Source organism: Balaenoptera borealis (assembly GCF_965194805.1).
Source record: "Balaenoptera borealis genome assembly, chromosome: 11".
Classification (NCBI taxonomy): Eukaryota; Metazoa; Chordata; class Mammalia; order Artiodactyla; family Balaenopteridae; genus Balaenoptera; species Balaenoptera borealis.
Genome location: NC_138868.1, coordinates 4,337,496 through 4,406,621, shown reverse-complemented (window position 1 = coordinate 4,406,621; position 69,126 = coordinate 4,337,496). Strand labels below are relative to the sequence as shown.

The 69,126-nt window shown below is 56.3% G+C and overlaps 1 protein-coding gene and 1 pseudogene across 10 annotated transcripts; one reads left to right on the top strand and one right to left on the bottom strand.

Moving 5' to 3' along the window:
* Positions 1-25,142: 25,142 nt before the first annotated feature.
* LOC309605881 (serine/threonine-protein kinase TAO2-like) lies at positions 25,143-31,260 on the bottom strand (annotated as a pseudogene). Its single transcript, XR_014249623.1, has 4 exons — positions 28,970-31,260; positions 28,684-28,886; positions 27,970-28,357; positions 25,143-27,045 (listed from the first exon to the last, which is right to left on the bottom strand). The product of XR_014249623.1 is annotated as a serine/threonine-protein kinase TAO2-like (transcript).
* Positions 31,261-33,574: 2,314 nt separating this feature from the next.
* On the top strand, positions 33,575-65,208 carry TPCN2 (two pore segment channel 2). Of its 9 annotated transcripts, XM_082342559.1 has the most exons (26): positions 33,575-33,765; positions 38,013-38,077; positions 38,806-38,882; positions 39,246-39,423; positions 40,732-40,848; positions 45,441-45,547; positions 46,031-46,103; positions 47,544-47,631; positions 47,855-48,049; positions 48,620-48,685; positions 49,121-49,185; positions 49,677-49,777; positions 50,382-50,463; positions 50,637-50,723; positions 54,387-54,506; positions 54,607-54,666; positions 56,488-56,616; positions 57,320-57,369; positions 58,759-58,858; positions 60,904-60,975; positions 62,200-62,273; positions 62,787-62,868; positions 62,951-63,033; positions 63,336-63,417; positions 63,793-63,887; positions 64,394-65,208. In XM_082342559.1, the coding sequence occupies exons 1-26, from the start codon at positions 33,654-33,656 to the stop codon at positions 64,470-64,472; spliced, it is 2,439 nt and encodes an 812-aa protein (XP_082198685.1). In that variant the 5' UTR covers positions 33,575-33,653; the 3' UTR covers positions 64,473-65,208. The 9 variants fall into 9 exon arrangements, 6 of the variants coding, with proteins under 6 accessions (XP_082198685.1, XP_082198686.1, XP_082198687.1 ...); XR_014231631.1 differs by lacking the exon at positions 64,394-65,208 and having other exon boundaries at positions 62,951-63,077; positions 63,793-63,813; XM_082342560.1 differs by lacking the exon at positions 47,855-48,049.
* Positions 65,209-69,126: the final 3,918 nt, after the last annotated feature.

Here is a 69,126-nt window from a genome sequence, read left to right as displayed (position 1 = left end):
CTAATTTCTGTCTCTATGGATTTACCTGTTCTGGACATTTCATAGAAATGGAATCACACAGGTCTTTTGTGTCTTGATTCTTTCACTCAGCATAAAGTTTTCAAGGTTCTTACATGTTGTGAATTCACATATCAGTGCAGCATTCCTTTTTATGGTGATAGGCTAGTTCTTTAGGGTCCAAAACCTCTTTCTCTTCTGCTTGGCTAAGGTCCTCCAGGAGACAAGGCAAATGTGTACATGGTCTGGGTCTCCCAGGTTAATTCCTGAGGCCATTTGGTTTCAACCCTTGAGATTAAAAAGGTCTCTCCAAGGTCTAGCTGGTTTTCCTGATGGGGAAGAGTGAGTAGGACACCTCCTCCCTCCTTTCTCCTCTCCTCCAGCCAGGATGGAGCATCTGTGATGGAATGTGCATCTTAGGAATATCTGCAGAAGCCTACATTCTCCTTTGTCCTGCATGTGGAAGACTATTCATTTGTTCATTTATCCATCCATCCATCATCCATCCATCAATCCATCCAGTATCCATCCATCCATAATCCATCTTTCATCCATCCATCCTTCATCCATCCAACATTCATTCATCCATCATCCATCCATCCATCATCCATCTTACATCCATCCAACATCCATTCATCCGTTATCCATCCATCCATCACGCACCCATCCATCGATCCATCCACCATCTATCCATCCATCCATCCATCCATCCATCCATCATCCATCCAACATCCATTCATCCATCATCCATCCATCCATCACCCATCCATCCATCCATCCATCATCCATTCATCCATCATCAATCATCCATCCATCCATCACCCATCCATCCATCCATCCATCCATCCATCATCCATCCATCCATCCATCCATCATCCATTCATCCATCATCCATCATCCATCCATCCATCACCCATCCATCCATCCATCCATCCATCACCCATCCATCCATCCATCCATCATCCATTCATCCATCATCCATCATCCATCCATCCATCACCCATCCATCCATCCATCCATCCATCACCCATCCATCCATCCATCCATCATCCATTCATCCATCATCCATCATCCATCCATCCATCACCCATCCATCCATCCATCCATCCATCATCCATCATCCATCCATCCATTCATCCATCCATCCATCCATCATCCATCCATCATCCATCCAACAGCCATTCATCCATCATCCCTCATCCATCCACCCATCACCTGTCCATTCATCCATCATCCATCATCCATCCATCCCTCACCCATCCATCCATCCATCATCCATTTTACATCCATCCTTTCATCCATCCATCATCCATCCATCCATCCCCCATCCAACAGCCATTCATCCATCATCCATCCCCCATCCAACAGCCATTCATCCATCATCCATCATCCATCCATCCATCATTCATTTTACCTCCATCCTTTCATCCATCCATCATCCATCCATCCATCATCCATCCATCATCCATCTTACATCCATCCATCCCCCATCCAACAGCCATTCATCCATCATCCATCCATCCATCCATCATCCATTTTACCTCCATCCTTTCATCCATCCATCATCCAACCATGCATCATCCATCCATCATCCATCCATCCCCCATCCAACATCCATTCATCCACCACCCATCCATCCATCATCCATCCATCCATCCATCCACTATCCATCCCTCTGTCCATCCATCCATCCATCCATCTATCCATCCGTTCTTACCTTCATTTCACACGTATTTACTGAACACCAACACTGTTGGTGCTGGGGAAAGAATTGTGGAGGAATCAGACATGAAGGAAGAGAAGAACAGGTGATAAATAGAAACAAATGAACATAAGAATTCCAACTGGAATCAGTGCAGTGAAGATAATGAACAGATGTGGTGATAGAAAATTATGTGGTAGAAGAAGAGAGGGTGTGATGTAGGTGGAATAATGGCTCCCTAAAGATGCTGAAATCCTAATCCCAGATCCTGAGACTATAGGAACTTATGTGGCAAAAGAGACTGCAGATGTGCTGAAGTTAAGGATCCTGAGAAGGAGAGATTATCCAGGGTTATCTGGGTGGGCCCTGTATAATTGCAATGGTCCTTACAAGAGGGAGGCAGGAGGGTCAGCGTGAGATGTGATGATGGAAGATGATCAGGAGATCAGTCAGATGACGTGATGAGTGAAGAAAGAGGTTGGAGGGATGTGAAAAAGGGGCCGTGGGCCAAGGATGCAGTATCCTCTACAAGCTGAAAAAGACAGGGAAATGGATTGTACCCTAGGGGCTCCAGCCCTGACTACACCTTGATTTTAGGCTTCTGATCTCTAGAACTACAAGAGAATAAATGTGTAGGGACTTCCCTGGCACTCCCATTGCAGGGGGTACGTGTTTGATCCCTGGTCGGGGAACTAAGTTCCCACATGCAGGCCACACCGCAGCCAAAAAAAAAAAAAAAAAAAGAAAAGAGAGGGAATAAATGTGTGTTGTCTTAAGCCACCAAGGTTGTGGTCCTTTGTTACAGCAGCAATAGAAAAACTAAGAATGGTAGATAAGCCTTTTCAGCAAGACCAGGCTGAAAGCTCTTTCTGCTTGAGCTGAGGCCTGAGGAGGGAAAGGAGAGGCTCCAGATACCCACTGAGCTCACAGGAATAGTCCAGGATAAAGAACAGCAGGTGCAAAGGCCCTGAGGTAGGAAAGGATTTGGTGTGTTAGAAGAACAGAAAAGGGGACTTCTCTGGTGGTGCAGTGGTTGAGAATCCACCTGCCAATGCAGGGGACACGGGTTCAATCCCTGATCTGGGAGGATCTCACATGCTGCGGAGCAACTAAGCCCGTACGCTACAGCTACTGAGCCTGTGCTCTGCAGCCCGTGAGCCACAACTACTGAGCCCATGCCACAACTACTGAAGCCCGGGCACTCTAGGGCCTGCATGCCGCAACTACTGAGCCCGCGTGCTGCAACTACTGAGGCCTGCATGCCTAAAGCCTGTGCTCCACAACAAGAGAAGCCACTGCAATGAGAAGCCCGTGCACCATGATGCAGAGTAGCCCCCGCTTGCCGCAACTAGAGAAAGCCCGCGCACAGCAATGAAGACCCAATGCAGCCAAAAAATAAATTAAAAAAAAAGAAGAACAGAAAGGGAGGTAGGAGGGCAGGAATGGGAGGGTGTGTGTGATGAGGCTGGGGAGGTGGGCGGGGCCTACAGCCCCTGCAAGCCCAGGGGCAGAGCCATCTCCTGGCGCCTGAGATGGGATGTCCCAGCAGCAGGGCCTTGGCTGGTTTCCCATCTTCCTAGTTTGAGGCTCTCTGCCCAGCTTCCAATTCCTCACTTTCCTGCTGCCCAGACATTTTCCAGCCGTGTCCACTTCTCTCCCTTCCCACGGCCGCTACGCTGGTGCGGGCCTGTTGTACCTCCCACCTGGACTCCTTGCTGCACCACGACCACTGCACTGTCCCACTGTGCGTTCTGCTCACTCATCAGACTCCTTAATGTGGGTCACTCAGCCCGTAGGAACCCCCAGCATCGTTGCCCCGCCGCCCTGCCCACCTTAAACTCCTCGATCAGCCTTGACACCAGCTGTGGTCCATCCCTGCTCCCTTCCCTCCACGTCTGCATCCTGGGACCAAATCCCAGTTATCACATCATTTGACCCGTGACTGTTTCATCATGGGATTGAAAAATAAGGAACCTTTTCAAAGGCTACATTTTCATTTTAGAAGTCCACCATGATCATTTCTAAAAGTCATGAACAATAATTCCTTAAAATCAACAAATATGCAGTGTCCACATTCATTTATTTATTGGTTTATTTACAGGATTGTGTGTGTGAATCAGGATCCAACTAGATGCACTGGTTGATATGCTTCTTTTCCCCTATTTTAAACTATAGGTTCCCCTGCAACATCTCTCTCTGTCTTTGTCTCTCTGTCTCTCTCTCTGAGTTGGATCAGGAAACAGACACACCACACTATCAGGGAAATAAGGGTTTCATACAGGAATGTGGGTGGGGCTGGGCCATGGAAGTCTGGAAGCCTGGAACCAGAGGGTGGGAGAAGCAGTCACTAGCCTCCAGGATACTGGCCACTCACCCACCAGTGCCGGGGCAGAAGCTGGGGAAGCGCTGACCCAGTATCACTCAGAGAGGACATGGTGGAGGGGCAGAGAGTCCAGCCCAGCCCACTCCCCACCCCTTTAACTATTCTTAACTTCTTGGGGGGCTGCAAGTCATTTATTTGGGAGATGATCCCAGGAAACACTACACAAAGATGGAGAAGTGAGGCAGGGAAGGAAAAAAATCCTGAGAATTCGCTCCTGCCTGGCTTTGAGAGGTCTGGTCCTCAGCTTACCAGCGCCCCAGCCTCCATCAGCGTGCCATTGTGACAATTGCAAGACATAGGCAGGTACCCCAGGGAGGGTGGCTTGAGCGGGAAGAGACAGGCTGAGTCCAGTAGTTGGGGGGAGACTGGTGTAAACCCACTCCTGATTTGGGGGGACAGGAGGGAGGTAGGCAAGGGGTGATGTTGCACTAGGTTCTGTGTTTCCGCTGGGCCTGCCACGGGTGCATGTGGACACAGAAGATAAAAATGTGCCTTGGAGGATTGGTTCAAGATGGCAGAGAAGAAGGACGTGCGCTCACTCCCTCTCGCGAGAGCACCGGAATCACAACTAACTGCTAAACAATCATCAAGAGGAAGACACTGGAACTCACCAAAAAAGATACCCCACATCCAAAGACAAAGGAGAAGCCACAATGAGATGGTACGAGGGGCGCAATCACAATAAAATCAATCCCATAACTGCTGGGTGGGTGACTCACAGACTGGAGAACACTTATACCACAGAAGTCCACCCACTGGAGTGAAGGTTCTGAGCTCCACGTCAGGCTTCCCAACCTGGGGGTCTGGCAACGGGAGGAGGAATTCCTAGAGAATCAGACTTTGAAGGCTAGAGGGATGTGATTGCAGGACTTCAAAAGGACTGGGGGAAACAGAGACTCCACTCTTGGAGGGCACACACAAAATAGTGTGCGCATTGGGACTCAGGGGAAGGAGCAGTGACCCCATAGGAGACTGAAGCAGACCTACCTGATAGTGTTGGAGGGTCTCCTGCAGAGGCAGGGTGTGGCTGTGTCTCACCGTGAGGACAAGGAAACTGGCAACAGAAGTTCTGGGAAGTACTCCTTGGGGTGAGCCCTCCCAGAGTCTGCCATTAGCCCCACCAGAGAGCTGGGGAGGCTCCAGTGTTGGGTCGCCTCAGGCCACACAACCAACAGGGAGGGAACCCAGCCCCACCCATCATCAGACAAGTGGATTAAAGTTTTACTGAGCTCTGCCCACAGAGCAACATCCAGCTCTACCCACCACCAGTCCCTCCCATCAGGAAATTTGCACAAGCCTCTTAGATAGCCTCATCCACCAGAGGGCAGACAGCAGAAGCAAGAAGAACTACAGTCCTGCAGCCTGTGGAACAAAAACCACATTCACAGAAAGATAGACAAGATGAGAAGGGAGAGGGCTATGTACCAGATGAAGGAACAAGATAAAACCCAGAGAGACCCACCTCAGACCTAGAGACACATACAGACTGAAAGTGAGGGGATGGAAAAAGATATTCCGTGCAAATGGAAATCAAAAGAAAGCTGGAGTAGCAATACTCATATCAGATAAAATAGACTTTAAAATAAAGAATGTTACAAGAGACAAGGAAGGACACTATGTAATGATCAAGGGATCAATCCAAGAAAAAGATATAACAATTATAAATATAGGGCTTCCCTGGTGGCGCAGTGGTTGAGAATCTGCCTGCCAATGCAGGGGACATGGGTTCGAGCCCTGGTCTGGGAAGATCCCACATGCCGCGGAGCAACTAGGCCTGTGAGCCACAACTACTGAGCCTGCACGTCTGGAGCCTGTGCTCCGCAACAGGAGAGGCCGCAATAGTGAGAGGCCTGCGCACTGCGTTGAAGAGTGGCCCCCACTTGCTGCAACTACAGAAAGCCCTCGTACAGAAACGAAGACCCAACACAGCCAAAAATAAATAAATTTAAAAAAATAAAAATAAACATAAATATATATGCACCCAGTATAGGAGCACCTCAATACATAAAGCAACTGCTAACAGCTCTAAAAGAGGAAATCAACAGTAACACAATAATAGTGGGGGACTTTAACACCTCACTTACACCAATGGACAGATCATCCAGACAGAAAATTAATAAGGAAACACAAGCTTTAAATGACACAATAGACCAGATAGATTTAATTGATATATGTAGGACATTCCATCCAGAAACAGCAGATTACACATTTTTCTCAAGTGCTCATGGAACATTTTCCAGGATAGATCATACCTTGGGTCACAAATCAAGCCTTGGTAAATTTAAGAAAATTGAAATCGTATCAAGTATCTTTTCCAACCACAACACTATGAGACTAGATATCAATCACAGGAAAAAATCTGTAAAAAATACAAACTAATGGAGGCTAAACAATACTTTACTAAATAACCAAGAGATCACTGAAGAAATCAAAGGGGAAATAAAAAAATACCTAGAAACAAATGACAATGAAAGCACAATGATCCAAAACCTATGGGATGCAGCAAAAGCAGTTCTAAGAGGGAAGTTTATAGCAATACAAGTCTACCTCAAGAAACAAGAAAAGTTTCAAATAAACCATCAACCTTACACCTAAAGGAACTAGAGAAAGAAGAACAAACAAAACCCAAAGTTAGCAGAAGGAAAGAAATCATAAAGATCAGAGCAGAAATAAATGAAATAGAAACAAAGAAAGCGATAGCAAAGATCAATAAAACTAAAAGCTGGCTCTTTGAGAAGATAAACAAAATTGATAAACCATTAGCCAGACTCATCAAGAAAAAGAGGGAGAGGACTCAAATCAATAAAATTAGAAATGAAAAAGGAGACGTTACAACAGACAGCACAAAAATACAAAGCATCCTAGGAGACTACTACAAGCAACTCTATGCCAATAAAATGGACAACCTGGAAGAAATGGACAAATTCTTAGAAAGGTATAACCTTCCAAGACTGAACCAGGAAGAAATAGAAAATATGAACAGACCAATCACAAGTAATGAAATTGAAACTGTGATTCAAAATCTTCCAACAAACAAAAGTCCAGGACCAGATGGCTTCACAGGTGAATTCTATCAAATATTTAGAGAAGAGTTAACATCCATCCTTCTCAAGCTCTTCCAAAAAATTGCAGAGGAAAGAACACTCCCAAACTCATTCTATGAGGCCACCATCACCCTGATACCAAAACCAGACAAAGATACTACAAAAAAAGAAAATTACAGACCAATATCACTGATGAATATAGATGCAAAAATCCTCAACAAAATACTAGCAAACAGAATCCAACAACACATTAAAAGGATCATACACCATAATCAAGTGAGATTTATCCCAGGGATGCAAGGATTCCTCAATATACGCAAATCAATCAATGTGATACACCATATTAACAAACTGAAGAATAAAAACCATATGATCATCTCAATAGATGCAGAAAAAGCTTTTGACAAAAGTCAACACCGATTTATGATAAAAACTCTCCAGAAAGTGGGCATAGAGGGATCCTACCTCAACATAATAAAGGCCATATATGACAAACCCACAGCAAACATCATTCTCAATGGTGAAAAACTGAAAGATTTCCTCTAAGATCAGGAACAAGACAAGGATGTCCACTCTCGCCACTATTATTCAACATAGTTTTGGAAGTCCTAGCCATGGCAATCAGAGAAGAAAAAGAAATAAAAGGAATACAAATTGGAAAAGAAGAAGTAAAACTGTCACTGTTTGCAGATGACATGATACTATACGTAGAGAATCCTAAATATGCCACCAGAAAACTACTAGAGCTAATCAATGAATTTGCCAAAGTTGCAGGATACAAAATTAATGCACAGAAATCTCTTGCATTCCCATACACTAATGATGAAAAATCTGAAAGAGAAATTAAGGAAACACTCCCATTTACCATTGCAACAAAAGGAATAAAATACCTAGGAATAAACCTACCTAGTGAGACAGAAGACCTGTATGCAGAAAACTATAAGACACTGATGAAAGAAATCAAAGATGATACAAACAGATGGAGAGATATACCATGTTCTTGGATTGGAAGAATCAATATTGTGAAAATGACTATACTACCCAAAGCAATCTACAGATTCATTGCAATCCCTATCAAATCATCAATGGCATTTTTTACAGAACTAGAACAAAAAATCTTAAAATTTGTATGGAGACACAAAAGACCCTGAATAGCCAAAGCAGTCTTGATGGGAAAAAACAGAGCTGGAGGAATCAGGCCACTGCACTTCAGACTATACTACAAAGCTACAATAATCAAGATAGTATGGTACTGGCACAAAAACAGAAATATAGATCAATGGAACAGGATAGAAAGTCCAGAGATAAATCCACATACCTATGGTCAACTAATCTATGACAAAGGAGGCAAGGATATACAATGGAGAAAAGACAGTCTCTTCAATAAGTGGTGCTGGGAGAACTGGACAGCTACATGTAAAAGAATGAAATTAGAACACTCCCTAACACCATACACAAAAATAAACTCAAAATGGATTAGAGACCTAAATATAAGACTGGACAGTATAAAATTCTTAGAGGAAAATATAGGAAGAACACTCTTTGACATAAATCACAGCAAGGTCTTTTTTGATCCACCTCCTAGAGTAATGGAAATAAAAACAAAAATAAACAAATGGGACCTAATGAAACTTAAAAGCTTTTGCACAGCAAAGGAAACCATAAACAAGATGAAAAGACAACCCTCAGAATGGGAGAAAATATTTGCAAATGAATCAACGGACAAAGGATTAATCTCCAAAATATATAAACAGCTCATGCAGCTTAACGTTAAAAAAAAAACAAAACCCAATCCAAAAATGGGCAGAAGACCTAAATAGACACTTCTCCGAAGAAGACATGCAGATGGCCAAGAAGCACATGAAAACTGCTCAACATCACTAATTATTAGAGAAATGCAAATCAAAACTACAGTGAGGTATCACCTCACACCAGTTAGAATGGGCATCATCAGAAAATCTACAAACAGCAAATGCTGGAGAGGGTGTGGAGAAAAGGGAACCCTCTTACACTGTTGGTGGGAATGTAAATTGATGCAGCCACTATGGAGAACAGTATGGAGGTTCCTAAAAAAACTAAAAATAGAATTACCATATGACCCAGCAATCCCACTACTGGGCATATACCCAGAGAAAACCATGATTCAAAAAGACACATGCACCCCAATGCTCACTGTAGCATTATTTACAATAACTAGGTCATGGAATTAACCTAAATGCCCATCGACAGATGAACGCATAAAGAAGATGTGGTACATATATACAATGGGATATTACTCAGCCATAAATAGGAATGAAATTGGATCATTTGTAGAGACGTGGATGGATCTAGAGACTGTCACACAGAGTGAAGTAAGTCAAAGAGAAAAACAAATATCGTATATTAATGCATATATGTGGAACCTAGAAAAATGGTACAGATGAACCAGTTTGCAGGGCAGAAATAGAGACACAGATGTAGAGAACAAATGTGTGGACACCACAGGGGGAAAGTGGCGGGGGGGGGGGGCGGGTGTGGTGGTGGTGTGATGAATTGGGAGATTGGGATTGACATATATACACTAATATGTATTAAATGGATAACTAATAAGAACCTGCTGTATAAAAGAATAAAATAAAATTCAAAAACAAACAAACCAAAAAACCCAAAACAACAACAACAAAAAAATATGCCTTGTTCCCCACATGAATTAGTCACAGTTTTCCATGAAACTAGTGCAAAATTGCAGAGTTGTTCTCCAGTCTGAGTGCTCTGTTGTCTCCTGTTTGTGGGAGGCCGTGTTTCCTAAACTTTCTGGCAGAAGTAGCTGTTTTCCAGATAAAACTCAGAATTGTTTAGCCCCTCAGCTGTTGGAGCTGGAATTTTCCCCCGAGGCCTGGGCCAGCTGAACAGATTATACTGATTGGTATGTGTGTGTGTCTTTCAACTCATTTAAAAAAAAATTTTTTTTTTTAAAATTCCAGGATCTTTTCAAATAAATTGTGGTGAAATACACCTAACAGAAAACTTGCCATTTTAACCATTTCTAAGTTCTGTGGCAATAATTACATTCACATTGTTGTGCAACCGTCACCACCATCCATCTCCAAAACTCTTTTTATCTAGTGACACTGAAGCTCTGTCCCCGTTAAACACTCCTCTTCCCCTCCCCCAGCCCCTGGCAACCACCATCCTACTTTCTGTCTCTATCAATGTGATGACTCTAGGGACCTCCTTTGAGTGGAATCACACAGTATTTGTCCTTTTGCAACTGGCTTGTTTCACTGAGCATAATGCCCTCAAGCTTCATCCATATGGTAGCATGTGTCAGAATTTCCTTCCTTTTTAAGGCTGAATGATATTCCATTGTACCGATGGACCACATTTTGTTTATCCATTCATCCGTTGATGGACACTTGGGTTGCTTCTGTGTTTCGGTTGCAAATCCCTCTTTGAGACCTTGCTTTCAGTTCTTCTGGGGTTGTACCCAGAATCAGAATTTCTGGATCGTACGGTTGTTTTCTTTCTAATTTTTTTGAGGAACCATCAAACTGTTTTCATTCCCCATTTTACATTCCCATCAACAGTGCACAAAAGTTCCAATTTCTCCACACCCTCACCAACACCGGTTATTTTCTATACTTTTTTCACAGTAGCCATCCTAATGGGTGTGAGGGGGTCCCTTCACTTCACTTTTAAATAAAGAAAAAATAATGTCTTTCTAGGAATGAAACTGGGTCATTTGTAGTGATGTGGATGAACCTAGAGTCTGTCATGCAGAGTGAAGTAAGTCAGAAAGAGAAAAACAAATATCATATATTATCACATGTGTGTGGAATCTAGAAAAATGGTACTGATGAACCTATTTCCAGCGCAGGAGAAGAGACGCAGATGTAGAGAATGGACTTGTGGACACAGTGGGGGGGAGGAGAGGGTGGGATGAACTGAGAGAGTAGCACTGACACGTATACACTACCGTGTGTAAAATAGATAGCTAGTGGGAAGCAGCTGTATAGCACAGGGAGCTCAGCTCAGTGCTCTGTGATGACTTAGAGGGGTGGGACGGGGAGGGGGTGGGAAGGAGACTCAAGAGGGGGGGGATATACGTATACATATAGCTGATTCACTTTGTCGTACAGCAGAAACTAACACAATGTTGTAAAGCAATCATACTCCAATGAAAAAAAAAGAAAACAATAATATCTTTCTATACCTAACAGAACCCCATTTTCCCCTGTTCAACCAAAGACACACTAATCCTCTCTCCAAAAACGGAGATGCATGGGACTTCCCTGGTGGTGCAGGGATTAAGAATCTGCCTGACAATGCTGGGAACATGGGTTCGAGCCCTGGTCCGGGAAGATCCCACGCGCTAGGGAGCAACTAAGCCCGTGCGCCACAACTACTGAACCCCGCGTGCCTAGAGCCCCAGAAAATCTTCTGGACTCCGGGCATAGTCTCTCCACTGCATTCCCCCTCTGAACCAGGACCAGTCATGCCAGCGGGTACAATAACCCCCTTCTTCGTTTCTTGGTTCAGAGCCTAGGCCGTATCCTAGAAACAGCACAGGATCATCACCCAGCCATTAAAAGGCCATCCCTTCATTCAAAGATGCTTAGGACGATGGGGAACATGGTGAGACCGAGGAGCCAGTGGGCTCAAGCCTGGTGATGCGCCTTCATTTGTAGAGAAATGAGCTCCTTGGTGAGAAGCAGCGTTGTGGGGTGTAATAATGACCAAGGAGATTCCGTATGTCCATGGGTGGTGGCTTTGGCAGAAGACTTCCAGGCAGGGAAGGCAAATTCATGTTCAGAGCAAAGTCATAATTCCAGGAAAATCAAATCACTGTCCCTTTCATGATGGAAGTGGTCCAGTGAAATCAACCCACAACCAGGTGGCTGGCTGTCCCCTGGGGAATGGTGTCCCCCGGGGGTACCCGGGCTCGCAGCAGTGACTGAGCTGGGTCAGCTTTGGAGTAGGGAAGCTTGGGTTGCTGAGCCCATGCAAAGCAGGGTAGCTGGGGACACAGGCTGGCTGATGCCATCAGACAGGTCATCTTGTCCATCTGATGACACTGAGCCTCCTCTGTGAAGTTGGCCTCTGGTGGGTATTTACATGGGATGTTAATCTCTATCTGGCTACCTTGCGCCTACTCCGAGAGGTTCTCCCTCAGGCCTCTTCTCCTGACCTCCTGTGACCAATCATCCAATCCTGTTCCTTTCTTTTCTTTCTTTTTATTTTTTGGTTGCGCCGTGCGGCACGCAGGATCTTAGCTCCCTGACCAGGGATCGAACCCATGCCCCCTGCAGTGGAAGCGTGGAGTCCTAACCACTGGACCACCAGGGAGGTCCCCTAAGCCTGTTCCTTTTGGGTCCCTGACCATCCATTAGGCCCTACCGACGTCTCAGTGTAGACCCATACCTCTGACCCTCTCTCTTTCCAGGTAAAAGGGACAACCAGGCACATGTCTGAAAATTTGGCCCCAGACCCTTCAGGACCACCTCCCTGGAGCTGCAGAGCTTCAGCTCTCCACCCTCAGACGATGCCAGCTTATCGTGCAGGCCTGAAGTCTTTCTTCCGGTCAACTGGTCCTAAGGAACTCCCGGGAGATCATTTGCGTGGATGGAGGGAGAGGGGCTGACACAGCAGAGGAGGTACCATGGGAGTCTAACATCTGCTTCTGCAATGACTTGTGCCTTCAGGTCTGATCCGCTGTGTCTCACTTCCCCTTGACCGTGGAGTGCCGTGGTGGGCATCTCAGTGTCTATCTTGCTGGGTTGGGTAACACCTAGTTCAGGATGGGCAGCTCAGATCGATGGTGACTTTGCAACCTCTGTTCACACGTTTAGTCTCTATTAGGGCCCAGAGGCAAGCCAGGAACTGTCTTCTCAAAAGGAGAAGCGTTCTTTTCAGAAGAGGATGTGCTTTGCTCCAAAATTTGAACGGTCTGTGCTGCAATACCCCAGTAGGAGCCTGCTAAAGACTTCCCACAGAATCCCCCCATCTCCTGACACCTCACGTTCCATCAGCTCTGCTGGGTCATTTGGTCTGAGCTGCAGAATAACTTTCGCTGCATCCTGGACGCATCCCAGAGCCTTCTCTTGTCCTAGCATCTACTCACACCTGCCTTACAGGTCACAGGCAGCCTTACAGGTAGACCAGTTGGATGAGCACACTTTATAAGATGTATGTTGTGTCCAAAATCTAAAGAGGCTCACCAGGCATTGTGGGACTTTCCTAGCAGTAAGAGCTTGCTGGTCTAGCAACTTGTATTTTCTTTTGGCGAGGTTATCTCAACACGCCCCAGACCATTGTCCTTCTAGAAATTTCATTGCATTTTGTGGGGATCAGTTCCCACCCCCTGACATGCATGTGTCTGACCAAGATTTCTGGGGGGTTTATATTTCTGGCTCATTGGGTCCAATCTGCCAGATGTCATCGATATGGTGGGTCAGTTTGTTGTCCTGTGAATCAGATCTAGAGGGTTTTCTTTGCTTATTCCAATCAAGTAAATCTCAGTTAGCTGCTCCTTTATGAGTCTGAACCATGTTAAATGGTAGTTCAGGTCAAAAATGGTTGCCTATCACCAATTTTATGGGGTTAAACCAAACATTTCAGTCCCAGGTACTTCCTGAGCAATTAGCCACTACCAAAGGGCTACTCTGGTTATTCATGTTTCCATGATGGTAACTACACCCTTCTTGTCTCCTTGGCCCCTGCTGTGTTGGGATTCCTTCATCCTCATGGAATTCAGGAAGGCTGTTTCAATGGCAGCGTCTCCCAAGGTCATTCCTAGCCCGCAGAGAACAGCCACGAAGACTTTCCACGTGCTGTGTTCCCCTCCCCACTGTATTTCGCAAAGCTTTGGTGAAGGGCCCTCTTGGGGCATGGTTAGGGCATGGGCGAGTGGGTTGTATATAATGAATCTACTCCAATATTCCTATTTCCCCAAGTCTTTGGAGAACTTTCTCTACAGCAGGTGTTCTCAATTAGGGAGGATTTTGCTACCACACACCGCCTGCCAACCTGGGGACATTTAGCAATGTCTAGAGACATTTTTGGTTGTTACAACTGGGAAGGGTGTGTTGCTAGCATCTAGTGGACCAGGGATGCCACTAAGCACCCCCCCTAAGAGCCTCCCCCCCCAAAAAAGAATTATCTCGTCCCAAATATCAAAAGTGCCAAAGTTAAAAAACTGTCCTTTACAGTTTACCAAGGGAATCCCATAATCTCATCTCCATCTCAAATGGGCCACCACTGAATGTAAATTGGTGCAGCCACTGTGGAAAACCAAAAATAGAACTACCATATGACCCAGCAATTCCACTCCTGGGAATATATCTGAAAAAAAGAAGAACACTAATTCAAAAAGATACACGCACCCCAATGTTCACAGCAGCGTTATTTACAATAGCCAAGGTACAGAAGCAACCTAAGCGTCCATCAACAGATGAATGGATAAAGAAGGTGTGGTATATACATACAATGTATACTACTCAGCCATTAAAAAAAAAAAAAAACCACCGGAATTTTGCCATTTGCAGAAACGTGGATGGACTTGGAAGGCATTATACTAAGAGAAATAAGCCAGACAAAAACAAATACTGTACGATATCACCTATATGTGGAATCTAAAAAAATACAACAAACTAGTGAATGAAACAAAAAAGAAGCAGACTCACAGAGATAGAGAACAAACTAGTGATTACCAGTGGGGAGAGGGTTGGGGGGAGGGGCAACATAGGGGATGGGGACGGAAAGGGTTATTATGAGATTATATGAAACCATGTGTGTGAAATTTTTTTTCAATTTTTTGAATTGAAGTATAGTTGATTTACAGTGTTGTTCCAATCTCTGCTGTACAGCAAAGTGACTCAGTTATACACATATATACATTCTTTTTAAATATTCTTTTCCATTATGGTTTATCCCAGGAGATTGGATATAGTTCCCTGTGCTATACATTAGGACCTTGTTGTTTATCCATTCTAAATGTAATAGTTTGCATCTGCTAACCCCAAACTCCCAGTCCCTCCCTCTCCCTCCCCCTTTCCCCCTTGGCAGCCACAAGTCTGTTCTCTATGTCTGTGAGTCTGTTTCTGTTTTGTAGATAGGTTCATTTGTGCCATATTTTAGATTCCACATATAAGTGATATCATATGGTATTTGTCTTTGTCTTTCTGACTGACTTCACTTAGTATGGTAATCTCTATTTGCATCCATGTTGCTGCAAATGGCATTACTTCGTTCTTTTTTATGGCTGAGTATGTGTGTGAAATTTTTGAAAATTGTAAAGCACCGTAGAATTTAAAGAATCTTTCTTTCAATTAAAAAAAAAAGTTAAATTTTGATTTTGGAGAAAAAAAAGAGGAGCCACCGCTGGGTCCAGACTTCAGTCAATGACATGAGCATTCTATTAGAGCCACGCCCAGCTCTGGGTTAACACTTTGAGTCTGGGATGGGCGATTGCATCCGTATCAGAAAACATTACGTTTCTTCCATGCTGGTCTGACACCCGCAGGGCCATTGCCGTGCTTATTCCCGAGGTTTCTGTCAATGGAAACTGGTAATGCCTGTCATTTCTTTTGTTGTATGCAGTACATCTTCCTGGGTCAGATTTTTTTTTTTGGCTGTGCCATGCAGCTTGCGGGATCTTAGTTCCCGACCAGGGATTGAACCCGTGCCCTCGGCAGTGAAAGTGAGGAGTCCTAACCACTGGACCGCCAGGGAAGTCCCCCTGGGTCAGATTTTATACCCCTGCTCCTGCGATTCAAGTTCAGATCCAGAAGCAAGACGTGGTGGCAGGCCCTAGAGGAAGCGTCTCCCTTAGGAGTGATGGAGGGGGGACTTGGGACGGCTTCTGCAGGCAACAGAGTGTCTGAGGGATTTGGAGGTCCAGCAGTACCACAATCTTTCCAAATGGGATCCGTTCCAATGTTTGGGGTTCCCCTCTTTCTCATCGATACCCTAACTTCACCCCAAGGAACCCGTGTGGCCACGATTTCAAACGGCCGAGCTGACCCCACGGGGTCAGAGTTTGGGTCTGGTTTTCTAAAACCTTGACCCTGTGATTACAAGAGATGTGGGCTTTTGAAGGGCAGTCATGGAAGTTTTCTGGTACTTTAATAACTTGGTCGTGGGTTCAGGGTCCAGACTGCCCCAGCACCGTGTGACCTCACTGCTGTCCTCCTGCAGTCACCACAGATAGAAGCCTGCACGTGAGGTACTGACGTCTGCTCTCAGATGGGACCACCACGCTTTGCAGTGAGAACTGTTGGCAACTGGGGTGGGGGGTCCTCAGTTCTCAGGACCGTCAGAGCCCCGTTGACTTGCCTCCCCGTCTTCTCTTGCAGAGGCTGACACCACGTGGCTCTTGCACCTGTTGGGGATTCGTCTCCACCTCCTTGCCTGCCGTGGCCACCTGGCCGTCTAGTTCCATCCTGGCTGCAACCCATGAGTTTTGGGTTTTGCTATCCTAGGTGCTCTGTCCATTTTTATAGGGGAATTTGGAGAGATCAAAAAAGATGCATCACTCTTCCAACTTCCCCAAACTGCCTTCAAGCTCTCTTGAAATAGCATGAAATAGCAGCAGAAGTGTCTGTTCTGAAAGTCCCAGGCTTGATGGCAACTCGAGGTGGGCTGTTTGTCAATAGAAACAAGCAGTACCAAAGAGCAGAGCATGACACCTATGGGGATCTGGGCCTTTCCAGGCCCCTGTCACCAGACCTTGAGGCCTGGCAGAGAGAGCTGCAAGCGGGGCCACCGTGCACTGTCCTTGGGTCACATGTCCTTGGTGCACTTGGCTGAGAGGGCAAGTGCGACTGAATTCCAGCTCATGCACAAGCCCTGGGTCCCGTCCCGGGGCTGCAGCCTCCACCCTGAGAATGCACCCTATGTGCTGGTGGTTTCCCTGACCATAGGGAGGGCGTGACTGCCTGTCTTTAACGCCTCTTTCCGCGGTGGGATTCCCTACAAGGGGGTCAGCAAAGTGGCCTCTCCCTGAGATGGTGGGAGCCGTTGCCGAGGTGAATGCACGCCCTCTTGGCTCTGAACTGTACCAAATCCCTCCCAGCAGAAGTGTGGGGTCCCCTCACCTCTGTGCTCACCGTGCCACCTGCATCCCCACCTGGGGAAGGGTCTGAGGGATGGGGGGCAGGTGGACAGGCAAAGCCGGGAGAGTCAAAGGAATCAACCAGGTAGGGAGTCGCTGGCCCATCCTAGCTCGGCCCAGCTCGAGGGGGCTCCTGGCAGAGAGACCCCAGGTTTACCCCCCTCCTGGAAGAGTCCCCCCAACTTTCCAACCCCTGCCCAGGCAAGGGCTGCTCGGTTCCCTGGTTGGTGCAGGCCCTTTCCAACCTCTAGGTCTGTGCTCGAGTGTTCTCTCTACCTGCTGTTCCTTGGAAAACTCCCACTATCCTTCAGGGCCCAGTTCAAATGTCACCTCCTCCAGGAAGCCTTCCCATGAAGCCCTGCCAGGACTTGGCACACAGAAGACACTTGATGAGGGATGAATGGGTCCAGTGTGGCTCCCTCAGCCAGCTCTGAAGGGCAGTGAAGTTCCCTTGACATCCTTCTCCAAGATGCTTCCCTGTTCCAGCTGCTGGGACGTCGCTGGCTCTCTGAGGAACTCACGTGTTCCTGAGTCGTGTGGGGACTTCCCCTCCGCCCTCAGAACAAACCTTGACTGTGACCTGCCAGATCCGCTGGCCTGGCTTCGATCCTTGGCAGGACCGCCGTCCCCAGCCCGGAAGACCACCAGTCACTCCCCGTCAGGTTTCCTGGTGCTGGTGGACTCTGCCCCTTGGGCCCGTGCTTCCACCAAACCCCCTTCCCCGCCCCGAGGAGCCTGAGCAGCTGGCCGGGCAGCAAGCTCAAAGTCTGCGTTGCCTTCCAGGCGGCCCCGGGGTCTGCCTCCGTCCCTGCCCTGCTGCCGCGCTCTCACCTTCCCTGCGGCCCGAGGCGGTCGCCCGCTCAGCCCCTTTTCTGTGCTGTGGCCTTTTCTCCCACACCCTGGGGTTTATCATCTCAGGGCAAGGGTGCCTTTTCACAGCAAGATCCTTTTTGACCCACCTCCTAGAGAAATGGAAATAAAAACAAAAATAAACAAATGGGACCTAATGAAACTTCAAAGCTTTTGCACAGCAAAGGAAACCACAAACAAGACCAAAAGACAACCCTCAGAATGGGAGAAAATATTTGCAAATGAAGCAACTGACAAAGGATTAATCTCCAAGATTTACAAGCAGCTCATGCAGCTCAATAACAAAAAAACAAACAACCCAATCCAAAAATGGGCAGAAGACCTAAATAGACATTTCTCCAAAGAAGATATACAGATTGCCAACAAACACATGAAAGAATGCTCAACATCACTAATCATTAGAGAAATGCAAATCAAAACTACATTGAGGTATCACCTCACACTGGTCAGAATGGCCATCATCAGAAAATCTGTAAACAATAAATGCTGGAGAGGGTGTGGAGAAAAGGGAACCCTCTTGCACTGTTGGTGGGAATGTAAATTGATACAGCCACTATGAAGAACAGTATGGAGGTTCCTTAAAAAACTAAAAATAGAACTACCATACGACCCAGCAATCCCACTACTGGGCATATACCCTGAGAAAACCATAATTCAAAAAGAGTCATGTACCAAAATGTTCATTGCAGCTCTATTTACAATAGCCAGGACACGGAAGCAACCTAAATGTCCATCATTGGATGAATGGATAAAGGAGATGTGGCACATATATACAATGGAAAATTACTCAGCCATAAAAAGAAACAAAATTGAGTTATTTGTAGTGAGGTGGATGGAGTTAGAGTTTGTCATACAGAGTGAAGTAAGTCAGAAAGAGAAAAACAAATACCGTATGCTAACACGTATGTATGGAATCTAAGGAAAAAAAAAAAAAAAAGGTCATGAACAACCTAGTAGTAAGACGGGAATAAAGACACAGACCTACTAGAGAATGGACTTGAGGATATGGGGAGGGGGAAGGGTAAGACGTGACAAGGTGAGAGAGTGGCGTGGACATATATACACTACCAAACGTAAAATAGATAGCTAGTGGGAAGCAACAGCATAGCACAGGGAGATCAGCTCTGTGCTTTGTGACCACCTAGAGGGGTGGGATAGGGAGGGTGGGAGGGAGGGAGATGCAAGAGGGAAGAGATATGGGAACAGATGTATATGTATAACTGATTTACTTTGTTATAAAGCAGAAACTAACACACCATTGTAAAGCAATTATACTCCAATAAAGATGTTAAAAAAAAAAAAAAAAGATACTGCAGGATACAAATGGCCACAACAGAGCAAAGTGTCCCCACCCACAGTCCCTCTTAGGGCATGGGGGTGAGAACTGGTTTGTACTGGGTAAGCCCCAGTCCCAAGGGATTCCCCGGAGGCATGTGGTCTCCTGCGGGGGTTCTCCTGTCCCCTCTAGTCCAGCCACCACACTTTAAAAGCATAAATCCCATCATGTTTCTCTCCCAAGCTTGAGACCCTCCAGCTGCCTCCAGCTGCTGTCAGAATGAGCTACCCCTCAGCACAGATACCAAACCCTATGGGGTCTGCTGCCGCCCCCTCCCCGCACCTCGGCCCCCTCCCCTCAAGCTCACTGCCCTCAGCCCCCCGTCACTCCCGCTACACGCCATGCCCCCTCCTGCCCTGCCCCATGGCCAGCTCCTCCTCACCCTTCAGACCTCAGCTAAAATGTCACCTCCTCCCAGAGGCCCTCCCTGACCATCTCACGTAAAGAGGACCCCTCTGTGTGTGTTTTTCATTTAAAAAAATTTTATTTATTCCTTTTTTTTTTTTGGCCATGCCATACAGCATGTGGGATCTTAGTTCCCCAACCAGGGATCGAACTCGGGCCCCCTGCAGTGGAAGCGTGGAGTCTTAACCACTGAGCCGCCAGGGAAGTCCCCGGGTGTGCTTTTTAGGATCGAGATTTAATGAATTCTCTTACTATAAACTTCACCCCTTTAAAGTATAAAATTCAATGATTTTCAGTATATTCACCAGGTTGTGCAACCATCACCACTCTCTAACTTCAGAACACTCTAATCACCCAGAGAAGAAACCTCGTACCCCTCAGCAGTCTCTCCGACCCTCCCCTCCCCCAGGCCCTGGCCACCACCAACCTGCCTTCTGTCTCCGTGGATCTACCTCTTTTGGACACTTCGTATTAATGGAATCCTACATTATGTGGCCTTTTGTATCTGATTCTTCCACTTAGCATAATTACCGTCAAGATTCAGCACCTCATTCCTTTTTTTTTTTAAGGAATTAGTTTTTAATTTATTTTTATTTATCTTATTTTTGGCTATATTGGGTCTTCGTTTCTGTGCGAGGGCTTTCTCTAGTTGTGGCGAGCGGGGGCCACTCTTCATCGCGGTGCGCGGGCCTCTCAATATCGTGGCCTCTCTTGTTGCGGAGCACAGGCTCCAGACGCGCAGGCTCAGTAGTTGTGGCTCACGGGCCCAGTTGCTCCGCGGCATGTGGGATCCTCCCAGACCAGGGCTCGAACCCGTGTCCCCTGCATTAGGAGGCGGATTCTCAACCACTGCGCCACCAGGGAAGCCCCCTCATTCCTTTTTATGGCTGAATAATATGCCCTTGTATGGATCTGCCACATTCTGTTTATCCGTCCCTCACTCCCTTCGTGCACGAATCCAGTGTATGCTTTTCATTTCCCTGTGGTGCTCTTCTCACTTTTGGTCTCTTTGATGAGACACGGGCTCCGAGAGGGAGGCCCTGACTCTGTGCTCCTGGCTGTGCCTCGGTGCGTGGCCAGGGCTGGGTGCACCGGGGTGCTGGGTGAATAGGGCGCCCCGAGTGGGATGGTCTGAGCTCCGCCCAGCCTTGTCTCAGTGGATGCTTTTGGTGCCGGCTGGGTAGCGCTGTGGACCCACGGATCCAGGCCAGGCCAACGATACCCTCCCGCCAGCACCTGTGCCTTTCCGCGCTGGGAAACTCACATCCTAGGAATGGCTCCAGCCAATGGCCTTGTCGCAGGGGAGTTGGGGGAGCACCTAGGCTTCCTCGCCCCGAGGCGGTGGGGACACCCTGAGGTTTCTTCTCTGAGGTCCCCCCGGGGACGGAGCCTGGCTGCTACGGGTTGATGGGGCAACTTCTATGGCTTCCTTCCCTTCCCTGACCTGTTTCTGGGATTGCCACCCACACACACTGCTCAAACCTTGTCTCAGGATCCCAGCCCAGGAGGACACGGGTGTGCCTGCCTGACCTGGAAAGGCCCCAGATTCCTCCCCAGCCTGACACGGCCCCCGCCTCTCCCAGGCTCTCACTCCAGCTCCCCACGGGCCTTCTCTCCAGCAGGTACCCCAGCCCTGAAGGCATCTGGGCTCTGCTCTCCAGCCCCTGCCCCGCAGACCCTTGTCACCCTCAGCCCTTCCCTTGGCCGCCACCCGAGCAGCTCGGTTCCCGATGCGACCAGTGATCCGGGTGTCCCCAGATTCCTGTTGCTTGTGTCATGTGTGGGAGAACTCAAAATAGCCAGTGTGGCCTGTGCCCTGCCTGGGAAGGATCTGGTTTTCCCAGGGGTTGGTCCCCAGGGCACAGACGAGGTCTTGCTCACCAACGCCCCTGCTTTTGGCCCCGTGCTCAGCCGACGTACTCTCTTCCCACGCTTGGGCAGGCTTGATGTCCACTGTGTCCCTCACTCGCTGTGTGACTGTGGACAAAGCACGTGGCCTCTCTCAGCCTCAGTTTCCCCAAGTGCAACAGGAGGATCGTCGCTGCCCTAATCGTGGTGGTCATTTCAAGGCTGAAGTGTGACAAGGGACTTGAGAGTTCTTGGTGATCTTAAAACACTGCGTCATGTTTCTCCCAGAGATGGTATAGAAGGGAGGGGGCAGGAGAGGAGGAACAGGGTCTGAGGCCCTGTTGCGTGTCCCTTGTCGCTGCAGATGGGAGTTGCCGCCATCGTTATCCGCGTTTTATGCAGGCAGAGACCTTGGCTCAGCAAGGGGGTGGGGCTGCCCGAGCCCAGGAAGGTGGTCGTGGGCAGGGATATGAATTCAGATCTGCATGATTCCAGGCCCATGATTTTCCCTTGTAACCATGAGGACGGGTGATTTAAATTTTTTTTTCCATGTGCTTTTAGAAATCATTTGAAACTGTTACGAGGAGCATCTTTTGTCTTATTCGGTAGTACCTAGGCCAGTCCCTGGCATGCAGGAGGCCCTCGATAGATGCGCGGATGAATGAGTGAGTGAATGAATTAAACCATAAAGCTACGTTGGCTTTATGGGCACATAAACCATGGGCACATGTTTTCTGCTCCTGCAGGTGACAGAGGAGACCCAGCCCCATGGTGGGCGTTGGCCTGAACTGACCAGGAAGGCAATGGATGAGATCAAAAAGCGTCAGAAGCAGGCCCAGGGTGCCCGACCTCTGACGGTCATGGGCCCAGGCTGGGAAGACGTTTGGGCCCCTCTGGGGCCTCCTCCACGCCCTGGCAGCCTCTAACCCTATAACCCTATGAAACGATGCAGAAATGTGCCAACACGGTTGGCAAGTTGCCCAAAATAACACTGCTGGGGGCCAGCATTTGGGAGCTGTGGGGGCATCTCTGTCGTTCGAACCACGTTTGGTGCGTCCTGCGGGCGGGTATCTTGGGAGAGAAAGCTCTCTGTTGATGCTGCGAGCCGCCAACAGTGGCCCTGGTATGGCATGAAGGATGTGCAGGCTGACTCAAAGCCAGTGTCCCCACCAAGAGGACATCTTCGTCCACTGCAGGTTCCGGGGGACAAGGACCACAAGAGCCACGCTGGAAAGGCAGCTGCGGGGGGTGGTGGGTGGATTCCTCGTTCATTTACGGTGTGTGTGGGGTAGGGGGTGGCAGGAGACAGGACGACGCTGGCCCCTTATGAATCTCAGGTCTGTTTCCTTGCCTGGGCGCAGGGCAGGGAACAGAGTTTGTGCCAAGGATGCCCTTTCTCATCTGCTTTGTAAACCAGCGGCTCTGCGACTGCCCCATTGCAGGAGTGATGGATGTTGCTTCCAAGATTAGGTTCTAGAGGACCGTGATTTGCATCGCATTAGCCCTCTCCGACTTTTCTCACTTTCTTGTTCCGATGAAGCCGGCTGCCCTGTTGTGAGCTGCCTTATGGAGAGGCCATGGGGCTGAGTGAGCCCGGTCCCTGGAGGTGCCTGCAGCCCCTGCCACACCTTGACTGCAGCCTGGAGAGACACAGGCAGCCATCCAGCTAAGCTGTATTCGGATTCCAGTCTGGGAGAAACTGGGAGACAGCAAATGTCATTTTAAACCATAATGTTTTGGGGTTACTTGTTATGCAGCCATAGATAACCAATACAAAGATTTCATTGAATGTGTCTTAGGAAAAACATAAGTAGCACGTGAAATTGGGTTTGGGACATTTATTGCTTGCAATGACACTAAGCAGGGAAAAGCAATCCATTTAAATCAGTTTGAAGAGACCGATAAGATAAATAAACGTACAGATGGGTGTGGGGCGGCAGAAATCAGGAGGAGGAAGAAGATGACTGACTGAAGTCCCGTGAGCACTGAGATATTGACGGGAGGGTCACTGACGCCACAGCAGGTGTGTTCAGAGATGATTCTGGGTTGTGTCTGGGTGCAGCTGTCTACAGGGTGCAGCAAGGGCTGCCTCCTCCCAGGCTGAGCTCTGCTCTGCTGACGGGGCTGAGGCTGCACAGGAGATCACCCTGGTTACCGCCCCCTTCCACAGCCTACGCAGAGTGTAGCATCCCCAAGGCGGGAGGAGCGGCTCTGTGGCCTCTTTGCTGTTGCCCAGTGTCCAGTGTGTTGAGGGGACCGAGGATCTGGGAACCCTGGTTCTAGGACAGCTTCTTTTTTTTTTTTTTTTAATTTTATTTTATTAAAAAAATTTTTTTTGGCCACACCACGCGGCTTGTGGGATCTTAGTTCCCCGACCAGGGATTGAACCCACGCCCTCGGCCGTGAGAGCACAGAGTCCTAACCACTGGACCGCCAGGGAAGTCCCTAGGGCAGCTTCTGGCCGTGGCCGTCACCTCCCTGTGGGCTGAGGAGGAGGGACAGTAGGTCCACGGGAGGAAGGGGAAGGAGAGAGGAAGATGGGGGTAGGGGTGTCAGGTGATGTCACTGTCACACCCCGGGTTTCCTGCAGGCCTGCCTCCTGGTCTGGGGCACCAGAAAGACCCATGGGCAGAGCTGGGAGGAGGCCTGGTGACCTCATCCAACGTCAGCCACAGACAAGGGGAGACGTTGGCAGAGCCTTTGTCACCTCTGGTCTCAGTTTCTCCATCCCATGGCCTTTTGGGGGGTGTGGCCAGAGCCCACTGAGTCTGCGTCCCTTCCTCCAAGCCTGTCACAGCATCCCCTTTCCCAGTTCCGTCTGTGTCCTCCACCGGACCAGACAGACGAGGAGCTCCGAGGGCCAGCTGGCCTCTGTCACCGAGTGCCTCCCTCTGCCCAGCGCCTGACATGTGTCACCTTGTTTGTATCCTCCCAACAGCCGTGTGAGGCTGGTGTAATTCTCCCCCCACTTTACAGATGGGGAAACAGGCTCAGAGAGGGGCATGACATGCCTGCGGCCTCAGAGCTGGACCAGCCTAGGAAAAGAAGTAGCAGAGTCAGGATGCCGGCATCCCAAAGCACCTGTTTTGTTCACTGCTGTATCCCAGCACCCAGACTGGCGTCTGGCACGCAGTAGGTGCTCAGTAGACACTTGCTGGGCAGGACTGGCTGAGTGATGCCTCCTGGTCAACCTCACAGAGCGGCTGGACCTTGAGCAGGCAGCTCACCCGGGGGCTGGACCTCAGCAGAGGTGACATTGCCGCTAGGGGGGGGCTGTATATGCCCAGAGAGTCCTGAGGGCCAGTGCCATCCCCTTCATGCCTCACAGCGGTCTTGGGTTTGTTATGATCCCACTTCACAGAAGAGGAAACTGAGGCACGCAGAGGGGCTGTGACTTGCCTGAGGTCACATCGAGGCCAGGCTGGTGCCCCTCTGGTTTCACTCCCAGGCCAGCTCTGCTTCCTTGGCCCTGTCCCCCTCAGTCGGTGCCCTGGGCTCCAGGAGACTCACACATGGGACCACCAGGCTGTCGTGAGGACCCGGCCACCCAGAGGGCCCCGCCAGCCCTTTCTCTCCCCACGGGCACCTCCAAGCGCGAGGCTGACTTACTTACTGAAAGCTAGTAGTAGACATGGCGCAGAAGCCATCTGTCTGCACCCCAGGGTCCGTTTGGTTGTACAGGGGCATACACTGGCAACTGAGAAACCTTGTTTCTCTCTCCCCTTTTATGAGCACTCCTTCTGGTAACCCCACCTGCATCCAAACCAGCCTTGACTGACTCCATAAAGTCCGTGTAAATGCTTACACAGCACGGCATTCCACTCAGGCCTCATGAGTCTGTACGAACATCAAAGGAATTCTTTAATTGCAGTAAAGACAAGTCCTTGGGGGATGGGCCATGTTTGCAAAGGGCTGTGTGCATCTATTATTTCCTTTTTCAGAACAAAAATGTCTTACTTTTTTCTAGGTTTTATTTATTTATTTAATTTATTTTTTTTTTACAGTTCTGCTCAGGTATTTTATTTGCGTTTGTCTTTTTTCTTTTTTTTGGTGGGGGAAACGTTGGAAGGGAGACAGAAAAACAAAACCAAAGAGAGAGAAAAAAAAACAACACATGACTCTTCCCACCCACTGCCACCCCTGGCCCTGGGACTGAGTCGATGAGGGTGAGAATGGGCGCACATGGGGGGAGAACAGCAATAACTTAGGGTGGGGGGGGGAGCATCAGGAGAACCCCCAAATATAATCTCTGGGCTCCACGGCAGAGGACGCTGCCTGTCTAGAGGCCCAAAGGGCTAGGGGCGAGGTGGGGAAGCCTCCCGAGGAAGGAGTGGTGAAGGGGAGGAGAGCACTGGGACTGGAGAAGCTTCACTGAGTAGTGGGAGATAAAGCGCATTTTCAGCGCTCTAGATTTGGGCTGGGGAGGAGCTAGAGTTGGTCACCTGCAGGGAGGCAGGGCCCCTGGCGGGCTCGGGATCTCGGCGCAGCTAGAGTCCCTGGTGGTGCCTGGTGCGAAGCAGGGGCGCTTAGCCGGCGCTGGCTGCGTTGCTTGGTAGCAGCGGGGGTATACGGCTGGGCCGCTCACGGCCAACTGGCCAGTGTGTGGATGGCCCAGGGGCGCAGGCGGGTGGCTAAACCCTGGCTGGCCTGTGCCAGGAGCCAGTTCCAGCCCTTGCACGGGGCCCAAAACTTTGCCAACAGGGCTAGTGGGTGTTGGGCAGTGAGATGATTACCCCGCCGGGGCCCAGGGACAGGCAGACGGCTGCAGAAGCCATCCGTCCTTGTTGGTCTTGGGGTAGAGTGCGAATAGGCCCAGGTACCCCCCGGCCCCGTAGGGCCCTGAAGGTCATGGGCGACAGACGCAGCAGAGCGCGCAACCAGAGTCGAGAGATGCCCCGGCGCATCCGGGGGCCCTGCCGCCGCACCCATTTGCCCCCAGCTGCCACAGCTGCCAGAGGTAGAGCCAGGCCTGGCCAGGCTAGGAACCAGGCAGCCCCAAGGCCCAGAGGGACACCCATGAGGCCTCGGCGCCAGCTCAGACTGAGGATGGCCCCCAGTGCGGTGCCCTGAGCCAGGAGTAGGAATAGACGGTGGTGGGCAGGGGCAGAGCTGTACAAAGAAGTAGATAGGAGCCCCCCACCTCGAGGGCCAGCAGGGCTGCCTGCAGGCCACCCCCCCCGGCTGCCAGCAGTGGGAGCGTCAGTAGAAGTTGCAGGGCAGGAGGCCGGAGGAGGACCCCACCGCAAAGGAGAGTCCAGCCGAGAGGCCATGGGACAGGAGTCCAGGGAGCTGGCTAGTAGGCCTGGGCCTCAGATGTGTGGGAGGGGGTCCGGGAGGGATGTCTGTTTTTTTTTTTTTTTTTTTTTTAAGCTTCCAGTAGCTTTATTTACAAAAGTTCAAAACTGGAAAGAACTCAAATGACCATTGTCATTAAAATGGACAAATTGTGGCATATTTATATAGAGCAATAAAAAAAGAATGAACTATTGATACACACAACAGAAGAGATGGCTCTCTCAGACAAAATGTTAAGCAAAAAAAAAGCCAGCCACAGAGCGCTGTGGGCCAGGAGGCATCTGGGGGATGGAGGTTGCAGGGGAAGGAGGATGGTAGCCTCTTGGATGAGGAGTTTGAGCTTGGCTGGGTCCAGGGTCCAACAGTGGCCCCAGTCCCTGAGGAGGAGGAGGAAGAGGAGGAGGGGGCTCCGTTTAGGACCCCGAGGGAGCCTGGAGATGGCTGTCCCTCACCAGACATTCCATCCTGGGGTGCCTGGGACGGACCTCTAAGCTCCTCCATCTCCTCCTCAGGTGGCCCCCAAACTCCCTCATCAGCCAAACTCTGTTTTTGTGGGCTGGGACTAGGGGCTCCTGACTCTTTCCCCAACATCCTCTGCTCTCCTGGCTCCAAGGCAGCCCCTTCTTTCCCCAGAATCCTCCTCTCTGGAACTGCTTCCTCCTCCTCTCCCAGGATTCTTCTCCTTTTTTAAAAAATTTACTTATTTTATTTTATTTTTGGCTGCGTTGGGTCTTCGTTGCTGCATGCAGGCTTTCTCTAGTCGCGGCGAGCGGGGGCTACTCTTCATTGCGGTGTGTGGGCTTCTCATTGCGGTGGCTTCTCTTGTTGCGGAGCACAGGCTCTAGGTGCACGGGCTTCAGTAGTTGTGGCTCGTGGGCTCTAGAGCGCAAGCTCAGTAGTTGTGGCGCACGGGCTTAGTTGCTCTGCGGCATGTGGGATCTTCCCGGACCAGGGCTCGAACCCGTGTCCCCTGCATTGGCAGGCAGATTCTCAACCACTGCGCCACCAGGGAAGCCCTCCCAGGATTCTTTGGTCTGCCTCCTGGCCAGATGAGCAGGGCTGCTCTTCTTTAAGGGTGCCTGTGTTAGGTGGTCCCAGAGCCCCAGGAGCAGGGAGCGGGAGGCCCGCAGAACACTGGCCTGCACGTACTTTGAGGCTCTCGGGCTGCTGGCGAACCTGGGCCGCGTGCTCTGCCGCGGTCTTGCTCACGCCGCTTACTGTACTCCAGCTGGTTGCCCAGCTCCGTCTGCTGCTGCAGGCGGGTGAGCGCAGCCCGTGTGCGCTGTACGGCCTGGAGCTGCCGTAGCTTCGGCTCCCGTGGGGCCTCATGCTGCCATAGCAGCAATGCATGCTCCAAGTCCTTCTGTGTCTGTTTCTTGTTCAAGTCCTGAGGCAAAAGAGAGGCAGGGCCCAGAAACTGGTCCGAAAGCCTTGTTGGCGTCAAGGAAGTGAGAGCCCCAGGACTCCTCGGCAGAGGGAGCCGAGGGTGGGGAGATGCGGGGTGCGGGTGAGAGGTGAAAGAGAGCCAAGCTCCTGGCGGGCCTGGGAACTCTAGCAGGGTCTGGTGGGCACGAGAAGCGAAAGAGGTGTTGAAAAGAAGCCGAGCCGTAACACGAATGAGGGCAGAGGGGAAAGGCAACCACAAGTGAGGCAAGTGGAAAAGGATGTAGGTGTCTGGGATCTGGGAGGGGAACAGGGGAGGGGGTGGCCTACCTCTCGAAGCAGGTCCTGGTCCAGGCTGTGACGAGCCGGCAGCACCTCGCGCTTGTACTGGCAACACTGCAGCTCAAAGTACTGGCGCTGCCGCCGCCGCTGCCCAGCCTCCTCCTCCGCCTGGCACTGCTATAGCTGCTCCTTCTGCCGCAAAACCACCTGGCCTTCTCCCGCTTGGGTGTGCTGGGCTTCTCCTGGAGCTCCTAGGAAAGGGCAGCGGGACAGCCAGGAGGGCAGGGCCGCCTGACCCTCCATCAACCCCACCCACCGCTGCAGCCTATCTCACCTCCTTCAGCGGCTCCTTCCGAAGCTTGTAGGTTCGCTTCTGCGCCTCCGGCAGGGCGGCCAGCTGCCTCTTCTGCTGCCCGAGGACGTGCGCTGGAACTTACCCTCCTCAGCCTGGGCAGCTCGCGCCGCCTTCTCACCGGTAGCCTGGCGCTGCCCTGACAGCTTTTTGGCCTCAGCCCCAAAGCCAGCGCGCTGCCCCTCGAGCTCCCGCTCCTGAGGCTTAACCCTCAACCTCAGCGCCAACGCCGGCAGCTGTTTCTGGTGCTGTTGTCGCCTCTGCCTACAGCTGCTCCCGCAGGGCTCAGCCCTGCTCACGCTGTTGGGTCTGACGGCTGACCCGGCAGGCAGTACCGGTGGTGGCAGAGCGGTCCCGGCTGCGGCAGCAGCCCCGTCGGCAGGCAGAAGAGGTGGTGGGTGTGGGACCCGGGGCTGCAGGTGGCTGGAGAGGGCCCGGGGTCACCTCTGGCGGGCAGGGGTCGTCACGGAGGCTGTCAGAGCCCGGCAGCCGGTGGATGATGGAGCCGTGGGAGATGACGGCCCGCTCGCCCTCCTGCATCGCGGCCGTCTCCCGGGCTTCAGGGCCTTGTGCCTCCTTGCCAGAGGTGTCTGCCAGGCTGTTGACTGAGCTGCCCTGGCTGGAGGGCTCCTAGACCGGCCCGTGTCTTGGCCCGCTGCATGTAGGGCTCGGCCTCCTCCTCCTCCTCCTCCTCTGGGGCCTCAGCGCCAGGGCCACTGGGCGCCTCTCGCAGCCGCATCTTCTTCATCTTGCGGTTCTGCAGGTTGCCTAGCTCCCGAACAGCATTCTTGGTCCTCTGGATTAAGTCCGTGATGACTGCGGGTGGCTGCTCCCAGAGCACAAAGTGGTGCTTCAGAAGAACCTCTGAGGTTGGTCTGTCTTGAGGGATTTTCTGAAGGCAGGAGTCGACAAAATTCCGGAAGTACTCAGACCAGTGTCCTGACTGGAGCGCGGGGGACTCGCTGTGTGCAGTGTGGTGTAAGGCACTCATCGCATTCATGTGAAACAGCGATGGTTTCCATTCCGCCAGCTCGGTGCGGGTTATGCCTAAGGACCGAGACGTCCACCTTGCCATCGTACTGCCCCCTCATCCATTGCCAGGATCACTTCTGGAGCCATCCAGTACGGGGTGCCCGCGAAGGAGTTGGCAGGTGCCATGACGGATGCAGAGCCGAAGTGCCCCAGTTTCACCAAGCCTGGCTCTGACAGCAGGATGTTTCCAGCCTCACATCCCTACGGATCACGCTGTGGGAGTGCACATAAGCCAGGCCATGAAGGGCCCCGTGGTTCACAGCTGCAATCCCCACCTCCTGAAGGGGCTTCTTGTGCACCTCTAGAAGGTCAGAAGCTGAGCCCAGGCGATACGCAAGCCATGTGCTTCCTCAGGTAACAGCCCCGGTACTGAATGGCATCGGGATGCCGGAACTCTGCAGGAACCGCACCTCCTTGATGACGTCCTGCCGTTTCTCATGTGACTGCTTCCCACTGTAGGACACCTTCCTGATGGCCACCACCTCACTACTCTGGACATCCCGGGCAAAGTACACGGCTCTAGAGCTGCCATGGCCAATTTCCCCGAGGTCAGAGAAGAGTTTTCTGGGTCGTCCTTGAAGTAGAGCTCAGCCATGTCGGGGTCCTTCAGGCTCCTGGCCCGGCATGGTGGCCCCTGGGGGCCCTGAGAGTGGGGCTTGACCTGGCAGGGGTCACTCTGGTGCCCAGAGCCTCCACTTTCTCCTGGGGTCCACCATCGGCTCTGCCAAGCAGGGAGAGGAACAAGGAGAGCTTTCCCCTTGCCACCTCTTCCACCATCCTCCCGCCCCTTCCTGAGGGGCCGGCGGGAAGCTTTCCCTGGAGGGGAGGGGGTGACAACCTGGTCTGACCTCGCCGTCCTGTCCTCCTCCTCCTCCTCCTCCTCCTCCTCGAGGGCGCCAGTTGCTGAATCCCAGATTTCTGATTGTGGGGTCTGAACCCCAGATATCTGAACGGGGGGGAGGCCGAATCTGATATTTGAACTCGTGGGGAATGAACCCCGGATACTGGTGCACGCAGTGTCCTGAACCCCAGATATTTGAAATCCTGTGAAACAGAGCCCCAGGTTTACAGAGGAGTCCCAGATATCTGGAATCTCAGGAGCTGAGACCCGGATATTTGAGAGGCGTGGGGTCAAGCCCGGAAATTCGGGATGGAGGGGACTGAGCCCCAGGTCTTTGGCCACTGATAGGGGGCCTACCCCGAGGACTTCCGACGGCACAGCCCCTCTCATGCCAGAGTCCGAGGGTGAGAGCTCCCACTCCCGCCGCGGCCCCCACACTTTCCCTTTCTCTCTCCCGAGGACAGCTGAAAGATTGTAGCTGAGGGCGGTCCCGATGCCCTCTGCCCCTCTCCTCTTCTCAGTCTCGGCCTCTCTCCTCACCACAGCCCCGGTCTCGTCCCAGTGTCCCTCTCCCTCTTCCTCCCAATTCCAAGATGGAGACAGGGCGGGAGGCTTTTCTAGGTTTTAAAATGCATGCAGACTGTTTAAGAAAAGAACAAACCCATGAACGCATCCTGTGATTTCTCTCTACCCTCCTGGGATAACCACACTCTTGCCCTTCAGAGCTGTATCATCTTTTAAATACTTGCCAAGTGATGGGCTCAAGGATTTCATTGTTATTTTAATTTGCATGCCTGTATTCTAACGAGGTGGAGCTTTGCTTCGAGCATTCATTATTCATATTTCTTCTTTTGTGTACTTCTGGTTCTTACCCTTTGCCCCTTTCCCACCTAGGGGGAATTTAGTCTTTTTCTCACTGATTTTTTAAAAAATTAATTGATTTATTTGGCTGCCTCAGGTCTTTTAGTTGTGGCACGCAGGAACTTCGTTGTGGCATGCAGGCTTCTCTAGTTGTGGTGCCCGGGCTCCAGAGCGCGTGGGCTCCGTAGTTGTGGCGGGCGGGCTTAGTTGCCCCGCGGCATCTTAGTTCCCGGACCAGGGCTCGAACCTGCGTCCCCTGCATTGGCAGGTGGATTCTTAACCACCAGGGAGGTCCCTCTTACTGATTTTTTTCTCTCTTTTTTAACATCTTTATTGGAGTATAATTGCTTTACAATGGTGTGTTAGTTTCTGCTTTATAATCTCTTACTGATTTTTAAGAGCTCTATGGGAGGCAGAATTATGGGCCCCATGACCTCCCCTTCCCCATCATGCTTGTGGTTATGGTCAGTTAGATGGCAAAAGAGATTTTGCAGATGTAATTAAGGGTACTAATCAGCTAATTTTAAACTAAGGAGATTATCCTGGATTATCCCATATGTCCAGTGTAATCACATGAGCCCTTAAATGCAAAGAGATGCTGCAGAGGGGGAGGTCAGAAGGATTGGAAGCACCTTGCTGCATCTCGAAGCATCTCATTCAAAGCATGGGAGGATTCAGTGCTCTCTTCCTGGCTCCGATGATGGAGGGGGCCATAAATAAAGGAATGCAGTGGCCTCTAGGAGCCGAGAATGACCCCCAGCCAACATCCAGCAAGAAATGGGTACCTCAGGGCTTCCCTGGTGCTGCAGTGGTTAAGAATCCACCTGTCACTTCCGGGGACACGGGTTTGAGCCCAGGTCCAGGAAGATCCCACATGCCATGGAGCAACTTAAGCCTGTGCACCACAACTACTGAGCCCACACGCCAGAACTACTGAAGTTCATGCACCTAGAGCCCGTGCTCCACAACAAGAGAGGCCACTGCAAGGAGAAGCCCGTGTGCTGCAACGAAGAGTAGCCCCCGCTCGCCGCAACTAGAGAAAGCCTGTGCGCAGCAACGAAGACCCAACGCAGCCAAAAATAAATAAATACAATACATAAATTTATAAAAAAGAGAAGAAATGGGTACCTCAGTCCTAGCCGCATGGCAGCGAATCTGCCACCCACCTGGATGAGCCTAGCCCAGGTGGGCTGAAACCTTGACTTTGGCCTCCTGAGGCCTTGAGATGAGAACCCTGCCCAGCCACTGGACATCTGACCTCCAGGACTTAGAGATAATAAATGGGAGTCGTTTTAAGCTAAATTTGTGGTAATGTGTCACTGCAGCAATAGAAAAAAAGCTCTTTACATATTAATGTTGGAAATACTTTTTACATATAGTGTAAATATTTTTTTCAAATGTGTCATTTGTCATTATAAACTTTACCCTCAATTATACTTAACCTCCCTAATTTCATTATCAGAGGGTAAATTCAAATTCCATTTTGGGGGATGACCTTTGGCGTCACTCCCATGTACCCAAAAGTCACATGCAAAACACAGATTCCTGGGCCCTGCCCCGAGTTTCCGATTCAGCGGGTCTGAGGGGGCCCAAGAATGTGCATTTCTAATCCGTGTCCACGTGATGCTGACGGAGCTGGCCGGGGACCACCCTTTGAGAAGGCCTTCCTTCCAGCCCTAGGAGGGTCCTTAGAGCCCCTCCCTGATGGAAGGAAGCTGAGCCCCACCCACCAGGAGGCGCGGTCGGCTCAGCCCCCGCCTCCAAGAGCAAGATCTCCGTCTTCACTGGCTGGTAGGAAGGAGCGTCCCGTACATCACAGGGCTGTCCCCGCCTCCTCCCGAACCCCGGGGGCGGGGACATTGCGCCTGCGCAGTGGAGCTCGGCGCTCGCGTCTTGTGCTTCTGTGAGGTCCGGGTGGCGGGCTGTGACCCCATGGCGGACCCCAGGGAGGAATCGGAGCCCCTTCTGAGCCGGACCCGCGGCGGCAGTGGCCGCGATTCCCCGGTGGGCGTACCCTCCTGTCACAGCGTCCAAGTCGGCCCTGGTGAGCCGCGGCCTGGGGAGGGGTCGGGCCGCGCAGGGGTGGCGCGTGGAGGTCCCGCCGGCCCGTACCGCGTCACTGCTGTCCCTGCGGGCGCGCCCCGCTCCCCGGGCCGGGGTCCGAGCGGACCCGGGCGGCGCTGCGCGCCAGGGAGCCGCCTTCCCGAGGGCGGGACGGCTGCGCCGTGCGGACCCCGGCCCCGGCCAGGGCGCGGGCTTCAGCCAGGTTCTGCGGGGTCGCGCCCTGGCCCCGACCGGTCGGGCTGAGACGCCTCGCTCAGCCCAGGGGCAGCCAGCCCCCTGCAGCCCCCTCGGTGCGCCCAGGCCCTCGTGCTTTCCGTGGATCGCCTTGGTGATTCCTAGGAGGAAGCACTTCCGTTTTCCCCAGTTCTTACGGGGGAAAGTGAGGCACAGAGAGGGGCGTTCCCCTACCCAAGGTCACACAGCCAGGAAGTGGCCGAGGTGGGATTCGAACCCAGCTGGGAGTGAATTGTGAGGCTCCTCCTTCAGCGTCGGCTTGGGGCAGGCCTCCCCAGACCGGGGCCCCTTCCTTCCTTCCTTCTCTGCAGCTCCATCCTGCTCTTCCTGTTTACCCGCAGAGAGATTGCTGAATCCCAGGGAGGGCGGGGAGGGTGAAGTCCTTCTGTCCCTGGCAGACCCCAAGGGCACTGGGTGCTGGGTTAGGGATGGAAGGGCCTCAGCCTCGTTTTGCAGAGGGAGAAACTGAGGCCCAGAGAGTGTCCAGGACCTGTCCAAGAACATAGACCTGGGATCTGTCTCAGCCACCCACACTGGGTGCTCCTTCCGGGCCACCTTCTGTCTCTGGGCTCACTTTCCTCCTCTGTTGGGGAGGGGTCCGCAGTGTGTGCCTGTCCTGGGATTATTGGGGCGGGTCCCTGGCAGGAGACGGAAAACATGCCCACCTGCCCATCTCAGAGGCTGTCCTGGGAAAGTTCTCCGTCCAGTCGGTGCCAAATCTCCGGGGGTCCTGGACATGGTGGCATTCAGGGGATGCAGCCTTTGCGTCGGCTGTGTGACCACTTCCCGGCTGTGTGACCTTGGCAGGTTGGCTAACCTTTCTGAGTCTCAATAAAAGGGGGGTGGTCGGGGCGTTGTGAGGATTCAGAGAGAGTCCAGGTGCCCGGCCGGGTGGCAGAGCTGGTGCGCGTCAGTGCTGATGGCCATTCTGGGCGGAGAACCGTGATCACTGCAGGTCCAGCCCCGGGAGAGAGCATGGAGGGCAGATGAGACCCACGCTAGAGACAGGAGCCGGGGCAGGCAGCGTGGCTGGTGAGGGGGGACCCTGGGGACGGCTTTTTGTCCCGACGCCGTGGCCTTGGTGGGGGCTTCTGAGAACATGGACAGGACACTCTGTGTTCTGGATTTCCCTGGTCAGGCTGTCCAGCCAGGCTCTGCAGAGCCTCATTCAGTTTCTGCCCAGCTCCTGTGCGGGGCTCCTGGATGGGGCCCTGAGCTCAGGGTCCGCCTGTCCGCAGCTAGCTGGACTCTCCTACCGACAAGGGTGGGGGAGGGCTGCTGCTGGGTGCCCCCTGGACCCCAGTGGGCCCGGTGGTCAGGTCCAGACCCAGCCCCACCTCATGGGCCGTGACCACAGGGTGGGGGTAGTCGTTTTCTCTTCCTGGTCCTGGTCAGGGAATTACCCTCTTACTGGTTATGGAAAAGTCAGAGGACAAGGGGTCGCTGTGCCATAGAAGGGGCTTTGAGAATAACAATAATAGCAAATGTTTATGAAGAGCTTACTGTGCATGCACTTTAGCTACAGTAACCCATTCAGCCTGCCCATCAGTCCTGTTGTGTAGGGCCCGCAGGAACTGAGGCGCAGAGAGGTTAAGGGGCTTGTCCAGGGTCACAGAGGCAGCTGGTCAGGACCCCACCCAGGTAGTGGGGAGTGGGCAGGGGCTGGAGCCAGAGGGGGAGGGGGGTTTATTCTGGGATGTTGGGGAGGGCAGGCTTGGGGCAGGGGGACCAGCGCAGGGCTGAGGTGTTTGAGGCCCCATGTCCTCTGTGCTGCGACATTCTACAGTGGTGGGGGGGTGCTGACAGCTGATCGCCACCTGAGGCAATGAGTCCCTAGACGCCAAGCTGGGGGACAGTGCTCCTGGTAGGGCTGACAGCCTGGGAGGCTTTGGAGAGCTTGGCCTTGGCGGAGCCAAGTTCGGGTGAGTGGCACAGAGGGCGCATGGTGGAGGAAGCAGCAGGGGAGGAGGCGGGCAGGTGGGCGGGGTGTGCGCCTGAGCTGCCGGGCTGGGGGCAGAGTGTGGACTTTCTCCTGGAGCAGTGGGGACCCACGGAAAGCGGCCACCGCAGGATGGGAAAGGGAGGCCGGTGTCGGGGCCGCAGAGCAGGGTGTCCTGAGGTTTGGTGCCTTGAGGGCCGGGTGGCCAGAGGGAGCCCCTTCCGCCGCACCCAGTCCTGGTCCTGGAGCGAGCTCTGGGGGCCCTGGCTGCCTGTCTCTGCTTATCCAGGAAGCTTGTCTCCTTGGATCTCTCCAGGCTGAGTTCCATCCTCACCCGGGGATTTGGTGACACGGGGCCTCTTGCGGCCCCTCAGACCACCCTGCCCTCCCAGGCTCCCGTCGGCTGTTCACTCAGTCGATCAGTGGGACTTGGGGGCTGCTGTGTGCCGAGCCCCACGCTGTCCTGGCCTCTGTGGGTACAGCAGGGAACAAAACAGGGTGCCTTCACATCACGGCGTTCCCGGGACGCTTCCAGGGGAAGCAGGCAGTCGCCACCCTCAGAGCCTCCGTGGGAGAACTTTTCGGCGCCTCACGTGAGCATGGAGGTCGTCCAGGGGAGGAATCTGAGGCCCAGACGGAGGAGGGTGCTGGTTCTGGTGACACAGCAAGGTGATGGCAGAGACAGGACAGAGTCCAGCCCCCCGTCTCTGTCCAGGGTCCCCCACATCCCCGGTGGGTCCCCGGGCCTTGAGGACAGGGGCAGCTGCGTCCCTGGGGTTGGCAGGCAGAGTGGGCAGGGGCCCGGAGCTCTGCCCAGGTGCCCGGCCTCCCCCGCCTCTGGCCTCGGCCTCTCTGCATCTCTCGGTACCGGTTAAGGGCGGTTTGGGCAGCTGCTGGGCTCAAGGGCAGATGTGAAAGTAGAATCTTCAACAGAAATGGTGACAGGCCCGTTCACCTCGTTTCCAAGCCCGGATCTGGGAGCTGCTGGGGGCTGTGTGCGGGCTCTGCTCCCCCAGGGGCCTGGGCTGCACCCTCTCTGGGGCCTCTCTGGGGGGTCCTTTGTCCTGTGAGCTGCGGCTCCTCGTGCCTTTCTTGGCCCTTTACATCAGGCTTCTGTGCAGAGCTGCCCACCATGCGGTGGGCAGAACCCTAGGCCAAGGTGACAGACCAGAGGTTTGAGCCACGTGACTTGTCCTGAAGGCCCCTCGTAGTCAGGCACCTGCACCACCGCAGCCTCCCTGGCCCCGAGGACCCCAGTCCCTGGTTGGTGAAGGTTCCCTCGGCTCCCACCCTCGGGGTGGCTCGGTTGCGGTCGCCTGGCCCCGTGGGCCCGTGACACAAGCAGGGGGCCACGATGGCCTCAGAAGGTCCTTCTTAGTGCTCAGTATTTGATGGAGGGTCACGCAGCACCTCAAGCTTCTAGATATCGTCTTCCTGTGTGAGTGTTAAATCTGGGATCTTGTTTGGTGAGGGGGTAGGCCGGTAGCGCTGCCCCGTCTTACAGTCGCGTAAGCTGGGGTGCAGCGTCCTGACAAAGGTCACCTGGAGGCCGGTGGTGGGACGGGGCAGAAGGGTGGCCCTGAGCACGTTCTGTGTGCCGGGCCGGCCCTGGGGAGTCCTGCACTTGCACTGGGGGCCAAGCTGTGTGGCTGTTAACACCCCCATTTGACAGGGGGAGATGGGCACAGTGAGCTTAAGCCCACAGCCCTCAGCCTTTGAGCCAGTAGGTGGGGAAGCGGGGTCTGAGCCCCCTGAGCCTGGTTCTGTCTCACTGGCTGCTTTGTGCCCTCTGCCACTCCACCCCAGGGGGTGGGGACTGCTTCTCCTCTGGGCCCGGAGCCCACGCTCAGACCCTGCCCCACCTGGGGCCCAGCCCTCGGGGGTCCTGCCCTGTGGGCGTGCACACACGCGCTGCCCGGCAAGAGGCGAGAGGCGTCTCGTTCCAGAGCCTTGGGAAGAATGCAGCCGGGTTCTTGCCTTGCTCTCAGTGGCCCTGTAGCGGGTGAGCGCCTCCCGAGCCCCCTCCTCACCCTACGTGTCCCCTCCGCCCGCAGGTGCCGTGGCCAGACGGGATCTGTGCTTGGACCAGGCTGTGGTCTTCATCGAAGACGCTATCCAGGTGGGCGGCGCCTGCTCCCGGCGGCTTGTCCCTGGGGCTCGTGGGGACCGCGCGATGGCTGCCCCACTGGCCGCTTCCCTCCTGCCATCCTGGGGCCAGGGCTGCGGTTGCTGGACCGTGTGGTCATTGTAGCTGCGGTGACTGGGCTTTGGGGCATGGTCCCCTCGAGTCCGCCTTAAGGAGACATGTGCTGGGTGCTCTTCTGGGTCCCTCGTCCCTCGTTTCACTGATTCACCACCTGCCGAGGGCCTGTCGTGTGCCGCCCTGATCTCGGTCCAGTGAAAGACGCCCAAAGGTGGCAAGACCTTCCACCGCCTGCAGACGACACACAGGCTTAGTTAGGGAAACAGACTGTAGAAGCCACCAGTGCCCCACGTGGGGGATGAGGCTGGGGGCGTCCTGCGTGGTGACACAGCTGAGGTGGGGGGGGGATCAGCCTTGCACAGAGGAGGGGAGAGCCTCACAGACAGGGCACAACTGTGCATCCAGCCAGCACGTGTCCGTCCACCTGCCGGCCCTGGGGAAACCTTGCAGCTTGGGAGGGTCTGACCCTGCTGGGTCCCGACAAGCCCCTGGTCCCTGTACTGAGTGGAGGTGGACCCTGCGATCCCCAGCCTGTGTCCCCGCCTTGGGCCTGTCGTGGGCGAGAGGGGTGCCCTGCACGGGGCTGGCTGTGCCGTGTGGCACGGACGGGACCCTCACGCGCCCCGCATGACCTTCACTTCCAGTATCGCTCCATCAACCACCGCGTGGACGCCAGGTCTCTGTGGCTGTACCGATGGTACTACTCCAGCATGAGCCAGGGGTGAGAACGCACGCGCGCGCCGCGGGGCCCCCGCAGCCGGGCCTGGGGAGGGGGCTGGTCTCGGGGAGCAGGCAGGCTCCCCTCCCCGCCGTCTCCCCTCCTTATCGGAGCAGAGCCCGGTCCCTCTGCGGTGAGGGTTCCTTTCCAGAACCTTCCGGCCAGCCATGGCAATTGAGTTTTGCGCCGATACGTGTTATCTGACCGCACACACGAGTGGCCACGGAGCAGGCAGTGTGGGCTCCGGCCTTTGGACCCGAGGCGCCTGCCCTGCTGCCTTCCTGGCGTCCCGCCTGCTTATCTGCTTTTTTGGCCCCAGAGTGTGGCTGGTTCTTGCCTTTTGACCAGTTTTGGTCCCTTTTCCAGGATTCTGAGCTTCACCATTTTCTTGATCCTGGCTTTGGCTTTTATTGAGACCCCCTCCTCGCTCACCAGCACCTCTGATGTGCGCTACCGCCCGGCCCCCTGGGAGCCGCCCTGCGGCCTGACCCAGGGCGTCGAGGCACTCTGCCTGCTGGTCTTCGCGGCCGACGTCTCCGTGAAGGTGAGGGGGCTGTCCAGGTGCTGAGGTTGGGACCCGTGCCCTCCCGGCCCGGCTGCTGCTTCCTGGGTTTACTTTTCGCGCTCCTGGAGCAAGCTGCCTGTCCCACTGTGCGCTTCGACCCACGGAGCAGAGGCCTAGGCTGCCTCTTGGACGGCTCTGCCCCCTCCCAGACCATCGACGGGGGACGGCCGAGCCCTCGGGGGCGCACAGCCTCGTGGGACCCCGGGAGAGAGTGGCCGAGGGTCCGGCAGTGCTGCTGTGGGGAGGGACCTCCACTAAACAAGAGGGGATCGGGCGTTTCCCCATGGCCCACGCTCCCGCCCCAGAGGAGAAGCCTGGAGGGGAGGAGCTGGCCTGGGGCGGAGGGGCTGCTGTCCCGCCCCTGGCCGTGTGCAGCTCTGGGTCCTTCTAGAAGCTGGAGGTGGGCCCTGCCTTGCTTGCCAAGCTGAGCTGTGTCAGGGCTTCAGAGCTGTAGTGACTTCCCATTGAGATGCAGGGTGTGCCACTGGCCACGCCTTCTGTCACTTCTAACCAATAACAGCGATTCCATCGCTCTGGCCCCGGCCCACGTGCACGTCCACACCCTGCCTGCAGGGCACCCCCTTGCAGGGTGGTTTGGCCTCTGTGGCCTGACCCCGAGGGACGTTGGTGCATGTGTGTGTGACTGAGGGCCCCCGCAGTTTCTTATTTCTTCTTTTTTAGCCTATAAGGTGGTTAGGAGGTCTGGGGGTTTTTAAACTGGAACTGAAACTGGTTAGAAGTTCTCGTTAGCCTGTTTGGACTGGTTGGTCCATTTGGGAAGTCTCGAAAGGTGAGAGAGAGCACATGTTTTTATCTGCAAGCTGTGACCTCTGGCGGGGATCAGTGATGGGGGTCAGTGATGGGAAAGGGCGGTTAGGTGCAGCCGAACAGGTGACAAAAATCCCGCCTTCCCAAGGCACATCCCCGAGCATCTGCTCAGATTCCTAGTCTTTTCCGGAACGACTCCTACGCACAAGCTACAGTGGTGGTTGGGTAGGCAGGACAGGCAGGGATCCCGTTACCCACGAGGACACGGGCTGGAGCAGGTCAGTGCGGAGCCCGAGGTCACGGGCTGCCCGGGGTCACGAGCTGCCCGGGGTCACGAGCAGGCTGGGCGAGGACCGTGGGCCTTCTGACCGTTGCTCAGCTTCCTGCTCTGAGTCACGCGGGGACCGTGCTGCTCGCTGAGGCTGCCTAGCCTCGCCCGCGAGCATCGCGGGCCTCAGACCGGCTGCCCGGCCGGGGTCTGTGTGGCCAGCCCCCGGCTCAGCCGCGCCCCTCTTGCAGAGCTACCTGGTTGGGTGGGCCCAGTTTCAGAAGAACCCCTGGCTGCTGGCCTACCTCGTGGTGCTGCTCGTGTCTCTCGTGGACTGGATCGTGTCGCTGAGCCTCGTTTGTCAGGAGGTAGGTAGGTGGCGAGGCGGCTCTGAGGGGGGGAGGCGGGGAGCTCTGGGGGTTGGGGGGACGCAGCTGCCCAGGTGAACGGTGGGCGGGAGTCCCGAGGCCCTGCATCCGTCCGGCCCACCTGCCCGGCTCTGCCCGCCCTCCAGAGCACGTCAGTCACCCACGGGCCAGGGAGCCTTGTCCCCATCTTGCAGATGAAGACACTGAGGCCTAGGGGAGGCGCGGGGCCCTGGGGGCGAGTTCCGGGGTTCCTGCCCTGCCTCAGCCGAGCTGGCAGCCCGCAGCCTTGCTGACGACAGCATCTTTGTTCCCCCCAAACACCCAGAAGCATCGCCCTGTGATTTGATAGAGCAGAGCTGGGAGCGGTTGGTTTGGGGACATCCTTAGCCATCAGGGCTGGTTGGGGACACAGAAGCCCATCAGGTGCTTTAGTCAAGAGAATTTAACATAGGGCCTCAGACAGGGGTTGAGTAAGCAAGAAATCGAGAAGGGGGCCCAGTGAACACAGAACTGCAGGCAGCAACCCCCCGCCCCCCTAACCTGGGGCTAGGGGAGGAAAGGAAGCAGGTTGGGGTTATGGAACCTGGAAGCTCACGGGAGGGGCTCCGAGGGCTGGGACCCTGCCCTCTGGGGACGGGGTGCTGGCTCCTCCAGGAGGCGTGACCATGATGCTGGTTCTGGGGGTGCTGGAGGAGGGGAAGGCTGGACGCCCTGGGTGCCGCCGGCGGGAGCAGCAAGATGACGGGAGCCAGTGGGTCCCCAGCCCGTGCCTCCTGCCTCCTTCCCGCTGGGCAGGGGCGGCCGATGAAGGAGAGGTGTCAGTGGCGGGTCCTGGCCCAGCTCACAGCAGGGCCGCAGGGCGGGTGGAGGGCGCAGTGCCCCCTGCAGCCCCCGTGCCTCCGCCATGGCCCTGTAGGAGCACGACGGCACATGCTTCTCCCTGAGAAGATGCTGCCTTCTTCGTACCAAGGAGGAGGCCCTCACCCGCCCCCAGAAAGGGGACAGACACCAGCCTAACCACCGCCGGCTCCACTTCTGAGTGACCGTCTCATGTCACCTGAGCATTTGTCACTTTAAGGCTGGATTGTGACCCTCACCACCACCAAGGAGCCTTGCGTGCGATTAGGAGGAGGGGGAGGGGAAAGAGGGCCATGGCTGGCTGTATACAAACCTGTGTCTGTGTAACTGGCCATGAAGACCCGCAGGCCTTGTTTGGTTCGTGGCCCAGGAGCCCAGCTGCCCCCTGCCCCAGCCCCACATGCCTTGGGTCCCCTCGTACGGGGACCCAGACTTTCCTTCCCGAGGGGCCTGGGTCCTCGGTGGTCCTGCCTTTTTATTACTGGAGTTTTGTGATAAGTTTTCATGTTGGACGCAGACCTCCCTGCCCCTCTGGGCAGCAACACCCCAATCTGTCCTTGGTAATCGGAGCTTTTTTGCCCACACTGGCCCCCAGCCCTCTTCTGATGAACAGTTGTGGTCCAGCCCAGTGGGCCCAGCGTGCGTCCCTGGTAGAAGCATCTCGGGAGCGGATGCTTCCAGGCCAGCAGGGCCCGGGATTGTGGGGTGGGGGGCGGAGGTGTAGCTGCTCCCATTCTGTCCTAGTGCTCAGAGCCCCTGCTGGTTTTCCCACCCCACAAGGGCTGTCCCCCTCTCCCCCCCGCCCCGCCCCAGGGCCACCAGGCCCTCCCACAGGCCAGCTGCTTCGGGGTAGGGCCGTGGTAAGGCCGGTGGGAGCTGTGGGCCGTGCCCCGGTTGGATGCAGCATTGGTCCTGAGGCTCAGATGCTGGTCCTGGGAGAGGCATGGAGGGTAGGGCAGGCAGAGCCCATACCCGCCCGCCTGCATGTGCGCTGAGGACAGCTAAGGGCCTTGCTTGGGGAGGGGCTGGGGGGTCCCCGCGGGGGCCGCCTGGGGGCCGGCTCTGGGCTCTGCTTCTGGCGGGGTGGGCCCCCAGTAGTGGCCTGGGTGGGGGGGTCCATGTGGCTGGCCCCGGGCGTCACCCCCGTCCCTGCTCTGTGGCCACTTTGCCTGTGGCCTGTGGAGATCGGTGCGGGGTGGCCAGGGGAGAGGCTGAGGACATCCACAGACGTGTCATCTGTCCAGAGAGCCGCCTCCTGCTGCCTCGTGGTGGGGGCACTCTCTGCCCACCCACACGTGTCCTCTCGGACGGCCTCGTCCCCAGGCGCCCAGGCTGTTCTTTCCATGGCCCTGCCCCCCTGGGAGTCATTACCTTTCTGGTCCGTACAGGGTGGACCCTGCCCTCTGTAAAGCTCCCCCTGTGGGACCGTCTCTCGGGGACTTTCCCGTGGAGGTTGTAACGCCACACGCCATCCACTTCTGTCTGGGACTGGCCCATCACCCAGAACGGTCTGCACACCAAGCCCAAGGTGCTTCTCCGTGGCCAGCTGGCTCGTCTTAAAGAGCTCCCCCGGCCTTGGGGCCTGCAGGAGGACGGGGGCCTCTGACCTGCTCCAGTCTGGTCTTTCCTGTCCTTTTGCACCTGAGGGAGTCCTGCTTCCCCAGCCTTGTGGCTGGAGGGTCAGGTCACACATGGTCTGCGGGTCAGCTGATAGGCCGTAGTCGTGACTGCCGTGGCTGTTTCTCATAAGAGACTAGTTCTCTGCAGATCAGTTGGTAGCTTCTTTCTAAAGGCTCAGAGGCCTAGGCTGTGATTCTCGGTGTGATTTAAGCCTCGCCAGGGGCTTAGCTGGCACTGGGCTGGCTCTCCTTGCAGGCAGGTCACGTGGGAACGTCTTCCCACCCTTCACATGTGTTCCCTGCATCTGTGGCAGTGATGTGGCCCCAGCCATCGGGAAGGCCCTCGGTGGGTTGGGTTGGGTGGGGTTACTGCGTCTGGAAGAAGCCGTGCTCTGGTCTGTGTCTGACTACAGGCGAGGGCCCAGAACCCGGGGAGTGGGTGTGGCTGGACCTCCAACTCCTGCTCGGCCTGGGGGACGGGCTGAAAGACTCCCGATATGGGCCCCGAGACTGGAGCTTTCGCCCAGGGGCAGCGAGTGGGTCGTGGGTGAGCTGGGGCACTGGTCCCTCAGCCTGGGAGTGGGGCAGACCCCTGAGCCTCGCCTGTTCACCGCTGTTTCCTTCTCCCTTCTTAGTCCTGTCGGCAGCCGGGGCCCTTTCTGAGGGCGAGTGCAGCCCGGGGAGGCCGAGTGAGTCCTTGGGACGCTCACTCTGCAGACATTCTGAGGGCCTACTGTGGGCTGCTGCTGGCGGGGCCTCGTTCTGTTGTGAGAGGGGCTGGCGGTACCAGGAAGCACCAGATGTGTGCGGGGAAAAAAAAATCGAGGCGGGTGGCGAGAAGGCAGGTCGCCCATGCAGCGCCGGAGGTGGCATTGACGGCGGGATGGAAGGGCCGGGTGCAAGCAGCCCGCTGAGCGGGGGCGGGGAATGGGGGTGCCGAGCGCGGCAGCCAGTGGGACGGGGAGGGGTGGGTGCCCTGGGCCTCCAGGCAGCCCTGGAGGGCTGGGCCGGGAGGTGACTCCGTCAGCCTCATGTTTCTGAGACAAGATGTCCATTAGGACGTGTCTGGAGTTGACAGCTTGGGTTGGAGATTGAACGTGTTGTGACCCTTAAAATCCCAAGGACGCATATGTCCCCTGAGGCGTGAGGCCAGAGAGCGGGCAGGCGGGGGCTCAGGGCGTCCAGCACATGGTCGGGCACAGAGGAGGCGGCCAGGGCGCCGGGCGGGGGGGCGAGGCAGCCGCCAATCCAGGCAGGAGGATGGGAGGTGACCTTGGGCTCAGAGGCCTGGCGGTCACCGCAGGTGGGTCCCCTGCCCTTGGACAGGAGGACAGATTGGCTGGGGTGGGAGCGGGAAACGGGCGAACAAAGGGGCGAGTGTCGTTTTTGTTGTGAAAACACGTGGTGTTTGTGTCCACGTTGGGGAGGGAGGAAGGGCCCCTGAGGGGAGACTCTGAGGGGCCGGGGTCCTGAGCACGGGGAGGAGGGCTGTTGGGTTGTGACAGGAGGGAGGAGAGGAAGGAGTGTGTGTGTGTGTGTTCATGTGTGTGTTCACGTGTGCGTGTGTGTCCACGCGTGTGTGAGTGTGTTAATGTGTGTTCACGTGTGTGTTGACGTGTGTGTTCACGTGTGTGTGAGTGTGTTCACGTGTGTGTGTTCACGTGTGTGTGTGTGTTCACGTGTGTGTGTGAGTGGAGGTGTGGGGTTCCTGCTCCGTTTCTGTCCATCTGTGCTGGAGGCCGAGGCCTGGAGCCGAGCAGAGGGGCTGGGGGCCGCGGAGAGGAGGCCTGAAGAGCCCCCAGAGGGCAGGACAGCCGGCTTCACAGACACGTGCAGGGCGCCCGGCCGCGGCCAGAGCAGGAGCGGGGTGCTGGAGAGGCACGCTGCTCGCCCCCCTTTCCCGGTGCTGGCAGGTCTGGGGGCGGGGGTTCCCAGCTGGGCCCCGGGAGGGAGCGGGGAGTGTGTTGAGCCTGTGAGGTCCAGGCCGGGCGCGCTGGGAGCCGCAGACCGGGGGCCGTGGCCGTCCTCGTGCAGAGCGTCGGGCCTCTGGGCCCGCGTGCCGTCTGCCAGCCCGCAGTGGCTGTTCTCAGGGTCCCGGCTCCTGGTCTCTTCCAGCCCGTGCGGGTGCGCCGGCTCCTGCGCCCCTTCTTCCTGATGCAGAACTCCTCCATGATGAAGAAGACGCTCAAGTGCATCAGGTGGTCGCTGCCAGAGATGGCCAGGTGGGCTGGCAGAGCTGGGAGGGGCTCCCCTCCCCTGAGCTGGGGAGGCCGGTGGGTGGGCATTTGGGGGTCTCTGTCTCACACTCAGGGCGTTCCCCTAAATGACCTTGCTTTGAGCCCCGCCCCCTGCTGCATCCTGCGGGCACTTCCCACCTTGGCTCTGACCCCTCCCCTCCCCGCCATCCCCCACCCCACCCCCATGACTCATGTGGATGACCCTTTCCCATCCGGCCCAGGTTGATGGAAGCGGCCTTTCCCCTCTGAGAGTCCGGGGGTCCTGGGACGCTGCCTCTCCCAGGCCCCTGGGACACTCCCCTGGGGTTGCGCTTTTCCGCTGAGCGGGACCCCTGGGCGGGAGGGCGGCAGGTCTGGGGCGGAGGAGGGACCTGGCCCAGGGCCTCGGCTGCGGGAGCTCCCTGCGCGGCCAGGTCGGCTGTCCTGGGGCCCCGTCTGCCCGGCGCTGAGTGCCGCTCTCGCCGCCAGCGTTGGGCTGCTGCTGGCCATCCACCTGTGTCTCTTCACCGTGTTTGGGATGCTGCTCTTCCCCGGCAAGAAGGTACCGTGCGCTCCGCGCCCTGCCCTGTTCCCAGCCGGGCAGGCTCCCTGCAGGGTGATCGACAGCGCGGCCCCTGGTTAATCCGCCCCGTAGCTCTCGGGCCGGCAGAGATGGGGACCGGGTTAGGCTACCCGCCCGCCTCGTCACCAGGAGGTCAGTAGTGGCCCACCTGGACTCCAGGCATCTTTCTTCAAGCGGCCACATCTCCAGGGTGTCCGCCCCGGGCCTCCTGGGCTCTGGCTGCTCGGCTCTGCCTAGCTGCCTGTTCCTCCCCTTCCCAAGTCCCCTCTCTGCTGGGCCGGTTGCTGACCCGCCTTCTCCGTACCTCACTGAGACGGAGGCCCCTCAGACTAGCCATCAGGATGGCCCCTCGCCTCTCCAGAGGGCACCTGCCACCACTTCCTCCCCTCCCCGCGTGGGCCCCCTTCCCTCCCAGCCCCGCCCTGCTGCCCGGCCCCCGGCAGCTTGTTGCTGTGCGGAGGTGTCACCCGTGGGGCCTGCCTTGCATCTGCCGTCCCGTGTTCTTTCCTCATGTCCCGGCGGGGCTGTCGTGCGCCTCTGTCCTGGGATCGTGCCCGGTGCTTGGCCAGGGCTGGTCTGCAGTGAGTTCGTGGCAACACTCGGGGGTTGTGGCTCTGCTGCCCGTGAGGGAAGACGAAGACCATCCCTCAGACCCCCGGGAGGAGTTCCGCTTCGCGCATGCGTGTGTGTGTGTGTGTGTGTGTGTGTGTGTGCGCGCGCGCGTGTCTCTGTATATCTCTGTGGGTGCTGTGTGTGTGTGTGCGTGTCTGCGTGTCGGGGGCACCTAGGCTGTGAGGTGGGACTGGCTAACAGACTCTCAGGCCCTGCGTGTCTGTCCAGTGACCCTGCTGTTCGCGGAGCCCAGGACAGGGGCGGTGGGTGCACTGGGCGAGGGGGGCTGGGGTGGGCCTCTGACCTGGGGACGCTGAGGGTTCCAGGGTGTCTGCTGGAGGGCTGGCCCTCGGGCGGCAGCTGGGAAAGCGGCTTTGCCAGGCTCCCTAAGTGATCAGGTGGTCATGTGTGTCTGGGCGCCATGCCTTCCATCCACACTGGGTGTAAGGCACACGGCACAGCGTGTGGAGAGTCTGGCTGAGAGCGGGCTGGCTGGCCCCCGCGTGGGCCCTCTCTGGGTCTGGGCTGTGATGCTCTCTGCCGGGCTGGCCGAGAGCTGTTCCCCTGCTCGGGTGGCTGGTGTCCGTGTGGGTGTGTGGCATCCCCGGACGCTGCCCTTGGACCTGGAGGTCCTGAGTTAGGTCCTGTCCGGCCTCCAGCTCGGAGCCCGCTGGGAGGTGACGGGGAGGTGCGGGTTTGGGGCTGCTGAGCCTCGGTGGGTGGTCCTGGCTTGCTGGGTCCGGGGCCTGGGCTTTGGTGGCCTAAGGCCCAGCCGGCACCTCAGCGCTGCCACGTCTGCTTCTGCAGGACAGGGAGCGACTGGCCCACTTCCGCAGCCTGCCCGAGGCTCTGACCTCCCTCCTGGTGCTGCTGACCACCGCCAACAACCCTGACGGTGCGGGATGCGGGAGGGTGGGGCTGGGCTGGGGGCCCTGTTGGGTGGGGCGGGGCGGGGCGGGGGCGGGGTGGGGGGCGGAGTCAGTGCTGAGCCTGAGGGCCCAGCTCGGGGTGGGAGCCCCTAAAGCCTTTTTGTCCAGAGCTGGGGAATCAAAGTGTGATGTTGGAGCCCTCCCTCCTACCTTCCTTTCCTTCTTGATTTTCTTTTTCTCTTTTTCTAGTTTCCCTTCTCTCTCCTACTTTTTCCCTTTTTCTTCCCTTTCCTTTCCAATTTTCTTTCTCTGTTCCTTTCTCCTCTTCCCCTCGTTTTCTGCGTCCTGAGAAGCTAGAGATGGACGGTGTTCTTTGTGTGGTGACGGATCAAGCTGTGCTCAGCGGGGCCCTTGGTGGTCTCCTCTTTGCGGCCCAGCCATGGGGTGAGGCTTGGCCGCACCGCGTGGGAGAGGCCCTGGGGTCTCCGGTGGCTGTGACACTCACTGTGTCAGGGTTGCTGAGGGGGCCTCTGTTTGCTCGGGCCGGGGATGTGGCCAGGATGGGGTGGTCACGGTCCTCTGGGGCTCAGCTGTGGCCTGGCCGCCCTGGCTGAGGCCTTTCTTCTTGGGCTCAGATGGTCACTGACCATAGAGACCCTCCCAGGAGGGTAGCCACTGGCTTTCATACCTGGGGAGAGCTGCGCTCGGGACCCTGAGCACCGTCCCCACGTGTCCTGTGAGTCCTCGAGTCACCCAAGGGAGAGCTGAACTTTCAGTCTGGGAGGCGTGGTCATGGGGAAGCCTAGAGGATGAGCATCCTTGAGAGGTAGTGAGTTCCCTGTCCCCGTGGGTGTGCAAGCAGAGGCGTGAGGGGCAGAGTTGGACGAGAACACCTCCCAGCTCTCCTAACACGGGGCCCGCCTTTCTGTTGAGAAGGCAGTGGTGTGAGACAATGAAGGGAATCACTGGACGCTGGCTCTGTGGGTGTGTTTTATTTCCTTTAATTTCTTTCAGTGATGATTCCTGCCTATTCCAAGAACCGGCTCTATGCCATCTTCTTCATAGCCTTCACCCTGATAGGTGAGTCTGGGCAGGTCTGCAGGGTCACGTGGGGCAGACAAGATCCCGAAAACTCGGGGCTGGGTGTGCTTCCCAGATCCTGCAACTTCACCTCAGTGGACCCCCTAACCCTGTGACCGCACTTCGGCCTGACCTCCCCAGTCCTGTGACTTCATCTCTCTGTGGCCCGTCCGTGGTTTTCATTCCGTGACCACCGATGACTTGTCCTCAGTGCCCCTGCTGGGCAGGTCGGGTGGCACCCCCATCCGCAGACGAGGCCCCCAGGCCCCAGGCCCTGTCTCTGCCCATCTGGGCCCTTCTTGCTGCTCACCTTCTTGCTATGCCCGTGTCGACCCTCTGGGCCCCCATCGCTGGTGCTCCTTCCAGACTCTGCCCCTGCCCGTGTGGTCCCCACTGACAGGGGTCCCCACTGACCATGGCCTTTTCCTCTCCAAGGGAGCTTGTTTTTGATGAACCTGCTGACGGCCATCATCTACAATCAGTTCCGGGGCTACCTGATGGTGAGCTGAGCTGCCCACCCTGCCCGGCTGTGAGGGGAGCTGTCCCTGGAGGCCTGGCGGGGAGCTGACCAGCGGGGGGCAGGGGGGACAGGGTCCGCAGTGGTCTCGGCACTGCCCCGGCTCCCTCTTTTGGGGGAGGGGGACTGGGCCCGTCCTCCCTCCCTGCCCCCCAGGCGGTGCTGTCCCCAACGTCACCCTGGGGTCCCTCCCCTGCCCCGCCTCCTCTAGAGGGAGCTGCAGTCTTCTTGCAGTGACCCCAAACCCACCTTGCAGGGGGGCCAGGGACCCCAAATCTGCTGAGAAGAAACGCATACCTTAGTGAATTACACAGCGAGTGGCTATCAGCAGGACCAGCCCTTGTTGTCCCCTGATGCCCGCGGGGCAAGGAGCTGCTCCCCAGGCTGCCGGTGGGCGGGGGCTGCCCGAGGACAAGGGGCTGGGCGGCTGGGGAGAGGGCTGAGCCGAGCCCCTCAGAGCCATGCTCTTTGCAGAAGTCTCTGCAGACCTCACTGTTGCGGAGGCGCCTGGGGATCCGGGCTGCCTACCAGGTCCTCTCGTCCGTGACGGCAGAGGGAGAAGCCCACCCCGAGAGGTGAGTGTGGGGCTCCGGCCCTCTTCCCCTGGGGCTGCTCTGGGAGGGGGTGTTCACGGGGGGGACGTTTCCTGAGCGCCCAGTCTGTGCCGAGCTCCCTGCTGGCAGCGGGTTGCAAGCCTCCTTTGTGATCACGAAGACGTCCCTGGGCTTCCAGGGTTTCTTTCCGTGGTCCTTGCGTCTGAGTTAACTCGTGTGTCCTGGTGACCCGCTGGAGATCCCTGGCTGGTGAGGGGCCGTGTGCTCTGACCTGTCCCCCTCCAGGGGCACCCTTCCCACACCCTGGTGCTGTGACCCGTGTGTTGGGACCGGAGGGGCCCGGGACACATGTCGACTCTGCCGCCTGGCTTGGAGGCCATGTCACCGGGGAAGCTTCAGTGCCCCCTGCTCGTTAGCCGCGGGGCCTGTCGGATTGCACCCCCTTCCCAGCTTCAGCTGCTCCTCTCTAAGGCGGAAGATGAGGTCTCGGGGTTTTGGAGACAGGAGGACCATGAGGCGCTCCTTCTTGGAGGCCCTGTCATCGCCCGGGGCTGCTCAGGCCAGAGGTTGGGGCGCCCGAGGGTGCTGATCTGGCTGGGCTCACGGGGGGGCGTTTTCCCCACAGAGTCGGGGTGAAGCCCCAGGACTTCCTGCAGGTGCTTCAGAAAGTCCAGCTGGGTAGTGACCGCAAACAGGCCATCACGGAGGTACCGGTCCCCCCGCCCCCGCCTTCCCCTGCCAGCGCCTCTGGGCTCCGGGCGTCAAGTGGGTGTCATTGCGGATCAGCCGGGCTGGCCCAGTCCGGGTGGGGCCAGGGGCAGCTCCCCCCTCCTGCCCTCAGCCCAGCTTCTCGGTTGACCAGTGCTTTCCTGCTTTGCAGAAGCTGCATTCCCGCAGTGGGGACCTGCTGTCAGCCGACGAGTTTCAGAAACTCTTCGATGAGTTTGACAAAAGGGTGATCAAAGAGGTAACGGGCCAGGACCGGAGTCACCTGCCCAGTGCCAGGGCCACCCGGGGTTAGGGGGAAGTCCTTGGTGTCTGTTGGCATTGATCATCTGGGTCACGCTTAGTGACCAATGCCAGGACTTGCCTTCCCAGGGATTCTGGTCCCTAGGATGGTACGTGGGAACAGAGATGGTGTGGCTCTTGGGGAGATTTTGTTGACCTCATGAAATTCACAGACCACAGGGACTGTTGTCTTGACCCAGAGGAACTTTCCAGACAGTTTTCTCCGTCTCCGTGATAGACTTTTATCCTCTTCCCATGTGTCCTAATCTGGGAGGTTCCTGAGTTTGTCTAAAACCTTTGTTTGTTGTCCTTGACACTGAGTTTTAAAGTTACCAAATGGGCCTCAGCATCCAGCTCAGTGCTGTGTCCATAAGACCCTGGACCGCCTGCATTTTACGTAGCAGGTTTGTGGGAGGTGGGGGGGTGGGGTGGGGTGGGGTGGGGTGGGGTGGGTGAGGTGGGTGGCAGAGGTGCTGAGAGACAGCCGAGCTGTTCACAGGCAGACTGTGGGGGCAGCGGCAGGGGCTGCCACTGCAGCCACTTGGCCTTCAGAGGGCCAAGCCGGACTCGAACGGGGATTGGAGTGAAGAGGTGGAATCGGACATCTCCTGCTGATTGGACTCCTAGCAGCTCTGTGTCACCGTTGAGTCAGTCAGCTCAGCTTCTGTAACAAATACCACAGCCTGGAGGTGCTTAAGTAACAGGGCTTATTATCTCCCAGTCCTGGAGGCTGGAAGTCTGAGATCCCGGTGTGGGCAGGGCCGGGGCCTCCTGAGGCCTCTCTCCCTGGCGTGTAAATGGCCGTGTTCTTCCTGTGTCCTCACAGGGTTGTCCCTCTGTGTGTGTCTGTGTCCCAGTCTCCTCCTCTTATAAGCACCCCAGTCACGTTGGACTAGGGCCCCACCCCAGTGACCTCATTTCCCCCTAATTTCCTCTTAGGAGACTCTGACTCCAAATATAGTCACATCTGAGGTTCTGTGGGTCAGGATGTCAAAATACAATTTTGGGGGATACATCTTAGCCCACAACAAATGTCAGCTTCTCCAGGTCTTGTGGTCAGCCTCTGTGGCCTCAGGCCCCGGTCAGAGGTGGTTTTCCTAAGAACATGTTTTCCTGAGGTCTTTCCAGGTCACCTGGGGGCAGGCCCTGCTGGGCCTGGAGCTCCGGGTGGTGCGTATGTGGCATGTCTGTTGTCAGCAGCAGACTCATTGCGGCACCCTCAGGGCACGGGAGATGGTTGTAGGGACACACAGGCGGACACTTTGTATGTTAGTGCACATCGTACCTCTCTTGGGAAGAGGCTAGGCAACAGTGTCTGCTTCCAGGTGACTCGAAGGAAATAGTAAGTACGTGCCATCAGATGCAGATTTTGCAGAAACTGTGACAGTGGTCCTCAAACGATAGAAAATCAGGAAGCACCTTTCTAGATGATGGTCCTCATCCTGGGGCAGGAGGTTTGCTGGGCCCAGGACGCAGCTCTTGGCAGCTGTCATGTGATCCAGCCCTTTTCTGGGTGCAGGCTGACCTGGGCAGGAAGACGTCTGGGAAGGCAGGCTCCTTTCTCAGGGTTCGCTCGGTGGGGTCCACTGGGCCAGCCAGGCTCTCCCTGGGCACTTGCCTGCTGGCCTGTAGGATGCTGCTGGGTCCGGGTCTTCCAAAACCGACTCTCCCTTCCTCTTCTGGCATCAGGATCTGATGATATCAAAAAGGAGGTGCTGTGGTTGTGACTGGCGGAGCAGGGCACATGCTGGGCACAGACTCAGGGATGGTCTAACACGCAGGCCACGCCCCTGCCCTAACCACACCCCTGCTCTGGCCACGCCTTTCCTAGTGTGGTCCATGGGATGTTCTCTCTTCCCACAGCTACCTGGGTCTAAAGTCCAGAATTGTGATTTGAGATGGGAGTTTGGGTCCTAGAGGTTTGGGGAGCTGTGGTGTCCTTGCCTTGGTTTTATGACAGCCTCTTACCCCGAAATGCTGATTGCAAGGGGGCAGGCAGGTGCTTCACGGATTGTTAGCATGTGGGGGCTTGTCCCAGGTGCCCTGGCAGCCTGTGAATTTGGAATCGCTGCTGAAGGAGAGGCGTTCTCCAGGCAGGCTGATACCAGGAAAACATGAGCCTTTCACGAGAGCCCTCCCGTGTGTCGTCACCCCCTGTGCATCAGCCTGGCCTCCGGTGCTGGTCAGTTCTTGCTAACTGGTTGTAGAGAAGGTACTGTGCCAGCTTCTGAAAGTCTGTTTTTCTTTTAATAAGAAGCTTTTTGGGTTAAAAGCATAGCAGTCATTCATTATAGGTAGTAGAGAAAAATAGAAAAACCCACCCAGCTCTCCCCCTTCCCAGAGACAACCACTGAAATCATTTTAAGGTTTGTTATTTCTTGATAGCAAGGTAATCTATGAGTCCATACTTCTTGTAACCATTTAAACACCATGGATAATGCTGAAATCTCTCTTGGCCAATATATCAGTCTGGGTCCAAACAGGAGACAGAAACCACTCAGTGGGTTTAGCAGGGGAAGTTTAACATTAAGAAGTGTCAACTGTGATAAAAGAGTAACTGTAAGATACGAGGAAACTCTGCGGTACCTGAGGGGTGAGGGAGATGCCTGAGGAAGAGCAGAGCTGGGAGGGGGCGCCTTCCCCAAGGCCAGGGTTCACACTCCCTTGGAGAAGTTGTGGTCCAGCCCACAGGGTGACAGAGACGTTTGCCGGTTTGCCCGGCCTGGAGCTGGTCTGCAGTCACTGGGCAAACAGGAAGCCACCCTCTGGGGTGCAGCAGGGATGGGTGCGGGTGCAGAGGGAATTGATACCTAATTCCCTCTGCACCCGCACCGTACTAGTGTGGGCAGGTGGCCTCTGGGCACCAGTTCCCACGTGGAGGACTGTGGGAAGATTGGGAACGTTCTTACCGGGTCAGGCTGTGGCTGTCTGTCACCGAGGGACCATGCGTCTGAGTGTGGGGCTGGGTCAGAGCTCCGTGGGTGTCCTCATCCCACTTGAGATGTGGCTATCATGACAGAGAAGCCGAGTGTTTAATTTGATCGGATTTAAATTTAAATCAAGTGGCCACGTGCAGTGAGCGGCCCCTGCGTGGGACGGCGCAGGCGTGGTCCGTCTCATGCTGCGGTGACCGCCCTGCGCCTCTGTCCTGGCTCTGGGGTGGGCTGAGCATGGGAGTGCTGGGTCTGACGGGTGTCTTCACGTTAGTATTTGTTGCCTAATTGCCCTCCTTTGAGTTCCACTCCAGCGTGGTCACGATGTGTGAGGTTCCTTCATTCTGTGCTGAGTTTTCATAGTTATTAGCTTGTAATTTATACATGTATTTTCACATGGCGCTTTGCATACATTTAAGACGACTGTGTGATAGTCCGTCACGGGTTACTTACAGCATCAATGGCCATCTGGGTTATTTCCACCTCTCTCGGTGTTAGAAAGACCGTGATGAACATCTTTGCGCATAACACCGTTACTGTGTTTGAGACGATTTCCTTAGGCTGGAGAGCCTGGGATAGGAAGTAAGGTAGGAAGAGGTCAAACCCCAGGATAAGGGGGTACAGGCATCGTTGGGCCCCTGTGGCCATGGCCACCTCCGGCATGTTTCTGAGCATGTGTGTCCCCCCAGCACCCGCCGCGGCCCGAGTACTGGTCTCCGTTTCTGCAGAGCGCCCAGTTCCTCTTCAGCCACCGCTACTTTGACTACCTGGGCAACCTCGTGGCCCTTGGAAACCTCGTGACCATCTGTGTGAGTGAGGATTTGCCCTGGCATCTCCCACCCCCTAGATCTCTCACCTGCCCTTCCTCCCGGCTCCGGGGCTGAGTTGCCGTCCGCTCTGGCTCCGCAGGTGTTCCTGGTGTTGGATGCAGATGTGCTGCCTGAGGACCGTGATGACTTCGTGCTGGGGGTGAGCTCTCCAGCCGTGCGAGGTGATGGGGAGTTAGGGGGGTAGAGGGCACAGCCTCCCCACCTGGGGCCCCAGGTCCCTGGGAGGCTGGGCTGTTCTAGGGCATCACAGGGATGGCCCAGGGGTCGGGGTGCCGGCCATGGGAGGGCAGCCGGGAGCCCTTGCAGAGCCCCGGGTGAGCCGGCATGCGGGCCGGACGGCGGAGGGAGAGTTGTGTAGAGAGAATTCCTTTCCTAACATTCTGAGGTCTTGTCAAACTCCTTAGGAACTTAAAAACAATTTTTCCATTTTGGATTTTAAGCAAAAAGCTGTACACGCCCCCCACTCCCCCATATTACTTAATGCCAGGCCTTCACAAAGCATGTATTTTAAAGTTTATTTTAATGAAATATATTATGAATGATAATTAAGTTGATGAAAACCATTGAATGTTCTCTAATTATATAAGAAAAGCTTGATTTGTCCAATTAAAAAATGACACATTAGGTCATGTATATTAAACACAGAGTTAAACTTACAGCATCAAAATTGAAGAAGTGGCTTCTTGACCTGCTATTTGAAATTCCTCTATTTCACACTTAAAGAAAATCAAATTTTCTACTTTCCTAATTTTTTTTTTTTCCCGGATTCGACAGGAATTGTTCAGTCTCCTCTGTGTGAATAACATATTGCAGAGGTGGCTGGTTTTTATTCCTGACAAATGTCAAGTTGGATACAGTTGACCTGTATTTTATCTTTTTTAACAATAGTTTTTTTAAGCACTCGAGTCAGCTTGATTGCTTATGAGAGACTTCTGGTCAGATCAATGCCACGTAGGGTTCTTGAGGTGACTTTGCAGAATTCCATCATTTTATGCCCCTTGATAACTGCTCATAATGCAGGGTCAGAAATGTTTATTCTTCTGCCTCTAACGGAGATCTCTGTGTAGGTGTGAATGAGACAGCGTTGGCTAAGAATATAGAATTTAGACTGGATGCTGGGCAAGGGGACTGCCGCGCTCTGCTGACCCCATGACCCCTCACCCCACCCCGACGTAGCCCCCTCTAAGGGAAGAGCTACTTGATACTTCACTTATTGGCTTCAAAAAAGACAGTGACCCCATAGCCCGAGACCAGCTTTGATGACGAGGCCTCCTAAACACATCCCCCCCGCGACTGGGAGGAGGCTGCTGAGAGCCAGGAGTTTCCGTGAGGGAAGGACACTGCCCGGTGCCCCCAGGAGATTGGACCAGAGGGGCCAGGTTGGAGGCGGAGACCCCCGAGGAGGCCAGGGGAGAGAGGCCTGGGGGTGGGGCTCCGGCTGTGGTCGTGGGGAGGGAGCCATGGGGCAGGTGTGGGTGACCCAGGCCCTGCCAGCATAGAAATGATGTGGGGCTGGGAGACACCGGGCCTGGGGGGTTGAGGGCCCGTCGGATGGTGGGGGGAGTCTGGGTCGGGGGATGCAGACGTGCGAATTGTTGTTGAAGCTGTGCACGGGGTGCAGGTCACCCGAGGAGAGGGTATGGGGCAAGAAGGGGGCGCTGAAGATGCCCGTGTCTGGGGGTGCGGGGGGCTCGGGAAGAGCAGCCCAGAGGGGCCGAGGGGCAGCAGAGAAGTGGGAGGAGAGGGTCACGTGGCTCCGGCAGGGGCGGGATTTCGCCGTGTGCAGCTCCCGTGGTGGGTTTCGCCGTGTGCAGCAGGGCGGGATGCAAGGGGCCCTGTGGCGTCCAAGCCGCGTGGATCCCTCCTGGGCCCCATTGCGGGGGGGGGGCGGGGGGCAGGGGCGGTTGGGGAGCCGGGCGGCACCGGGACTGAACGCCGGGTCCCGCTTCTCCCTTTTCAGATTCTCAACGGCGTCTTCATCCTGTACTACCTGCTGGAGATGCTGCTCAAGGTGTTCGCTCTGGGCCTGCAGGGGTACCTGGTCTCCTCCAGCAACGTGTTCGATGGGCTTCTCACCGTCGTCCTGCTGGTAAAGTCTGAGACGGGCCGAGGCGCGCTCTGGGGCGGGCGGGGAGCGCTCGGCGTCTGGCTGGGCCCGGGGGCCGCGGGCACTGGGGCTCCCGCCTCCGGTGACACAGGGGCTGGCTTCCCCCGGCTGAGCTGCTTGGCGGGCGGCTTCAGGAGGCTGGTTTCTGCTGCATCTGCGCATCGTGGGTGGGAGTGTGCAGCGGTGGCAGGCTGCCTCTCCTGACCCCTGGGGGAGGCCCCGAGGGAACCCGCGGTCCCCGCTGGCCAGTGGGGCCTCGACGTGGGCGAGGGAGGGGCAGGGGTTCGCAGGCACCGCGGGTCTCGGGACACCCTTCCCCAGGGCCTGGGGGAGTGAGGGGCCACGCCCGGTGGGCGTGTCACAGCGGCGATATTGGCGTGACACGTATTCGTATCTGATGGATTAGAGCCGTGGGCCCCTGGGAGCAGGAGGGAGACAGCTGACCGAGTAGCTTCTCCCGTGCCCGGGACTCGGCCGGCCCTTCCCGAGCCCTGCCCTTCGTGTGTGCAGACCGACTCCTGAGGCCAGGTGTCTTGCTCAGCTGCAGGATGTCCCCACGTGGCACCCACCGTGGCGATAGGACCCCCCTGGTCCTGATTTCTCCCCGGAACCCCCTTTGGGGGCAGCGTGTGAGAGCTGCCAGTGAGCCTTGCCGTAGCGAGCTTCTTTTCTTTTGTAATTAAAGGTTTTGGAGATCTCAACTCTGGCTGTGTACCGCTTCCCACACCCGGGCTGGTATGTGACCGTGGAGGACCCAGGGAGGCCTGGCTAGCGCCCCGGGGAAGGGTGTGCGCCCGGCTTCCGGCCGCTGGCCCGGGCAGCTCTAGAGCCAAACGCCCGACTGTCGGGGGAGCGGCCGCGGCTCCTGCCCTGCTGAGGCCTATGGGGACAGGCCCCGTCTCATCGCTCTTGGGGACTCTGTGCTTGTGCTTCGTAGCCGCCTTCAGAAGGGTAGCGTTCCCAGAGCCGGGACGGGGAGCTGTGGAGGTGCCGCCTGCAGTGCCCCGGCTCAGCGCCCCCTGACCCCCACCCCGGGATGGGACGCGGGGCCCAGGTGTGCTGGGGGCCAGAAGCAGGGAGGTCCTGGGGGCACTGGAATCGGGCTGGGGCCCTCCTCTGGTTGGAAGCCCTGGGACCTGGGGTTGTCACCTCCCACCCTGGGTGTCAGTTCACCTCCCCGTAGATGGCACGGATGGCCCGGGGCTCGCTGAACTCGTGCTGCCACGTGTTCTAGCCACGCAGAGCGATGGACATCTGGCCAGGGGTCCCAGGGCGCCTCGCAGTGTGGCTTGTGGCAGGCTTGGGGTCTCGCTGCCCAGAGTACAGCCGCCAGCAAGCACGCGTGCCGACCTCGGGCCCTCGGGCAGCCCTGGTGTCTCGGTCCCGCTGCTGGGCTGCTTCCGTCTCAGTGGAGCGGTTGGGAGTTGCCCAAGACGGGGATGGAGGTGGAAGGCTGCAGCTCCTTAGGGTCCCGGGAAGGGGCTGTGTCGGGAAGACGGGGGCTGTGCGGTCCTCGGCGGGGACCTGCGGCCTGGGAGCCGTGGGGCTGCTGCACCGCCCGGCACCTTGGGGCCGGCTCACCTTGTTTCTCAAGTGCGCTAAAATCCGCACTGGGGAGGCGGGGTGGGCTGGGGTGGGGGGGTGACATCTTGGGTGAGAATGGGTTTAAATTTAAATAGAAATGAGAGGCCAGTAAGGCCATGAGGGACACCAAGGGGACAGGGTCAGGGCTCAGGGGATGGCTCAGAGGTTAGGGAACGGGGTCAGAGGATAGGGGATGGGTCGGGGCCCCATCTCTCCCGGCTCTGCTGGGACCCGAGCTGGGCGTCCGGAACCTCAGTGTTCTCCCGTGTAGGACGGGGGTCGGGTAGCCCTGCGGCACTGCGGGGGGCTGTGCCCTGGAAGGTGTTGCCGTGACCGCCAGGGGCTGCAGGCGTGGGCGGCTCAGGCTCTGCCCTCTTGTCACGATGGAGCTGGTCCGGCTGGGGTTGGCTGCGGGGCGCGCTCCCGGCACTTCTGTGGCTCTCTCTGAGCCTCTGCGTCTCTGTCTCTGGACCCCGTGTCTCCCGTCTGCTCCTCGCTGGCCTCCGGCCTCCCCCAACCCGTCTGCACGTGTCTCCGCAGGAAGCCGGAGGTGCTGGGCCTGCTGTCGCTGTGGGACGTGACCCGGCTGGTGAACGTGCTTGTGGTCTTCCGCTTCCTGCGCGTCATTCCCAGCATGGAGGTACCGCCCCCGCCTGCGCACGCCGTGGCCTTGCTCTGGGAGCGGGTGCGCCTGGCGGGCAGGGAACGGGCCGAGCACTGCCCCCGCCACCTGGGGCCCTTCGGGCTGCGGCCCCGCCCTGCACTGCGGCTGGGCCATGCTGGCGGCGGTTGGAAGTATGAGTGCCCAGCCCTGCTTTGTGGGTGAGGACAGCGAGGGGTGCGGGGGACCCGTGTGAGGCCCCTCGGCGGGTCGCAGGGGTGGCCTCGTGCTCCTTGGGGTCCCTGACCTTTGCGAGGACCTGCTGTGCTCCCAGCCATCCTGCGTTTCTGGAAGGCCTTCGGCACGGGCTGCTGGTGGCTACTGGTGCTCATTTCCAGGACCCCCAGAGCAGGAGTGGGGCGGCCTGTGACCGTCTCTGAGCCTCGGTTTCTCTTAATGTTCCCACCCGGAGTAACACCCACCTTGAGGGGAGGGGAGGCGGGAGTCGCGTGCTCAGGCCCAGCTCCCGCCCGGCCCGGAGGCTCCCGTCTGCTTTCCTAAGCACTTTTCAGGAGAAAAGAAACCGAGGACATCTGACCCCTTTCTAAGTGTCCAGGTCCTTCCCCTGGGCATGTCTGTCCTTCCTACCAAGCTGCGCTCCTGGCCTGTCAGGGGAGTGACCTGTCACCCAGGGGTATTTCCCATCTGAAGGGGGCTCGGGGGTCCTGGGTGCAGAGGGGGGCTGCTGCCCTTAGGCCTTCATACACACACACACACACACACACACCCCTGTGTGATTATACACACGCATACACATAGTGTACACAGGCATGTGATCACACACAGACCCACAAGCACACATACAGTTATACACACGCACACGTAATCACACATCCACACAATCACATGCGTCATCTCACACATACACGTGATTATACACGTGCATACACCAACACGTGTATATGTGGAACCACACACAATTGTATACACACGTGCATGTAATCACACACATACACATAATCATACACTAGAGCACACACAATATACGCTTACACAAGCCCAACTGTATATACATACACAAATAATCACACGTGTGCGTTCGTACACACATGCGTGATCACCTGTACACGCCTGTACACACATGCGCACATGCATGTACACACATGCACATAATCACACGTGCACACACGTACAGCACGGTCCCCGCCTGCTACCATCCAGCGCTGTGTCCTCCTGACTTACCAGGTGGGGTACCAGGCTGTTCGGAAAGCCCTTCTCCGGGGCTCAGGGTGGCCTGTGGCCGGGGTTCCTGACGGGGTCTCTGAGGCCCCATCTCAAACCCTGTCACCCGGGGCTGACCGGCCGTCTCCAGGTCGGCATTTCTTAGGAGCCTCCAGACCAGGAAGGAGCTGACCCGGCCTGAGTGGGTTGGTGGGCAGTGTGGGCCTCGGCCCTGCACACCATGGCTTCACCAAGGGGCTTGGACTTAGACCCATCTGAGGCTGGGTGGGTGGAGGTATCTGCAGGGAAGGGGGTATATGCATCTGCGTGGGTGGGTGTATGCAAGTGTGAGTATGTATGGGTGGGCATGGAGGTATGAGTGTGTGTGTGTACAGGTATGGGTATACAGGTGTGTATGGGTGGCTGTGGGTGTGTGTACAGGTGCGTGTACAGGTGAGGTGTGTATGGGTGTGTATACAGGTGTGTGTACAGGTGAGGCGTGTATGGGTAGCTGTGGGGTGTGTGTACAGGTATGTGCATACAGGTGTGTATGGGGGCCTGTGGGTGTGTGTACAGGTATGTGTACAGGTGAGGCGTGTATGGGTGGCTGTGGGTGTTTGTACAGGTGTGTGTGTGAGGCCTTGGGTGTGTGTGTACAGGTGTGTATGGGGGCCTGTGGGTGTGTACAGATGCATGTACAGGTGAGGTGTGTCTGGATGCCTGAGGGGTGTGTGTACAGGTGTGTGGGTTGGGAAGTCACCAGTCTCCTCCTGCCTTTCCAGGTCAGCGTTGGGTGGTGGGCGGGTTGGTGTCACCTCAGTGGGACCAGGAGGAATCGGGTCTGTGCTTTCTCCCTGTCTCAGCTGATGGCCGTGGTGGCTAGTACCATCCTGGACCTGATCAAAAACATGCGGGCTTTCGGCGGGATCCTGGTGGTGAGTCTGGCTGCCTGCGCTGGCCCCTCGGGGGAGTGGAGCTGGACCGTTGGATGGGGAGCCAGAGCTCAACAGGAAGCTTGTGGCCTTCGGAAGGAGGGTCCCTGTGTTAGGGGAGCGGGTGACCAGGGCCCAGGAAGCACAGGGCGGGGCAGGAAGCCAGAGAGAGGAGCTCGGGGCTGGTCTGGCTGGAGGCATTACCTGACCACACCCCTTCCCGAGCCAGAGATCCTCTTGGTCACTTCTGAATCCCTCCTGTGTCCTGGGCCAGGGGCCACACTGAGAAGATGAAAGATGGAAGAGGCACCAGGGACCCCTCAGGGCCCCCAGAGCCCCCAGTGGGGTTTGGTCAACCATCCTTGCTCAGAGAGATTTCGAGAACTCACAGTCACTTTTGCTCAGAGAGCCGTGATGTCCTCCACCCTGGGGTCAGCCCTTCCCGCCCCCCCCGCCGCCCGCTGTTGACTCTACCCTGTGGCCCAGGCGGGGCAGGGCCCCGTGAGCAGGGACCCTGGGTGCTGCTCCAGGCACGAGGCTTGGAGGGCAGGAGAGAAGGTGACAAAGCCCTGCTGCTTCTTGTTTTGGACAATAAGGGGGCTCCTGTGGCGCTCTGGGCTGTCATGGGATGCTAGAGGTGGCACCTTGCTTCGGGCACTGCCCCCCAGACCCCTATTTGCACAGTGGAGGAAACAGGCCCAGAGGGGGGCTGGGTTAGCCTGGGGCGTGCGCCTCTTCGCTGCACCCCTCCCCCCCCCACCGGGCATGCTGTGGACAGGTCGGGGGCGGCCAGCAGCCGCTTCTCTGACTGTGGCACAAGGCTGACCAGTGGTGCACTCAGACGTCTCCTGGTGGACGTGGGGAGAGTGGTGGGACTTCTCCGGAGGGACCTGGCCAGCTCCCGGCCACCCTTCCACGGCACACCGTCCCCTGGCCCTCGCCGCCCTGTTCTCAGTGGAACCCTCTTCCTGCCGTACCAGCCCTGGAGGAGGGGTGGACAGCCTCAGTTCTTACGCCTGGGCCCCCGGTTTATCCTGGGGCTCCCCACGGTGGCTCCTCCCCGCCCGCTTCCCTCTGGCGCAGGTGCCTGGGAGCCCCAGTGTTCCTGGGGAGGCCGGCAGTGCCCGCAGCTGGGGGTCCCTGCTGGCATGCCGCCCTCGCAGGCCTCAGCCTGGCTTTGCGGGGGTCCCTCTGGGGGGTGCTGACAGGCCCCGCCTGCCTCCCTAGGTGGTCTACTACGTCTTTGCCGTCATCGGCATCATCCTGTTCCGAGGCGTCATCGTGGCTCCTGGAAACAGCAGGTGAGGGGGGCTCCTAGGTGCGGAGAGCGCCTCGCCTCTGGGGGCGCTGGAGCCGGGGTGACGGGGCGGGGCGGGGGGTGGAGGGGTGAGGCTCAGCTCCCAGGAGGGGCCTCCTGGCTCCTCTTTCTTCCTTGGCCTCTCCACCGCCCACCCCTCACCGAAGCCCTCCCTAGAACCTGCCCTGAGGGTGTTTCCCGTGCCGGCTCAGAGCCCCCAGCCGTGCCCCTTTCTGGACCTGCAGGTCAGGCCGCGTGACGGCAGAGGGGGCGTCCAGGGCCAGGCCTGAACTGTAGGGCCGGGGGCCCCCCCGGGCCGGCCGCTGGCCGTGTGTGTCCACAGCGCTCGGCTTCTCGCTGCCCTCAGTGCCTCCGAGGTCGGGGGCCGTCTCCTCTTTCCCCCGCTTTCTCAGGAGCCCAGCTGGGTCCACGCCGAGCAGGGGCCGCGGCGGTGCCAGGGCGCCCGGCTGTGTGTCCTGCCCCCGCCTCACAGCGACCCGGCTTGTGCCCCCCCCAGCCTGGCCCCTGACAACGGCTCCGCGCCCTGCGGGAGCTTCGAGCAGCTGGAGTACTGGACCAACAACTTCGACGACTTTGCCGTGAGTCCTGCGCCCCCTGCCCCTCGGGACCCCCGCCCCCGCCTCCCGCGGCCTCCTGGACCCTGCGTCTGCCGCCCCACAGGCCGCCCTGGTCACTCTGTGGGACGTGATGGTCGTGAACAACTGGCAGGTGTTCCTGGACGCCTTCCGGCGCTACGCGGGCCCGTGAGTGACCCGTCCTGGCGGCCCCGACCGCGGCTCTGCGCGGGGTGCGCGTCAGGGTCTACACCTCCCGGGGACGGCGGGGCGTGTGCAGGAGCAGGTGGCCGCTGGGGGCCGTGACGGCGGGGCTCGTGGGGTGAAGGAGCTCAGCCTGGAGCTGGCAGAGCTCAGACGGGCCCCCACTCTCGCCGGCCGAGCGCCCCTAAAGGCCAGGCTGGGCCAGCTCGAGAGCGGGAACGGCGACGTCGCGGGAGCAGCCGCGCTCGGCTCACGGGCGGCCCCGGTGGCCTCCTCGTTCTCCGCAGGTGGTCCAAGATCTATTTTGTGCTGTGGTGGCTGGTGTCGTCCGTCATCTGGGTCAACCTGTTCCTGGCTCTGATTCTGGAGGTATCGGCGACCCTGCCCGGGCTCTTCTCAGTCGGAGTTGCTAACTTGCTGATGGGGGCCCACCTGGAGCTTGGTCCAAAGAGGCCGTGCTGGGTTCGGGCAGCCCTGGTGGGTTCGGGCTCCGTCCTCCCTTAGGGCTGCTCGCCCTGGCTGCTGGGGGCCTCTTGGAATGCTCCTGACCTTTGACCTGTGGGAGGGGGGCCAGAGGAGGGCTCTCAGGCAGCTGCTCCCATAGGAGCTGGTGGCCTTGGGTCCCGATGTCCAGGGTGGGCTTCTCAGCCAGGCCGACACTGTGGGGTTGGGGTAGGGGGACAAGGCTGGTTCCACGCAGGGCCCACGCCTACTGGCCACCCGTCCCTCCCTCCCTCTTGCCAGAACTTCCTTCACAAGTGGGACCGCCGCAGTCACCTGCAGTCCCTCACAGGGGACCTAGAGGCCACCTCTGAGGTGACCGTGGAGCTCTTGTTCAGGTGCGTGGAGCGGGGAGGCGGTGGGCGGGCGGTTGGTCCCCACGAGCCCGGGGTCTGCCTCCGCTCCTGTGCGGGGCCGGGACTCTGTCCTGCTCTCCAGTGAGCATATTTAGGGAAGTACCCTCAGGTTCCGGTGGTCTCCAGGTGATCCTGTTGGTGGGTGTAGCCAGGTGGCCCGAGGAAGCCTCGCCCTTCTCTTCTCCATGGTAACCTGGAGAGTGTCCCTCTGCTGGTTCAGAGAAGTGACAGTCGTCCCAGAGTCAGCCCCGGGCGGTCAGACTGCCGTCTCTGAGCGTTTGCTGTGTTGTTACAGCCACGCGGAGAGCCGTCCTCCCGGGCTTTGAGGGATGCCACGTACGCATCCCAGAGACGGACCCGAGTCCCTGGGGGGTGGTTCCGAGGGGCCCCTCGTCCCGAGCGCTGACGGGGCTTCTGCGTCAGCTGTGCTCACCTGCTCCTCTGGAGGTGCCCAGGGCTCCCCGTCCATGCTGTCTCCGATTCCGCAGGGATGTCCTGGAGGAACCCACGGAGGAGGAGCTGATAGAGAAGCTGAGCTACCACCCGCACCTGCAGCTGTGCAGGTGACGTCCAGGCGCCTTCCTGGCTGGGGCGGCGGCAGGTGATGCGGCCTCTGGAGGGGCGCCGGTCGGGGGAGGAGGCGGCTGCGGCCCAGCGGAGAGGCTTTTCCCTTGGGCAGAACCGCCGTGCGCGCCGAGGCTGGGACAGACGCAGGCCCTGCTTTGCAGCCGAGCTGGGCCGCCTCCGCAGCCCCTCGGGCGCTGGCCACACCACTTTCTTTTATAAGCTGCTTCCCTGAGACTTATTTTTCTAAACATGGAAAGAGGGCGACTCCACAGGGACCTTTGAGACAGTGTGAAAGGGAGGGCAGCGGCTCTCCCCCTGTGCCCTGTGATTTCCGTGGTGCCTTCACTGCCGGTGGCCTTCAGGGACCAGAGGCCCGCGTGAGGCCCGCACCGGCCAGCCGGCAGCTTTCCAGGGCATTAAGCTTGGGATGATCCTGGTTTCACATGATAAGAATCTGGACTTTTTATTACTGTATGGCTCGTGTGAGTGTGATTGGGTGCGTTTCTTTATGGGTGAGAATGCCAGTCATCTCCATCAATAAGTCTTGCACAGAATGAGGTTGTCATCCTTATTCCGACACGACTGTGCTTCTCTGGAACGGGGCCACCAGGTCTCAGCCTGTCAGAAGCCAGTGCTGTGGTTGGACCAGCCCTTGTGGCTCGTACTGTGTTAGCAAGATGCCTTTCAGCAACCACCGCCAGGAAACTTTGAAAAAATAAAGGTTTATTACTTACAAGACCTGGAAATTACATAGTACACCTGGGGCCACACAGTGAGGTCTCGGGTAGAGAGAGAGAGAGTGTGGGCCTGGGGTTATGCTTTTGTTGGGATCGAGGGTTTCAGGGGCTCACTCTTTTTTTTTTTTTTTAAAGAGAGGCTTTTTTTTTTTTTTTAATTTATTTTTGGCTGTGTTGGGTCTTCGTCTCTGTGCGATGGCTTTCTCCAGTTGCGGCGAGCGGGGGCCGCTCTTCATTGCGGTGCGCAGGCCTCTCACTGTCGGCGGCCTCTCATTGCGGAGCACAGGCTCCAGACGCGCAGGCTCAGCAGTTGTGGCTCACGGGCCCAGTTGCTCCACGGCATGTGGGGTCTTCCCAGCCCAGGGCTCGAACCCGTGTCCCCTGCATTGGCAGGCAGGTTCTCAACCACTGCGCCACCAGGGAAGCCCAGGGGCTCACTCTTTATTGGTGAATTCGAAACATAAGAGCAGGAATTTAAAGCCAAGGAAGAAAAAAAAAAGTGGTCCAAATGGTCAGTTATCAAAATCAACCAAGATTTCTAAAATAAAGGCGCCTCAGTGGAGGAAGGTGGCCTGGCTCTTTATCTCATTGAGCGGCTGCCAATGTGTTTATTTGAGATAGCCGTGTTTGAAGTGGACGCCTCTGCAATCATAGCTTAAGACAGGCACTTGCATTACAGAAAAGAAGAAAACAACTGTCGGGGCTTAACACTCCCCCGGGTATGGTTGTGTAGGTTGTGCACTGCACAAGGGTACCTGGCTGCAAGGGTGTGTCCTGGCATTGACTGTCTACCCCAGGAGGGGGACACCTTTTTCTAATTTGCATAAAGACATGTATAAGTCAGCGGTGGCCCTACTTCGTGTGTCCTCAGGGTGTGTGACAGAGGGGGCTGGGGTGGGGAGGAGGGGAAAGTGAGCAGTGCATGGCAGGCCACGTTGCCAGTTGGTCTGCCATCGATCCAGGTTGATAAATGGGTTTCTCATTTCAAGGGCCAGTTCGAGGGGTTGGTGGTAGCTCCTGGCGGTTCTGTTGAGAAGGATTGGAATCTTCATGGGAAGGGGTGCTGGGATCTATTAGTGATGTCTGCTGTGGGCACCGAAGGGGAAATCAGGGTACAGGTGCTGACTCCACTGCAGGAAGTGATCTCAATTTTCCCCAGCTTGTCTGGGAAGTGGGATGAGAGGAAAGCTTAACTAAAAAACGGCACTTCTAAAATGTCACGAAATCCAACTGCTTGAGGTTTTCTGACTGCTGGTAACGTTCTGTGTATCCAAGCGCGTTGTGGTTTCTGATCCCGGAGTTTTTCTGAAATTGTGGGCATTCACCCAATATTCCTCAGGTTTTGGGGACCTTTGGAGGTAGACAGGACTCTCCCAGACCTGCCCCCCTGTGCAGGCTGCCTTCCTGGAAGGCTGGTTTTGGGTGGGGAGGCCCTCATGGAGCATGGCTTAGAAGTCGATACCCAGCTTGCCTCAGCGAGGCCCTGCTCTTTTGGGGACAAGGGTGAGGCCTGTCTGGTCAGCTGCTGTGCCTTCTGGCTGTATTTCCACCCCCCATCCAGGTCTGAGCGCCATCTAGTGGTGGATTCAGGTTCAGTTGACCTGACTCAGTGTAAGCTGGACCCCGTGATCCCCAGGGGATAGCTCCTTGCTTTTCCCAGGCCCCCTGGAAGCCTGCTTCCTCTGTGACCCACCTGTGATCCGAGGCTGGGAGCCCGGCCTCACTGCAAGCTTGTCCACCCAGAGCGAGCCTGGTTCTCGTGGGCGATGTGCCCTCTGCCCTGCCCTTGTGCCGGTCCCAGCTGAGGGTCCACCTCAGAGGGTCCACGTTCCATGTCTTGTGTGCAAAGAGGCCCCCTCTGATTATGCTGTCCTGCGGCAGATAATTCCGGTCAGCCCACGCTGGGCTCTGGGAGACGCGGGCTCTGCCCTCGGAGGGTGGGGGGCACGGCTGAAGCCGGTGCTGGTGCCTGCTGTGCCGGTGCCTTCTGAACACAAGCTGGGGCACCCGTCCCTGCGTCAGTTCCCCGTGTCAAGTGATGCCAACCTCTGAGCCTTTGTCTGAACGAGAACTAGGGCCGAATTCAGGGCTGCGCTGGGGCTTGGCTGCTCGTTAAGGGGGGCAGGGCGGGTGGGGGTCACCCGGTTTGCAGTGCTCCCGGTGTCCTCTGTCCCCAGCCAAGCGCTCCGTGGAGCTCGGGAGGATATCACGGCCGCACCAAAGATGCGTTTGACAAAGAACATGTGCTCGCATTTCTCACTACACCCTTGCGGCCCTGGTGAGGTCTCCTGTTGTTTCCTGTGCTGCAGCGGCCCTGGTCATCCCCCAGCGCCCTGGCTGAGTGTCAGGTGCAGGGGGGCTCAGCCCTGTAGGACCCTGGGATTGCCCAGCACAGTGGCAGGAGTCGAGGACACCGGGAGCTGCTGTGTCTGCCCTGATGAAGACAGAAGGAAGCGGGCTGGGAGGTGGCTGTGGCTGGAGGAGCCCTGGGGCCTGGGTTAGGGTGTGAGGCAGGGCCTGTGTCTCCAGGGACTGGGGAGCCCTGGGCTGGGTGTTGGCAGGAAGTAGGTTGGAGACAGCCGGCCTGGTGGGGGGGCAGGCCCGGGGGGAGGGGGAAGGGGTTGGCACCCACCTGGGAGCATGGCTGGAGCGGGAGGGCAGGGCTGTGGGGCAGCACAGGGGCACCGGTAGGGCAGGGTGCTGTGGGTGCCCGTGGCCTGGACCTTGGGCCCGGGGCTGCCCACACCAGAGAGAAGCAGTTAAGATCCCGAATGCTGCAACTAAAGAAACCGCGTGCTGCAACTAAGACCTGATGCAGCCAAATAAATAAAAGAAAAAGAAAAGATGCCATAAGGTAGGCAAGGCACAACCTGGGAGAAGATACTTGTAACGGATATAACTGATGAAGGACTTGTATCTAGACCACATATAGAGCGCCTGCAAATTAGAAAGGAAAAGACAAAGAAACCAATGAAAAAAAATGGGCTTGAACTGGCTTTTCACAGAAAAGCAAACTCCCAAGTCCAGCAAGTATGTGAAAAGATGCTCGATCTCACCAGTAATTAGTGACACGCAGAGTAAAACCACATGGCAATAATTTCACTGTCACTACAAGGTCAGAATTGAAGTCTAACCAAGTGAATGATTAGAACTTTTATATATACTTGGAGGAAATTTAAATGGACTCAGTTTCTCTGGAAAACAATTTGGCTTTATTTATTGTAGTTGAATATGACATACCTTATTCTCCTGCAAGGTACACACTCAAGAGAAGCCCCTGCCCATGTGTGCCAGGTGGTAAAATGTCCAAAAGAGCAAAGTGAGCCCTGCAGAGAGATGGACACAACCTAGATGTCCCCAACAGAATGCACATACGCTGAGGTTTATTCATGCAGTGTAATATTATGCAGCAGTGAACATAGACGATCTCCAACCACAAACAACTACCTGACCAAGTCTTAGAAACACAATGTCGAGTGAACAAAGCAAGTTCCAGAAGACTCCGTGTGGCACCATATTATTTATAAAATTCAAAACCACAGTTAAACCCTATAGTGTGAGCATGTACACATTGGCAGTAGGATTACTTAAAAGTGAAACACAGGGGCAGCCTGTAATCCAGCAGAGGGGTCAGTGCTGGGGAGACGGGGGCAGAGTGAGAAGGACCATCTGGGTGATATGGGTGTGTAATTAAACTTTATAATGGACACACATTTACATACGGTAAGTCCCCTACTAACGAACCTTCAAGTTGCGAACTTTCAAAGACGCGAATGTGTGTTCGCATGTCCAATCACATAAGTTAGTTCACGTGTCTGGCGTACATTGTCACGTGCGTGCATCCTCTACAAGTGGCTGTGCTTTTGTGTACTTTATAATAGAGTACAGTAGTACAGTATTTTTATTTCAAGCCCAGG

Coding starts and splice junctions, on each gene's coding strand:
- TPCN2 (XM_082342559.1), top strand. CDS start 33,654: ATGGCGGACCCCAGGGAGGAATCGGAGCCCCTTCTGAGCCGGACCCGC. Junction 48,050..48,619: donor CTTTGCGGCCCAGCCATGGG/GTGAGGCTTGGC, acceptor AATTTCTTTCAG/TGATGATTCCTGCCTATTCC. Junction 54,507..54,606: donor GAAACCTCGTGACCATCTGT/GTGAGTGAGGAT, acceptor CTGGCTCCGCAG/GTGTTCCTGGTGTTGGATGC.